A 60,948-nucleotide genomic window follows, 5' to 3' on the forward strand; every position below is an offset into this window, starting at 1 on the left:
ATTTTAGGCACGATGCTGGTTTGGAAAGGTTTAGGTACCCTAAAAAAGCTATGTTTTAATCCTAATTAACCTTGTGGGAGCAATGGTTTCTTCTAATCCCTCTTCAATACTGTATGTTGGAAACTTTAACTAGCTTATCTCCATGGAGATGTGACTCAGTCAAGTATGGGTATTAAACTGGATTAGGTGGAGATGTGTCTCCACTCATTCCAGGTGGGTCTTGATTGGTTTTACTGGAATCTTTTGAAAGAAGAAGCACTTTGGAAAAAGCTAGAGGACAAGAGAGAAAGCCACGAGTCTCTGAGAGAGCAGAGAACACCTCAGAATCACAAAGCAGAGAGTCAACCAGCTAGTGACTTTTGGAGATGAAGATGGAAAACGCCTCCCAGAGAGCTGGTGGGGAAACTAGCAGATGACTTCGTGTTCGCCATGTGCCTTTCCACTTGAGAGGGACCCTGAACTTCATCGGCCTTCTTGAACCAAGGTATCTTTCCCTGGATGCCTTAGATTGTACATTTCTATAGACTTGCTTTAATTGGGATATTTTCATGGTCATAGAACTGCAAACTAGCAACTTATTAAATTCCCCCTTTTTAAAAAGCCATTCTGTTTCTGGTATATCGCTTTCTGGCAGCTAGCAAACTAGAACAGGCACAAGTTTGAATAAGGAAATTCAAATATGGACAGGATATTAATACTATTGAAGAAATATTGTTAGTTTTCTTAGGTGACTATGATGGTGTGATCATGTAGCCGAATATCCTTAATTTTAGGAACTGCATACTAAATTATTTAGAACTCAAATATAATGTGGATTTTAAATTTCCAATGATCCTGCCAAAAATATACAGAGTACATAAATACACATATAATTAACGATTTCACTGTTCAATAAAGTAGCTATAGCCACACGTGGCTACTGAGCACTTGCCATGTGAGTCAGTTGAATTGAAATATGCTGTGAATATATAATACCACATTTCAAAGATTTAGTGCGAGAAAAAGAATGTAAACTGTTAAATAATTTGTATAGTGTGTGCAGAAATACTATTTTAAATTAAATAAAATGTATTAAGATTAACCTTACCCATTTCTTTTTACTTTTTACAATGTGGCTGCTAGAAAGTTAAAAATGACCCCTATAAGTCACATTCTATTTCTACTGGATAGTGCTGACCTGGATGGAGGATGTGAAATATACTGCTTTTCAACTTTTCTGTATATATGTAATTTTCTTAATAAAAAAGTAAGGAGAAAAAGAAACAAAATAAAAATAAAATAGATCAACTTCCGGAGAAGATGGCGGCTTAGTAAGACGCGCGGGTCTTAGTTCCTCCTCCAGAAAAGCAACTAAAGAAACAGAAACAATACGAAACAGCTCCCGGAGTCACGACAGAGACCAAAAAGACAGCGTACCCCATTCTGGAACAGCTGAACGGGCAGGGAGAATCCGCTGCGGTGAGCTACCCGAGGGGCACACGTTTTCCCGGCCGGGGCGGCTGGCGACTGGGGTCCCCTCCACGCACGTGGCTCACCGGCCTGACTGGGAACGTTGGATAGCGGGGCCCTCCCGTCACGCTTGGCGTTTCGGGCCAGCTGGGCAATTAGGACCGGCACTCTCCCAAGCCGCGGCGGCCAGCGACCCCCACCTCCACGCGCGGTTTCCCGGGCCAACTGCGGTGCAGACAGACGAGCGCCACGAGCGCCACCTACTGGGCAGGAAAAGAAAAACAGAGCCCAGAGATTTCACAGAAAAACCTTTCAACCAGCTGCGTAACACACCCAGGGAAATCTGATCAAATGCCCAGACACCAGCAGAAAATAATGGATGACGCTCGGAAAACTGAAGATATGGCCCAGTCAAAGGAACAAACCAATAGTTCAAATGAGATACAGGAGCTGAAACAACTAATGCTGAATATACAAACAGAAATGGAAAAATTCTTCAAAAACCAAATCAATAAATTGAGGGAGGACATGAAGAAGACATGGGCTGAACAAAAAGAAAAAATAGAAAATCTGAAAAAACAAATCACAGAACTTATGGGAGTGAAGGACAAAGAAGAAAAAATGGAAAAAACAATGGATACCTACAATGGTAGATCTAAAGAGGCAGAAGCTACAATTAGTGAACTGGAGGATGGAACATCTGAATTCCAAAAAGAAACAGAAACTATAGGGAAAAGAATGGAAAAACTTGAGCAGGGGATCAGGGAACTGAATGACAATATGAAGCGCACAAATATACGTGTTGTGGGTGTCCCAGAAGGAGAAGAGAAGGGAAAAGGAGGAGAAAAACTAATGGAAGAAATTATCACTGAAAATTTCCCAACTCTTATGAAAGACCTAAATTTACAGATCCAAGAAGTGCAGCGCACCCCAAAGAGAATAGACCCAAATAGGCGTTCTCCAAGACACTTACTAGTTAGAATGTCAGAGGTCAAAGAGAAAGAGAGGATCTTGAAAGCAGCAAGAGAAAAACAATCTGTCACATACAAGGGAAACCCAATAAGACTATGTGTAGATTTCTCAGCAGAAACCATGGAAGCTAGAAGACAGTGGGATGATATATTTAAATTACTAAAAGAGAAAAACTGCCAACCAAGACTCCTATATCCAGCAAAATTGTCCTTCAAAAATGAAGGAGAAATTAAAACATTTATAGACAAAAAGTCACTGAGAGAATTTGTGACCAAGAGACCAGCTCTGCAAGAAATACTAAAGGGAGCACTAGAGTCAGATACGAAAAGACAGAAGAGAGAGGTATGGAGTAAAGTGTAGAAAGAAGGAAAATCAGATACGATATATATAATACAAAAGCCAAAATGGTAGAGGAAAATATTATCCAAACAGTAATAATACTAAAAGTTAATGAACTGAATTTCCCAACCAAAAGACATAGAATGGCAGAATGGATTACGACCCAGCAATACCACTGCTAAGTATCTACTCAAGGGACTTAAGGGCAAAGACACAGACGGACATTTGCACACCAGTGTTTATAGCAGCATTATCTACAATTGCAAAGAGATGGAAACAGCCAAAATGTTCATCAACAGACGAGTGGCTAAACAAACTGTGGTATATACATACGATGGAATATTATGCAGCTTTAAGACAGACTAAACTTATGAAGCATGTAATAACATGGATGGACCTAGAGAACATTATGCTGAGTGAGTCTAGCCAAAAACTAAAGGACAAATACTGTAAGGTCCCACTGATGTGAACCGACATTTGAGAATCAGCTTGGAATATATCATTGGTAACAGAGACCAGCAGGAGTTAGAAACAGGGTAAGATAATGGGTAATTGGAGCTGAAGGGATACAGACTGTGCAACAGGACTAGATACAAAAACTCAAAAATGGACAGCACAATAATACCTAAGTGTAATGTAATTATGTTGGAACACTGAATGAAGCTGCACCTGAAATATGGTTTTTTGTTTGTTTGTTTGTGTGTTTGTATCTTTTGTTTTTGTTTTTTTTCTTTTTCCTTTATATATATATATATATATATTATTAGTATTATTATTTTAATTCTCTTCTCTATATTAACATTCTATATTTTTTCTGCTGTTTTGCTAGTTCTTTTCCTAAATCGATGCAAATGTACTAAGAAATGATGATCATACATCTATGTGATGATACTAAGAATTACTGAGTGCATTTGTAGAATGGAATGATTTCTAAATGTTGTGTTAATTTCTTTTCTTTTTTTTGATTAATAAAAAAATTTAAAAAAAAAACTGCAAAAAAAAAAAAAAAGACAGGATAGAATAGATGTAAAGATAGACAAGTGGATAAAAATCTATGACAGACAGGACTAGATGCAAAAACTCAAAAATGGACAGCACAATAATACCTAATTGTAAAGTAATCATGTTAAAACACTGAATGAAGCTGCATCTGAGCTATAGGTTTTTTTGTTTTGTTCTGTTTTGTTTTGTTTTTACTATTATTACTTTTATTTTTTTCTCTATATTAACATTCTATATCTTTTTCGGTTGTGTTGCTAGTTCTTCTAAACCGATGCAAATGTATTAAGAAATGATGATCATGCATCTATGTGATGATGTTAAGAATTACTGATTGCATATGTAGAATGGTATGATTTCTAAATGTTGGTTTAATTTCTTTTTTTCCGTTAATTAAAAAAAAAGAGAAGGGGTAATTGGAGCTGAAGGGATACAGACTGTGCAACAGGACTGGATATAAAAACTCAGAAATGGACAGCACAATACTACCTAATTGTAATGCAATTATGTTAAAACATTGAATGAAGCTGCATGTGAGGTATAGGTTTTTTTCTATTATCGTTTTAATTCTTATTCTGTTGTCTTTTTATTTCTTTTTCTAAATCGATGCAAATGTACTAAGAAAGGATGAATATGCAACTATGTGATGATATTAAGAATTACTGATTGTACATGTAGAATGGAATGATTTCTAAATGTTTTCTTAATTTTTTTAAATTAATAATAAAAAAATCTATGACAGAAAATTAAAAAAATAAATAAATAAAATAAAATAAAATAGAAGAATTTATTTTTGATAAATGGGAGTGATGAAAGATGAAGTTTAGAAAATCCCCCTGAAAATAGGATAAGATGACAAAGAGAAAAGGTTAGAAAACTAGAGGACTGATCTAAGACTACCAATTAAAAAAAGAGAGACTACAATAACTGCAAGAAGGAGCCCAAGGACTTGCATTTCCAGATTGAAGGGGAGCTCCGAGGTCCCAACATGGTAAATGAAAACTGAACTGCTCGTCCCAGTCATTCAGATGTGAAGGTGAGATGCTCCAGGGCCCCATCCCTCCACAGAAGTTTTGAACTATACACAAGAGCTGGCAGAACCATTTTTTCTCAAAAGCTCCAGAAAATAGTGAAAGGATTATAGTAATAATGGGTATCCTGGCTAGCAGCACCTCCATCCCCTTACTGGCTCATAATGAAGGCAGCCTGAACCGCCAGTGCAGGTCCTTGGTCCCAGTTCTGTAGGGAGCAAAGTAACTGTTGGGCACTGGGAGCACACATGCCTCTGCCATTCTATCTGGTGGCAACATGAAAGACTGAACCAGGATTCTTGTTGCAGGCTCACCATCCCAGATTTTGCCCTGTGTGAAAAGGCAGTCACAGAGCTCTCCCACAGAAGACAATGTGAGAACAGTCAAATTGCATCTGCCTGGGGTAAAAGTTTGTGGCTGTGGGACATATAGTACAGTCCCTGAGGCTATGAGGAAACACTGTTTCCTAGGGAAAGGGGAAATTAGGATCTATGTAAATGGGAGAATCCTTAGGGCCATGTGTGCTCTCTCAGGATAAGATGCATGTGCAAAAGAGACCAGGGAGGATTCTATGCTTGTGCCTTAGGCTGTTCTCTAAAATTATTGATAAGACAGCTAAACTGTAAAGGAGAACACTCCCTCAGGCCAATCTGCAAAGGTTGCTTTTCTATTTTTCCTCTTTTTTTTTTTTTTTGCTATCTCCAGCATTCAAGGATATCTCTGTCATAACACAAGCTGGAGACATACTTAAAGTACAGATGCCTTAGTGTCTGAATTTCAGAGAGAGAACATTAAATTATCAAAATGTCCAGCTTGCAATTAAAACTTACAAACATGCAAAGAGACAGGAAATGATGGCTTGTGCACAGGAACAGCATAAAGAATTAAAAACCATCATTGAGGAAAATCAAAGCTTGAATATACTAAATACTATTTAAAAAATAATCCTAAATATGCTCAAATAGCTAAAGGAAAATACGGACAAAGCACTAAAGGAAATCAGGAAAATGGTAGATGAACACAGAGAAATCATTAAAAGGAACTAAATAGAGCTGAAGATCAAAACAGAAATTAAAAATTCTCTAGAGGGGTTCAGTAGCAGGTTAGAACTGGCAGAAGAAAGAATCAGTGAATTTGAAGATAAAACTATTGAAATTAGTCAATCTGAGGTGCAAAAAGAAAAAAGATGAAGAGAAGTGAACAGAGACTAAGACCTATGGGCCCCATCAAGCATACTAAAATACACATTGTGGGAATGCCAGGAGAAGAAAGAATATTCAAAGAAATAATCGTTGTAAACTTCCCCAAATTCATGAAAGACATGAATATACACATCCGTACAGATAAACCAAAATAGACCCATGACGTTGTGTATGCTAATCTAACCGTTGGATACTGAAATAAAAAGAGAGAATTTTGAAAGCTGTAAGACAGAAGCAATGCGTCATGCATAAAGGAACCTCAATAAAACGAAGTGCCAATTTGTCATGGGAGGCAAGATGGCAGTGGCATAACATATTTAAAGCATAGAAAGCAAAATATTGTCAACAAAGAATCCTATATATAGTGAAACTGTCTTTTAAAAATGAGGAAGAGATTAAGATATTTCAAGATAAAAGCTGAGATAGTACATCACCACTAGACTAGATAAATCAATATGTTTGGAATTATAATGTATAAATATGTAATTTGTAACAAGAACTGCATAAAGGTGCAAGGTGGAGTATAGGAATATAGTTTATATATGCTACTGAAGTTAAATTGGTGTCAAACAAAATTAGATTGTTATAGGTTTAGGATGTTAGATTTAAGCCCCCATGATAACCACAAAGCAAATATTGGAAAAATATGCACAGAGGGAAATAAAAAGAGTTTCCAAAGGATTCAATACAAAAATGGGTGAAGAAATTAAACAGTTATTTCTCTGGAGAGGAAGAACATATGGCCAATGAAGACATGAGAATATGTTCAATATCTTTGGCCATTGGAGAAATGCAAATCAAACCATAGTGAGATACCACCTCACACATACTAGATTAGCTATTAAAAAAAACAACAACAGGGAGCTAGCTAGGATGCCGAGAAATGGGATCCTGACTGCATTGTTGGTGGGAATGCGAAATGGTGCACTGGCTGTGGAAAACAGTTTGGTGGTGCCACAGGAAGTTGGACATGAATCAACCATACGACCTGGCAATTCCACTTCTAGGTACATATCCAAAAGAATTGAAAGCAGACAGATATTTGCACACCAATGCTAATAGCAGTATTGTTCACAGTGGCCAAGGGGTGGAGGCAGCCCAAAGATCCATTCGCAGATTACTGGATAGACGGAATGTGGTGTATATGTACAATGGAATATGGTTCAGCCCTAGAGAAGAGTGAGGTTGTGATGCATGCTGCTACGTGAAGGAACCTAGAAGACATCATGTTGAGTGAAATAAGTCAGACACAGGGGCACAGATATTGTATGATTCCGCGTATATGAAAAAGCTATATTATGCATATACATAGAGACAGAAAGTACGTACAGGTTGCTGAGACTGGGGAGAAGGGAATGGGGGGAGTTAAGGTATAATTAGGGGCAGTGTTTCTGTTTGGGGTGATGAGAAAGTTCTGATAATGGATGGTGGTGAGGGTAACACAGTATCATGCATGTGATTAATACCACTAAGTGGAATGTTTGGGAGTAAATGAGATGGAAAAGCTAAAGTTGTATATATGTTTCCACAATGTAAGGGAGAGAGCAAGAGAAGGGAGAGGTGGAGAGGAGCGAGAGATTAAACAGACAATAACAACTAAAGGCAATACATGATCATGGGCAGGATCTAATAATGGAGAAGAAGAGGGCCAAAAAGACATTATTGTGACATAAGGAGCTACTGGAATATAGACTGTGAGCTTTATATCAATGTTGAATTTCTTGAACTTGATAATTGCTCTTAGGAAATGTACCTGGATGTATTACTTGTTCAAGAAGACTGATGTATGCAACCTATTCTCAAATGTTTAAAAAATAGTAAAAAGATAGATAGGTAGGTAGATAGATAGATAAAGAATGGAAGGCAAATGCAGCAAAATGTTAAAAGTTGTTGGATCTGCAAAATTATGAGCAACAAAAGAAAAAAATATATATTATTATGGGACCTCAAATTTTAAAAACTTTTGTACATCAAAGGACTTCATCATGAAAGTAAAACTCAACAGAATGGGAGAAAATATTTGGAAATCACATATTATTGGAAACCACTTTATATATCCAGAATATATAAAGAAAGGCTACAACCAAACAGCAAAAAGACAAACAACCCCATTTAAAAAAGTGAAAAAGATTTGAATAGACACTTCTTCAAAGAAGATACACGTAGCCTATGAAAAATGCTCAGTCATTAGCCATTAGGGAAATGCTAATCAAAACCACAATGAGATACCATTTCCACGCTTACTAGAGTAACTACTATTTAAAAAACAAACGGAAAAAGCAAGTATTGGGGAGGATGTGGAGAAATATGAACACTCGTTCATTCTAATGGTAATATAAAATGGTGTAGCTGCTGTGGAAAACAATTTGGTGGTTCCTGTCAAAGGTAAGTCTAGAAATAACATATAACCCAGCAATCCCACTTCTAGGCTGTGCCAGTTTGAATCTGTGGTGGACCCCAGAAAAGCCATGTCCTTTAATCCTCATTCAATATTGCTGGATAGGAGCATTTTGGTTGTTCCCATGGAGATGTGACCCACCCAATTGTGGTAACTTTTAATCAGATAGCTTCCATGGAGCTGTGACTCCACCCATTAACCATTTTAAAGAGGAAATATTTTGGAGAGAGTCCCTTTGTAGAGCCATGAGAAAGCCAGCAGATGCTGCCATGTTCGCCATGTGCCCTTCCAGCTGAGAGAGAAACGTTGAATATCATTGGCCTTCTTGAACCAAGGTATCTTTCCCTGGATGCCTTAAATTGGACATTTCTATAGACATGTTTTAATTGGGACATTTTCTCAGCCTTAGAACTGTAAACTAGCAACTTATTAAATTCCCCTTTTCAAAAGCCATTTCATTTCTGGTATATTGCATTCTGGTAGCTAGCAAACTAGAACACAGGTAAATACCCAAAAGAATTGAAATCAGAGAACTGAATGCATATTTTTAAACTACTGTTCACAGTAGCATTATTCACAATTGCCAGATGATGGAAGAAACCCAAATGTCCACCAACTGATGAATGAATAAATAAAATCAGTATATACACTCAATGGACTATTATTCAGCCATAAAAAGGAATGAGATTCTGGTACATGTGACAGCATGGATGAACTGTGAAGACATTATGCTGAGTGAAAAAAGCCAGATACAAAAAGACACTGTATGATCTCACAGATATGAAACAGTTGGAGTAATCAAATTTGTAGAGTCAGAAACTAGAATGTAGGTTACCAGAGGCTGAAGTAGTGTAAGGGATTGGGGAGTTAACACTTAATTGGAACAGGTTTCTTTTGGGGGTGATGGAAAAATTTGGTAATGGATGGTGAGATGAAAGCACAACATTGTACTGTAATTAACACCACTGAATTATATAAGTATGTGATCAAGAGGGGAAATTTTAGGTTGTATATAGGTTACTAGAATACAAATTGAAAAAAACAGGACTGGGCAATATAAACAGTAAACCCTAATGTAAACCATGGACTGTAATTAATAGCATAACTCTAACAATATAGTTTAATTGTCACAAAGGCACACTTATGCAAAGTGTTAATAGGGAAAACGGTGCATGTGAAGGTGGGATACATGAGAGCTCTGTATTTTCTGCATGTTTTTTCTGTAAGCTTACAACTTGTCTAATAAAAAAAAGTTAGTGGATCTGCATAGTTGGGTGGGAGGTATGTTGTCATTCTCCTGTGGAGTTTGTATTATTTTTGCAACTATCCTGTTCAAAGGATAGTTTGAAATCATTTCAAAATAAAATGTTTAAAAAATATGCTAACTGATGCACAAGGAGATTACAAAAGTTTCTAGAGAGAAAGAAAACATGTCCTTTATGAAGGCCCAGAAATTAGAACGTCAATGACCACAGCCATACTGGAATCTAGAAGATGAAGGCAAACACTCAAAATTCTGAATTAAAAAAAAAAAAAAAGATTTCTAAGCTAGAATTATACCCAGCCAAACTATCCATCAAGCTTGAGGATAGAATAAAATATTTTAGACATACAAGGTCTCAAAAATTTTTACCTCCCTTGCACCTTTTCTTGGGAAGCTATTAGAAGAAGTGCTCCAGCAAACATAGGAAGTGGACAAAGAAAGTGGAAAGCATTGGATTCAGAAAATGGAGGCTACATTGAAAGAAGGAGGTAAAGGGAATTTCCAATCAATGGCGAAGAGATGCTCCAGAATGCTTGTGAGCTAGTAGGCCAAGGGAGCCCATCCAGTCAGGAACAGAAGGATAGGAGGGTGTGGAAGGGATGTCACCAAGAAAATACAAAGGAGACTGAAAATGTATCCTTTTGAGATGAATTTTGCATGTCTATAGCAAGGAGTTTGGGTATGAACTAGTGTTAGAAACCTAAGAGTAGAGGGAAAGAAACGTGTGTTTGGGGGGGTGGGGATAGTGGGATGTGTAACCTTCATCTTTGATAGTAGAAGACAATCTGTAATAAGTAAAATGAGCTAATCAAAATAATAATGGGATAATAAGAAATACATGTATGTTATTTAGAAGAGTGGACCTTTTATCTACCTTATCAACAGATGAGTAGAACATATGGAATAAAAATAAATAATAGGAGGAACAAATGTTAAAATAAATTTAGTTTGAAATGCTAGTGATAAATGAAAGCAAGGGGTAAGGGGTATGGTATGTATAATCTTTTTTTTTTCTCTGTTATCGTTTTATTTCTTTTTCTGTTGTCTTTTTATTTCTTTTTCTGAACTGATGCAAATGTTCTAAGAAATGATGAATATGCAACTATGTGATGATGTTGAGAATTACTGAATATATATGTAGAGTGGAATGATATGTTAATCTTTTTGTTTGTTCTTAATTTTTTAAATTAATAAATAAATTAATTTAAAAAAAGAATGGAGGGGGAAAATAGGAAGAAATAGCTAGAAAGTCTAAAAGAAGTTGGCTCTGGGGATTGGGAATAAGGAAGAGTGAGTCAGGCAACTGCCATTTTCCATTACAATCTGTGTAGTATTATTTGACTTTTTAAAAAGTACCTATGTATCTCTATATATATCACTTTGCTAAAAATAGAAGTGGAATTAAAAGATGAAAAGAAAACCCAGGTCAATGAGGGTGGGACGAGTGACTGACCAGAACTAGGAGTCATTCCAGGTGCCACTGTCTGCCAGCTGCCTACGTCAGCATCTCCGGACATGGAGAGGGAACCTTAGGGAGAAACCTTATCCTGCCTACCCCTGTGACTCAGAGGTCCCCATTGTTTCCACACCCCCTGCCCACTACCACCATGCGTATGTGTGTGCTGAGGTGAGGAGGGGGGCAGAAGGAACTTTCCTGTGCTCTTTGTTTATTATGCTTCCCCACTCCCACCCCTAGGGGTACAGGCTTCCTTGCCAGGGACCAGACGTCAGACATGGGGTTAATGGGTGCCTAGGAGGAGGAAAAACAATCTTAAAATACCCCTTTCCCCACCCACTATGGAAATTCAGAATTGTTGGGTGGTGCAGGACCTTTCAGATCAACTTGCCAGTATCTCCAAGAGGTGGATGCTTCCTCCTTGCCTGTGCACTTCCGATGACCGGGATCCAATTCAGTGGGACAGAGTTGGGGGCTGGGAGCAAAGTTAGGGGCACAGAAAGGTTTCTTGTGCTTATAGATCCTTGCATAGGCTGTCCCCTCTGCTTATACTGGCCAAGGCCCTTTGAATGTCAAATAACTCACTCTAATTTATAAAAGGCGAGGTCAGTGTAAGGACACAGATATCAGAGGAACCAAGGCCTGCCCATCCCTTGCCTCTGCCTCTCTTGCCATGTGTCTACCTTCCTACTTCACTCTAACCACACCTCTTCCTCTTCATACTGACCAGATTGCACAGACCCCAAAAAGACGCCACCACACCTAAATCTCCATGACCTTACTGTTCAACAACCCACAGCTCACTGACTCCACGTCTCGATATCTGGATTCCAAATGCCTGGATAGGTCGTCTCATTGGTCCAACTTGGTTCAAGTTTCCTCTGCCCTAGTCCAATAAGCCTTACGAAGTTGGGTCACATGGTTTAAAGCTGCCCCTTATTCAGCAGGAACTGTTGGGTACAGAAAGCATCTCAGATCTACTTCCTTCTGCCTTTCTCTCCCTACCACTTCACATTCATTCAGAGATGCCTTCAATAAACATTTACCAAATATCTTGAGGAGGAAGACTGGAAAGAGTTTGAAAGCCAAGGAATCAGGCCCAGATTTGTGACTTTGGGCAAGGTTCTGACCCCCTTGAGCCTCAGTCTTCACCCCTTTAACATGAATGGAGGGTGTTGCAGCTAGATCATTGGTTCTCAACTCTAGCAGAACATTAGAATCTTCTAGGCAGTTTTAAAATCAAATTCTGATTGCTGGCCCCATCACCCAAAGAGTCTTATTTAATTGACTGGAGTAAGGATCTGAGTAACATCCTTGTAAAAGCCCCCAGATGATTCTAATATACAGTCAGGGTTAAGAACCCTTGGATTAGACTCTAATCATTAGATTACTACTAAATTCAGTGGCTAAAATGGTGCTTTGGCATGCAATAGGTACTTCATGGATGCTCCTTGAAGGAATGAGTTCCCTCCAGCTGTAACATTCAGTTCTGAGTTGGGAGGTGTACTTAGGGTAAAGGGGAGATCCAGCTGGACCAAAAAGAAGGGTTTGCTCAGAACCAGGGGCAGAAAGATATGGGATGGGGGTTGGGGTGGACACTTCTAGCTAAGGGAGAATCTCAGGATGACTTTTTCTGGGGAGGTGTACAAAGCGGGATTTTCTCGTTCTTTTGGTACCTATCACCGCTGTGGCACACCAGAGTTTGGAAGCCTACCTGAAAGGGGGGTGAGGTATTGGGAGTCTAAAATCCAGTGCCAGGTCCTCCCGCAGAAGCTTTGCAACATTGGGCAAATCAAGGAGCCGTCAGATTTTCACCTGGAATCAGGAATAAGTATTTTTCCTTCAGGAGGTTGTTGGGAGAATTAAGAGAGGCAGAATTGGAAAGCACTAGATGAATTGTAAGGGATAGCTCATATTAGACCTAATCCCAGGGAGTTCCCAGGTATATGACAGCCTAAAGATTTACTCCCTGACAGCAGGAGGGACAGGACTCTAAATCCTCAGGATCCGACCTGAGAGTGCCAGCCATCCAGTCATGGTTCTCCCTGGAATACAAGAAGTCAGTGTTCAGCAATTCCTAGGATAAGCAGAAACACAAGACTCTTCTACTACCTTCTACCCTTATAAATAGGGATATGGAATAATGCCAGGTGGCCTCCCATGCTAACCCTTACAGATTAGTCATAATCTCCATTTTTCCTATGAAGAAACAGGTTCAGACAGGTTAAGTGACTTGCCCAAGGTCATACAACCAGAAGAAAGCTGAGCCCAAGAGGATTTCTATTTACTTAAAGCTTAAAGTCTGGTTGGGAAGATGGGACAGTAACCCATCAAACAGCACAAGGACAAGCCAGCTGCCAAGAGATATGAAGTTAAGAGCCAAGAGGAAGACTTGGGAGGGTGAGGACTATAAGACAACCTTCTCAGGTAGTGTGCAACGAGACCACCCACAGAGGAGAGGCACAAAGAAATGCTTATTAAAGTATGGGAATGTCTGTCCTGGGATGGCAGGTCAGTGTTTCTAGAGTTGAAAAATGGGGCTGGTACTGAGACATCTTTCCATGGTAAGGATCAGAGACCCACTTTGGACAGCTCAAGGAAAGAAGTGTGTGGCCAGGGTATAAACTCCAGGTCAAGAAAATCCAGGGCTGAGTATAGCACCACTGTGGAGAGACACCTGGAGTCTGGGGCTGGAAAGATGTCTTCTCTGTGGTGTTCATTCTTCTCTGTGTCTCTCTGTCTTTGTCTTTCTCCCTATCTCCCTCCATCTCTGATGTCATGTAGTTCTCTCTCTCTCTCTCACACACACCTTTGCCTTTATCTGTCCATCTACTCCATTCTCCTCTTCCCGTTGTCTGACTTCTGTGTGAGCATACTTTCATCTCCCCCAAAAGCATGTGTAGTGGCCATGAAAATGCACACATATACCTCCAACAACAGGAGTGTCATGGCCAATGACCTCAGCTGCTGCCTCTGAAACCCACTGGTGTGCAGAGGCCCCCAGCTGTTCCGAGCCAGTGAGTAAGCACAGTAGGGATAAGAAGACAAGGGGACACTCAGGATTCCTTGTCAGCCAACTTGTCTTGAGGACTCTGGAGGGCCTCCCCAGCCTTTCTTAGCCTGAGCAGCAGTCTAGTGTGCTTCCACTCAACCTCACCCCTTCTCACTGTCACTTGGAATCCGACCTGCATCGTGGACAGTGGCACTCCCAGCCTCTGCTGACTCCCTCCCCCTTCATTTCTCTCATAGGGGGATCTCTGTAATAAAACCCTTTCTGGTTTAAACCCACTGTGGCATCTGCTTCTTGGAGAACCCTGACTAACACACTGCACTTCCACGTGGTTCATTAAGGTCTAACCCTACAGGAATTCTCATCTCCTACCACCAACACAACAAAATAAGACAATGGAAGGAGCAAAGAAGACCCTTCTTCCTGGGTCCCCTAACAAAGTGCCCAGCACAGAACATGTCACGAAGTAAGTGGTCAGTAAAATGTTGTACTTATCAGAGGGACACTTCCCCCTAGAGCTCCAAAACATCAGGATGAAGTTTGCCCTGACCAGAAGGGACCTGTACTGTGGTGGGCGCCAGAGAAAGCTGCTGGGAGGGTTCCAGGGTGGGGCTAAGGGGCCTGTACCTTGGCAGCATCCACTTCTGACTGGCGCCGTGGACATCCTGCGTGGAGCCACCCCCTCCACTGCACTGGGGTGGGGAGCTCCTGGAAGGCCTCTGACTCCCTCCTGCGCTGGCTCACAGCAGGCACAGGCTCCTGTGGGCCGGCCGGGTGTTTAGACTTCAGCAATATGATCCCCGCAGAGCCTCATTCTGGATCCCAACCCACCCAATCGTCCGAGTTCAGTTCCCAGGACCTAGTCTTTGCCAAGAGGATCTCCTTTTCAACTACAGAGATGTCAGGAGGTGGGGACTTGGCTGAAGCCACAGTCGGACAGAGTGGACTTGGCTTTGGGCAGTTTCAGAGCTCCAGCAGAAGGCAGAAGTGGCCTCCACACCAGGCCTGTGTGCCCCTTTCTGTCTTCAGTCTGGACTTGACCTGAGACCTCGCAGTCTTACGTACACACGGGGAGGGAACCTGTGTGACCTGCCCACTCAGTACCTAGCTGGTCAGCTCTCATGGGCTGTGAATCCTTCCCCCTGATCGGCAGTGAGTCCAAGAGAATACAAGTGACAGCTCTGTGAGTTACGTCCTCTTGAAAACCAGAGATTGCCCTCTTCCTCTCCAGGGTGCGCAAACTCCCCCCCCCCCCCCCCGGCCCCCAAGCCTGCACAGCCAGTCCAGAAGCAGGTCAGAACAGCGAGGTGCTGGAGAAGGGAGAGTCTACTTTGTAGTGTTTGCTCATTTCCATGGGGTACATACTCTCACTCTAGCTGATTTTAAGCTACCAACATGAAGCCACAGAATGCAGGGTTGGGAAGAGATGTGCAATTTTACCCCATTATATAGTATTTCCACCATATACCTGACAATCTAAGAATATGAATACTAGTAACTTGTAGCTAAATAATTAGGAAGTGATGCATTTTTAGTATTTATTATTCAAATGTAATTTTAGTATATTTGCTTTAAATAAGATTTAATTGTATGTTTATATAATTTAATTTTTAGTAGTGGCTGGATTTAAATAACACCTTGCAAAATCTCTGAAGATGTAACTGGCTCCTTTGCAGTGAACTGTTAAAGGTGGGAATCTGAGCAGATAGAGGTCCAGAGAGAGGTGAGGGCCTGACCACCTTTAGATAGCTATCTGCTCCTCACTTTCCCTCCTTAGTCACCAGCATCAGGTGTTCTGGGCAGCATGAGAGAGACTCAATAAATTCAGGTCACTTGCATACAGTGTGATGTCAACACCCTAGACAGAGCAGCTTAGCTGGCCAGAGCTGCAGGTGAAGGAATCAAAGAATGGGGAGGAAGTTTTACATGATTGAAGGTAAACACAGATTTCAGTGCAGAATGAAAACACGGGCAGGGATGGATTGGCAGGGAACAACAGAGCCGGCCTGGCTTCTGAGTTCCAGCAGGTATTCTCAGAGCCTAGGTATTTCTAGGCATTTCCTCAGACCTTCTGAATCAGGACATTCAGAGGCAGAGTGCTGGAATCCCCTGGTGATTCTTAGGGAGTCATTGCGAGGCTGGGACCAATGATTGGTCCATCTCACTTATCTTGCAGAAGAGGAGGGCAGGCTCTATCTGGGGCAGAGAGTGGGGATGCTGTACCCTGTCTGGGTGCCCTCACCTGCCAGCAGGAGAGACTTGCTCCGGCAGGGCTTGTATGGTAGTTAAGAGCAAAGGCTCTGAGCCAGGTGAAAACCCAGTCTCCACCACTAGCTGTGTGACCCCAAGCAAGTTACATAACCACTCTGAGCCTCAGTTTCCAAATAAAGATAGTAATACTGATACTACAGTGTTGTGGAGGATTAAATGAGACCATAAGCATAAAATATATCCTGGCCTGTACATGGTAAGCCTCCTAAAAATGGCAGATGTGACCATTAAGTTTGCACAGCTAGATTGGCGGTAGCAGACTCCAGGCCTCCCCATACTGTTTGAACATAGCAGAGAGGACTGGAGACCCAAAGTAAAAGGGACTTTGATCTCCTGAAGATATTTCCTGATCTTCTGTGGAGTAAAGAGCCCTGGGTGGGGAATTAGAAGACCTAGGTGGCATTTGGTCTCAGCTCTGCCACTTGTTGTGTTTAGGGGCAGAGTGTTAGTCTCCATTCCTCTGCAGCACTCTGATTTCTGCGCAGCTGCAGCGGACAGTCCCGTTTCAGAGCGCCTAGGCCCCTTTTTGCTTTCCACCTCAGAAGCTTTCACCAAAGCCTGGCAGAAGAGGGCTTAGCTTGGGGCAAATCCCAACCGGTGTTTCAGTTATCTGTTACTGTGCAATAGACCACCCTAAAACTCGGAGACTAAAGCAACAGCAATCATTTATTTGCTCATGAGTCTTCAGTTTGGGGGATGGGTGGTCCGAGCTCCATGTGGCATCAGCTGGGGTTGGTCTGTCAAAGACGGCATCTCAGCGGCACATATTCTCTGTCCACGTGGCCTCTCCAGGTAGGTAGTTTGGGTTTCTTCATAACAGCGGTCTCAACGTACTTGGATTTCTTACATTGCCGCAGGCTTCCCCAAGGGCGCAGAGGCTGCCAGATTTGGGCTTAAAAACCCCAGGTCACTTAGACCGTATTCTCTTGATCAAAATAGTCCTAGGGCAGTGCAAGATTCAGGAAGAATAGATTCCACCGTTTGCCAGGGGAGTGGCAAAGTCACATTGAAAACAAGAATGCAGGTTGGGAGATATGCTGTGGCCACGTTTGGAAAACTCAGTCCACCAGCCAGCACGCAAGGGAGGTGTGGCGGGAGGGGCAGGGAGGCACGGTTAATCCTCCTGGAGCCACCCTTAGCCAGTGACAGTGGATAAATGCAGGAGCCCTCTGTCCTTCAGGACATTTCTGAGGCATAGTCGACAGGTCCTTCAAAGTCCTAGCAGGACTGAGCGCCAGTCGCTCACTGTAGAACTAGCTAATTAAAGCACACATGATTGGCTTTTCCTCCTTCCCCATTTTTCTCTCTCCTTCCCTTTCTACTATTTCCTCTGTCTCAGTTCTTGCTTTAGCCTTTGCTTTCCTGGGAAACCCAACCAACAGACTCAGTTTCCCCATTTGAAAAAGCCCCTTCCGTTGGGCTATAGAGTGTTTGCTGCAGCCTCACGGGTTGTTGAGCAATCCCGTACATGGACAGAGGTGAAAGGGCTGTTTTGTAAACTGCGGATGGAGGGCAGGGTTACTTGGAGCAGAGGTATTCCTGAGGTAAGCACGGAGACTGTGGCTGTTGGATTATCAGGGAGTGATTGCCTTTGGAAAGGTGAGAAGTGAGGAAAGGGCGGGGTGCAGAAAGGGGCAGGGGGGTGCAGACAGGTGCTCCTGTGGAGCACAGAAAGGAGGCATGCTGTGTCACTGTCCCGCCCACAGCAGATTCAGGTGACTTGGCACAAGGCGAGATGAATCACCACACCGCCACAGGCTGGCAAAAGCCATCAAGATCATCCATCGTCTGTGCCAGGCCTTGCCCTTGTGGACAAGCCTTGCCTCCTGATTTGGCCTCTACCTGGGGCAGACGGACTTACAGATGGGAGGGTCCGGAACTCTGATTCATTCACCCGCCATTGAAAGCCTTCTCACCAGGCCCTGTGGTAGGGATCCAAAGGCGATGAGCGGTTCCTCTGTCCCTCTGGGGGCTCCTAGTTTTGAGGATTGTGAGGCCAGAGGGTGGGCAACTTGACAGCATTGCAGCCGCTTGCTGAGGTGGGTTCTGTGAGCACAGAGAGGGGCACTCAACCCAGAATGGGGAAGGGGGGTGAGGGAAATTACAGAAGTCTTTCCAGAGACACAAACATTCAAACTTAACCCCAATCAGTCTCAAATTTCAATTTAAAGATAAAGCCGGGAGGAAGAGAGGAATGGCTTTCCAGACAGAGGCGATGGCATGGACAACGATCGGGAGACCTGACTTATTTGGGAAACTTCAAAATTGCTGGAGCCCAGACAGAGAGATGGGGGGAGGGTGAAAGAGGAAGCCGGAGAGAGAAGCAGGGCCCAAAGGATAGGAGTTGGGAGCCCCCTGGAGTTAAAGCAGGAGAAAAAGGGGCCCAGCAGGAGCGTCGGATAAATCCACCCGGTTGCACTGCTGGCTGATTTGGAAGGGGTCCGTATCAGAGACTGAGAGACCAGCTCAGAGGACTCATTTGTTCATTCAACACAACCTATGGAGCCCCTACCAGGGACCAGGCCCTGGGCTGTTGAGATCTAGGTGAGGGCCAAGTGGCTTGGTCCAAGTGACAAGCATGGATAGAAGGGGCAAGCAGTTTAGGGAGCCCTCTCCCTCTGCTAAACAAACACATCCTGGCAATTCACAGACTGGCGTCCAGCTCCTGGATCAGTTTTGTGTGGATTTGGAAACTGGGGGCCAGTTATTGTAGGTCAGAGAGCTGGTCATCAGGGTGGAGATCAAACCTCAGGGGCTGCGCACAGAGGCAATCACTTCCTGAGGTCCTGCCTGTCTCCTCCTGTCCCACCACTCTGTCCCAGGCTCAAAAAAGCTTCACATGCAATCGTGGCTGTTAACCTCCACCGGCCCTTTTTCAGGAAGAGGTTGAAACCCGGTCATCCTGGTTTCTTTTTATCAGTTCTGGCATGGGGCCAAATGACTCCTCCAGGATTGCATAAGGAGACTGAATCCCAGTTGGGAAGTTGGGATTTGAACCAGCCGACACGGATAGTCTGTGCTTGTTTCTCTCTTCCTCTGTCACCACCCCCAACACCCCAACCCTCCCCTGGGCCCTTTGAATTGCAGACTTTTTGAAGGTAGGAGCTGTCTCTTCCATCAAACTTGAAGTTCTCAGAGGGTAACTCTCCCATCAGTTTAGGAATGTCCAGAGGGTATGAGAGACGTCCTGGGAATGGAAGTCAGGGAAGCTGCTGTTCTGCTGCCACTTGAGCAATTGTTTGAACTTGAGAAAGTCTTAAATTTGCCTCCCTTTCCTCATTTGTAAAATGGGCTTAATAATACCCGTTGGAAGGATTATAAGACATAAAGATAAAGAGACAAAACAAAAAGACAGTTGTGGGAGTAATGGGCAGGATATAAACACAGGCACAGATGGTGAATCAGGCCCAGAAACAATAACAAAGAGGAACAGACTGTGAGCTCCAGGAATGCAGGGACTTTTGTCCATTTTATATCTGCTGTATTCCAAGTGCCCAGAATGGAGCCTGGTATGTAGTATGTGCTCAATAAACCTTAACTGAAAAAATGAGTGGAGAGTCCAGATGGTGGTGATGGAAAGTGGAAGGCCAGTTTACTATGAGGGCATTTGTCAGGGAGGTTCCCAGGACCAGGTGCTGGGGGAGGCTGCTGGGGATTGGCAGAGGCTTTATAGCAAAATCAGAGACCCTTACACACCGTGCAAAGAGGAGAGATGGGGGGATGTGTTGGCACAAGGAAGGGCTGGTATTAAGTAGTTATAGAATTGACTGGTGTTTTAAATACATACAATACTATTTTTTAAAACACTGTGGCTCTCAAGAAGGATGTGGATTATTCAGAAGTACTTCTGAAGTCACAGAACTTTTTCTCAGATTCAAAATTCCAACTGCTGTCGTGTGTGGGGTTGGGTAGGGGGCTCTAAAATTGCCATAGGAGGGGTGACTCTCAAAACAGTTGAGAAAATGAAACCTAACCAGCTTCCCTTTTAAACAGATGGAGACTGAGGCCAGCTGGCCCCATAGATGCTTCCTCCCCAATTCCTTCCCCTCCTTGGTACCTACCAACCCCAGGCTCTGTAAGCCTCCTGCCACCCTTTGAGCTCAGAAAGCATGGTCTTCTCCAGAGTTATTTTGGGGTCTACTTTCCCTAGCTCCTCTCTGGGCACAGAAGCAGTTTCAGGGCTCAAAACCTCAGGCTCTCCCATCTCCACAGTGGTTAAAGGAATGGACTCGGGCACTGGGCGTCTAGATTTGAATCCAGGGTCACCATTTACTAATAGTGAGATCTTGCACAAGGCAACCTCTCTGTGCCTCAATTTCCTCATTTGTAAAATGGGCATAGTACTCACCTCACAGGGTTATTGCAAGATCAAGTGAGTTCATTCATATACAATTGAGTAGTAAAGAATTTGGAGCAGGGCCTGGCAAGCACAGAAGTGCCATGAATTTGTCACTATCATCCCTTACCTTCTCTCCCCTTGCTCCCTCAACTCCTTCCTGATTCCTGAACCCTTCCTGCAATGCTCCACACCCCCCAGTTTCTGGCCCACCTCATCATAAGTAGACGTCCCCTTTCTGTTTTCTCTCTTCCATCACCATCCAAATTCTCCTCTTGACCCCCAGGCTTTCCTCTATGGGTCCTCCCCCTTCCCTGAGACCACAAACCAGCTCCATCCTTGCCCCCCGCACACACCAAGCTGGCCTGTCCACTTCATTTTTTTATTGTAAAAAAATATTAAAATAAATTACACTTGGCATCAATGCCACAAGGTACATACAGTGATTCCAGGAGAGCCAGCATCACCCTGGCCAGGTGGCCCAAACTTGTTAACACGGTTCACAGAAAAATACAAGGCCCCTCCTTCCCACCCCCCGCCGGGCCTGGCCTAACAGACACACCACCATTTTGGGGGATGAATGGCGGTGTGGACCTCGTCACATGGGGGTGGGGGCTCTGGCCCATTCGTCCGCTCAGCAGAGGGGCAGAGGGTATGGAGCAGGGAGGAGAGGGGGAGTTTGCGCTGAGGGAGATGAGATGCCCTCCTACCCGGCATCCAGTAGCCTGCAACGGACGCCCCCCCAAGACCCCCACTCACCTGTGCCCAGCGCCCCTGCCCCCCTCTGCAGAGGGCCTCAGCTCTTGACATTTCACCTTGGCTGAGGTTATTGAGGCCTGACGGGGTGGGGGTGAGGGTGCACCGGGCATCCCAGGCCTCAGGACCCTGCTCTCTAACCTCCTCTTCTCTCCACTGGCTCTGAAGCCAACAACAGATTCCAGGTATATTAAAAACAGCAGTTTATTAAAAATAATAATAACAAAACAGAATACTCAGGGCAGGGCGGGCCAGCCCTAGGGCACACGTCACAGAGAGCCCAAGAACTTAGGTAGCAGCGAGTTCTGCCAGCCCCTCACCAGAGTCCACGTGCAGTTTCACATTATCTTTTGCTCCCCCCTTCCAACCCTTTCCCTTCTTAAAAAAACACCACCCCAAAATGACCAAGAGTAACTTAGGGACAGGCTTGATTCACAGGCCTGGCCACTTCCATTTGTGGGCCAAGAGCAATGTGGCCTGGTGGGGAGGTTGGCCATGAGGCCTTTGTTCTAGGCACAGGAAATGGGGGGACCGGTTGGGGGTGCAGGATGGAGAGGGCCGGCTCCGGGGGTGAGGACGTAGGTGTGCACTTTTACAGGGAGACAGAGGGTTGGGGGTAGAATTAGCCAGAGCTGAGACTCACGCTCACAGCAGCCTGGCTCCCAGTGGCCCATGCTCTGCTACCCTCTCTTCATCCCACCATTTCCTGGGTAGGGGAGAAAAGTTTTGCCTCTGCCAACCGTTTCACCAAAAGGTATCTGAGATGGGGTGCTGGGCACTGGGATGCAGTGGCTGCATGCTATGGGCTAGGGTCGGTCTGGGGAAATAAAAAAGGAGGGGCTCACACGCTGGGCTCACACTCTGGGCCTGCTCCCAGGTCCCATGTGTCAGGAGTATTCCAGCACCTGCCCAGTGTCACCTGGCTCCCAACGCCCCCTCCAGACAGCCTCTTCTCTACTGAAGTTCGCAGCAGTGGGCAGATGCGGGAAGCCTGGGGGGTGGTTAAATGGGTGCCCCAGCTCCCCCCAACAGCAGTACCTCTTCAAGCACTTCAGAGCGTGTAAAGGCAGGACCCCAGTCTTACACTTCCTCCCGCCCTCTAGTTCAGTTCTAGTCACAGAAGGAGCTCAGTAAATACTCATGAACTTCCATGAACGAGGTCCCCAGCCCAGGAGAACCGTGTGAAGTCCCCAATTGAATCTCAGGAGACCTGTGTGGGCCTCCTCAGGACCAGTCCTGCCGGCCCACAGATGTCTCAGAACCATCAAATCAGCCGGCCAGGCTCAGGACAGATGCCTCCCACTGCCAGGGCACCCGCTCAGCAGGAAGACAGAGGCCCTGTCCTGGGTGTGCCATGTTTGATGGGTGGCATCTAGCTGGAGGGGATGGAAGGTAAGAAAGGCCCCTGGCCCCCCACTCCCAGTTCCAGGGCTGCCCCCTCCCAGGGGCCAGGGGTCCCAGCCCTCATAGGACACCCCAGGGTGAGGGGAGAAAGAAGCCATGGAAGGTGGGGTGGGGAGCCGGCCCCACCTCACGTGCTCTTGGGGCTGTTGGCCCTATTGTACTCGTTCATGAGCTGTTCATAAGGCACAGAGAGCTCCGACTCGGTGCTGGTGAAGGTGGACTCGTCTGAGGAGGGGAATTCACCCAGGTTCAGGGGTGCCTCTGTCCCGGCCCCCTCCTGGGGCCTCACTTCCCCAGCCAGGTTGTCTTCCAGGGAGGACTTGGAGGTCTCTTCGTCCGAGAGCCCAGCCTCCTCGTTCCCAAAGGTGATGGGGGCAGTCTGGAGGATGAGCGGGTGGTAGTCCTGGGCGTCCCACGGCTCGCCCTCCTCGCTGATGCGGTCCAGCTGGTTAGTGAACACCTCGGGGCTGCGGGAGCCATCTGCAGGGGCCTCGGCCCCAGCCTCCTCACCCGCGGGCCTCAACACGTGGCCTTTGGTCCTCAGTGTCTGTGACACCTCTTCCAGGCTAGGCACCCGGTTCTTGGAGTAGACCACCAGGGGGGCCAGGGAGGCGGGGCCGGCCGGCAGCCCACCCCCTTCGGGCCCAGGGCCAGGTCCTGGGACCCTCTCCCCACCCCCACTCGTCTTCATGGCCTTCTTCCCAATCTGCTTGATGAGGTCGTTGTAGCTCTCCTCCTTCTTGGACAGAAAGCTGAAGATGTTGATGTCCTTGGGGGCTGCGCTCCCCGCCAGCTGCAGGGCCTTTTTGGAGTGTGGGGAGCTCTCAAAGGACTCCTTCCGCCGCCGCCGCCGCTTCTTGATGGCTTTGTGGACTTCCACAAACATGCTCACCTTCCAGTTGACAAAGAGGGACAGCCAGGCCAGCCCCAGGTAGATCCAGAGCTCCACAAAGTAGCGGTACAGGGCATGGTAGTTGGCGTTGGGATTCACACCTGCAGGAGGACAGGCAGCCCAGAGGGTCAGGAAAGGGGCAACGGACACCCAGAAGCCCGCAAAGGTCAAAGCTGTGCCACGGGAGAGCCGGCCCGGGGCCACAACACAAAAGCGGGGGTGGGTGGCCAGAGCAATATGACACAAGGGCCTTTTCCAGACCTTGGACTTCCCCAACTTCCTACATGACCTTGGCCTGGTAACTTCCTGTCCCTATTCCCAGACCCCAACTTATCTAAGCCTCAGTTTCTTCAACTATAAAAAGTCAGGGATGAGGGGGAGAGATCTAATGGGAGGGGCTTTGGGGAGATGGTAATGAAATTAACACACAGGTCAAGAAATAGGCCACCTAGCTGCTTTGGGCACTACTCTTTTTGCATGTTTATCTTACACAAACAGGATGGGAATTAAGTGAGGTACGCCAATGGGAATTAAGTGAGGTATGCCCATGGCATGCTCAGGGCTGGGGATGGATTCATAGTTTGGCATGAATGAGGCCGGTGTTGGGGGGGAGCTGAATGACATTCCGCTCCCCGTATGGACCCAGGCTTGTGGACTCCTCCCAGCATGCCCTCATCAGTGAATGGAGAAGGGGCAACCAGGGGGGCTGGCGCCCCTTCCTGCCTCCTGCCTGGCTGAGAAGGGGAGCGCCCAGATAGGAGAAGCCCTCAAGACTGAGCAGAGAGGTCAAGACGATCCGTGAACAAGTGAGCACCAATTCTGCCAGGTAATATTGAGGACCGCTTTTAAATGAAGAGCATGAGGCCCAGTCTGCTTTCCTCAGATGGGCTCTTCTCTGGGCTTGGAGGGTCCTGCCACCCCTAGGTCCCTCCTCCAAGACTCAGCTCCCGAGGCCTGCTTCCGGGAGCCTCCTCTGGCATCCCCCCCACGGCACCCCTTGCTTTTCACACTCCAGGATTCCTGGAGACTTCTTTTATAACTTTCCACTTACAGGTATGCTGCTCTGTGTTACAATGACCCTTTGGAAACCTGTATCCTGTCCCCCTGCTCAGTCTGGAACAACGCAAGGAAAGGGCTGGATCTCTTCCCTCCCTCGGGGCTCCTTCAGGGCAAGGACTACTCAGCCCTCCTCAGACGAGACCTTTCCCGAGGGCAGGAGGGGCCCCGTCTGAGGGGTGCCATGTGTCCTGCTCGGGGCTCCTGACCCGTGGGAGGCCGAGACAGCAATGACAAGGGTGCCCCCTCCCACAGCACTCAGGAACACCGACGCACAGAATTTTCCACCATGTGGTAGGTGCTATTATTTTTACACATTTTACAAAGGAGGGAACTGAGACAGAGGTTTGGCATCTTGCTGGAGCTGGGCTGGTATCACTCAATACTCTGCTTTATTCTCCCAAATACAAAATGTTTCCCCTTACCCTGCTCTGGGCTGCAAGGGCTAGACAGTGGCAGGGTTGTATCTTGGTCTAAATTCATCTCCCAGGACAGCAGGCCCAGATTTGCCGGGTCCGGGGAGGGTACGTGTGCCTCTTTCCCTTCCCTCCCACCCACTCAGCAGCCCCCGCCCACATTCCTCCGTCTCTTGGGCACTGGAGCAGGAGGGCAGTGTCCTGCCCCCCTAGGCAAGGGAGTTGTGTAGAGACCAGAGGCCCTGGAGCACAGGAGGCCAAATGAGCAGGGCGGCAGGCAGGGAGGGAACAAATGCCAGATAATGCAGTCCAACAGAGTGTCAAGAAGATTAAGAACCAAGATGCTGTACAGGCCATAGGCGTTCAGACAAAGGGGCCAAAGAACTTTATCGCCACCCTGGATTAAGCAGGGGAGGAGTGGGAGGGAGCTCAGGGCCGGGCAGGCAGGGCAGCGTAGAAGGCCTTCCTTGTCTTTAAGCTGCCTGTGGCAAGAGCAAAGTTTCGGGCCCCTGAGCCAAGCCCCAGAGGACAGATTCCCCAGTGCTCGTGAATGACGGAAGGCAGCTCTACGACAGGGAGGGGACCTGGCTCGGTTCAGGGCCTCTCTGGGTACTGTGCACACACCCTGCAGGCAGAAGACTGACTCAGGTCCCTACCCGCAGCCCTAAGAGACTCCCCTAACTAGGAAGACAGGAGAGGAGACAGATCAGAGACTCATCACCAAGAGAGGAAAGGAGAAGGGGAGAAGCCACGTTCCAAGAAAGGGAAACAAAGAGAAACATGGGGACAGTGTTTCTGTACCTCCGTTTCCTCTTGCAACTGGCAGGGTGAGGTGAGGATCCCACTGGGTGGGGGAACTGCCCAGAACACTGAACAGCTATCAGGAGCCCCCTGATAAAGGCCAGCTAAACTGGAGTGAGAGAGGAGAAGCAGAAAAGAGGAGTGGGGTGGGAGGCAGAGGCCGGGGAGAGAGGCAGGGACTCACCAGCCACAAAGTCCCCGAAGCCGATGGTGGAGATGGTGATAAAGGAGTAGTAGAGGCCCTCGATGTAGTCCCACTCCTCGGTCACCATGAAGACAAAGGGCGGGATCACCAGGTGGACCAGGACGCCCCACACGATGAAGATGGCCGTGCATGTGATCTGCGCCTTCCGCTGGTGGGGTGGCGGAGAGACCTCGTCAGCTGAACACCCCAAGGGCTGGAGCACAGCCAGAGGGGAGGCCAGGTGGGCACCAAGCCTGGGAGCTCAGGAAAGGGTGGATGGATGCTCCCGGCCTGAGGGCCCTGTGATCACCACCGCCTGTCCTAACACCTCTGCCTAATTCCTGGATCCTTCCCTTCCTCCCATCCCCTGCTACGGGTCCCCTCACTTCTGCCCAACACTTAGGACTGGGGGGCTTACCAGGCTCACTCCTCTCTTGGTAAGGAATTGGCCCAGCCTCTTGGCACGTCCCCCGAAGAACTTGCCCAGGGCACTGATCCAAGTCAGGCAGAGTGGCACCCCGAAGAGACCATAAAAGATGCAGAAGAGCCGCCCAGCAGGGGTCTTGGGAGCCACATTGCCATAGCCTAAGGAAGGAGGAGGAAGGGGCTGAGGCCAGGAAGAAGTGTCTTTGTAGGAGAGAAATGCAGTGGGGGTGAGAACAGAACCACAGCAGGGGTGAGGGACCCGGGCTCAGAGTGGCCTTCTGCCCTCACAATACACACACACACCACACACACACACACACACACACACACACACACACACATTCTCATAGATCCAGCTCACGTGCTCTGAGCCAATACTTGAGTAACAGCATTTCCCTTGATCACACCATGATCATATGATCATTTCTAGCAATTATGATATTATGGGTTATGTGTTCTCCAATAGACTGGGAGCAGAAACCAAGCCTCCCTCATTAGCAGCGTCTTCCACTAATCCATATGGTACCACTGTACAAATCAGAAAAGATACCCTCTCTGGGTGGACACCCCCAAGGCACTGTGGTGGATGGTCTCCAAAGACGGCCATCTGCAGTTCTTCCCCTTCTTACATAGGCAGGGTGCTGCTCGTGTCCACTGAAGTCTGGTTCCCTTCCACTCGACTCTAGGCAGGCTTCAGTGACTTGCTTGACCAGTAGAATGCAGTGGAAATTCTGCTGCATTGGCTTGGTGTAAGATGCATTGCTGTTTCTCACCCTGAGCCCTTGAAACACCTGCGTGGGGGATTCCCCCTCTTGGAATGCAGCTGCCATACTGTGAGATGTCCAAGCCACATGTGATGACATGGTGGAGGTACCAAGTCTCATCCCTAGCTCAGCTCCCAAAAAACAGCACCAGTTGGCAAGCATGTGACTGAAGACGCAATCTTAGATAGCCAACCAGTTGGGCTTTCAGATGACTCGAGCCCCAGCCACCACCTGTTGCAACCACATCAGAGACCCCGAGCAGGAACCTAGTCGGCTTACAGAATGGTGCAAGGTAATAAACTGTTGTTTAAAGTCACTCATTTCTAGGGTTGTTTCTTATGCAGCTGTAGATAACTAGCGTAGACACCCAGCTTGGTGAGCAAACCTGGGTAGGCTTTGTGCAGTGAATAACCTGTGCAACCTCCAGTAGCGGTCCTGGCCAGGAGAATGTGTTGTGGTTTCTGCTCTCAAGGAACCCAGGTCACGGCTCATGGAAATAGTCTCCCAAGCAAGACCAGTCATCAACAACTTAACTAAATCCCCAGGAAGAGGTTCAAAGGACAGACTGCAACTGGCCCACCAGAGCTGGTCTCCTATGAGGTTCCTGGGAGCTAGGGCAAGGGGTCCATATTTTCAAGGTCCCAGGGGACAGACCATTAGGGGAACCCTGACCACAATGTGTGCCTTACAGGAGAAGAGCCACCTGGACAGACACAGACAGACTTACCAATGGTGGTGATGACTGTGGCTGCAAAAATGACTGCATTAGGCCAGTTCCAGTTGTTGAAGGTCTGGTTCCCTGTTATGGCCACTCCCTGTCCTGCAGCATCAGATACTACCTAGAAACACAGAGAGAGAATGATGGTTAGAGCTGAGGCCAACTTACAGATGTAAGTAAACTCCTTATAAGCATTCTCATTTAATCATCACAACTAACAGGGTAGCAGTTATTGTCTCTATTTTACAGACGATGAAGCTGAAGATCAGCGAAGTTGAGCGATATACAAGGTCACAAAGATGGTAAAGCTAGGAGCCTTGGCAATCTAGTTCAGAGCTCATCCTTCTGCTGAACTTCTCAAAGTTTTTAGTGCACATCAGAATCACCTGGAAGGCTTGTTAAACTGCTGGGCCCCAACCCCAGAGTTTCTGGTAGGTCTGGGGAGGAGCCTGATAATGTGTACTTCAAACAAGTTCCCAGGTGAAGCTGATGCTACAGGTCCTGGGATACACTTTGAGAACCACTGCATTAGACTACTCAGCCTTTCAAATAAGGCAGCTGTGACACAGACACAAAGGGTGACCCCAACATCCCCACACAGCCCCCATAGAGAGAGAGTGTTCTGCCTGAGAGAGATCCCAAACGCCCTTCAGCCCTGCTGTCAGGATACCTGTTAAGGTCAGCTCACTGCCCTCTTGGATCTGTCCTCTGAGGGTTTAAAAGCCAGCTGGTTCTCCCTTTCCCCAGGCCTGGGACACTAACCTACCCTTTTCCCCTACAGGCTCCTTCTTCCCTTCTTTCCCTGGATCCCCTCCTCTCTCTGCTTTGGGTTAATTTCACCTTCAAGGCAGGGACTGAGAGTGGTGTGTACAGTTGAGGATGACTCAAAATTATCAGTCCCAACAAGGCTCCCAGCTCTCACCCAGTAGGTGAGAGGCCCCCTGGGGAAGTCCACTGGGAGGTCCCTGTAGCAGCCCTGCCTGGCTCAGGAGCACAAAGAGCGGCCGAACCTGTTTCCATCGGACCAAACTCTGCTACAGGTCAGCTCAGCCTGCCACTCACTCCCACCCCTGCCAGCGCGGCGGTACGGACTGACACGATTGTACCACAAAAAGGGGCCAGGATCTACTCTGAATCTGGAGTCCCAGAGGCTTGCCTCTAAGATGGGTCCCAGAAGGGGCCATCCAGTCCAGACACCAGGAACTCAGCCAAATCCCTATAGAAATCAAGCAAACAAGAGGGAGAAGAGACAGAAGTGAGAGAAGTGGGAGGGAGGCAGGAAAATGTATTTCTAACCCACCCAAAGCATGACTGAGGTTTGGTGGGAAAGAAGGAAAAGGGTGGGTTGTTCTGATGGAATGTGCAGTTTGCAGAAGCAGCACTGGGGCCCATGTAAGAGGATATGCATACTCTATAAAGAATTTTCCATGATGACATGCTCCTCTGACAGGCCATCAAACCACACCACTCATTCCCTTGTCTCCTCATGGCATTTCCAGAGTGCTCCTCTGACTGCTGTGCAGTGTGAAAGTGGAAAGTGGGGAAGGTCAGAATAAACTCTGGATGAGCTGTCCCCTGCCCTCAGCAAGCTCGTGGTCTAGCTGGCCAGGCCATTTAAGGGTGAAATAATCAGGACATATTAGATACTAACAGGCCAAAAGGACAGCTGAAACAAAAAACTAAGGACCATCTAAAACGTTTTAAAAACTTTAAACTACGTTCAAAGCAAAAGAATGAGGAAGTAGGAGTGCCTGTTAATGTTAAACAGATGGCAGGTAATGCACAATCACTCAGCTCCCCCTTGACTTCTACCTTTGCTATCACAAATATCAATCTTAATCATCAGGAGACTGAAACCAAGATAAATGGAAAGCATGCAAAAATACCTCTAAGCAGGAACTGCATCTCTGACCAGAGAAAGAGATGAGATCTCTGCACCCCCTGTGGTCATCTCCATGGAATCATGAAGAATAGGAAAGATACCAGAAGACAAGCTGTTCCTATATTCACGAAGAGGAAAAGGGTGGCTTCTAGAAACTCGGAAAGCAAACCTGAACTCTTGGAAACTTCTAAATGGGACAGCAGCATGTTTGGAACATTAAGCAAAGGAAGTAGTGGCACTAGAAGCTAGCAGGTCCACCAAGAAGAAGTCATGCTCGGCTAAGTGCATCTCCTTGTCCAAAGGGGTTGCAAAGCCTTGAAGTTTTGTGGAATGCAGTCAATCTAGATTTCAGCAAGACACTTAACAGATGGGCTTGTAGATATTCATGTGGACAAGACAGAGAGCAATGTGGGGTGAAACCGAAGTTAATTGGGTCCATTCAACGGCAAACCACCCTAAGGAGTATTGATCATTATCAACCTGGACTGAAGGCTCCATTATCATGCCAGAGAACTGGCTTCTTCAATATTTTAGTCAATACCACAGTGAGGACATGATGGTTTACTGACCAAATGTGCAGAGGATGCAAAATTGGAGACAAGGATTGGATAGCTAACACATTGCAATTGGCAGTGCCAGGACTCAAAATCATCTGGACTGGAACAGCAGGCCAAAAATAACAAAGTATAGGTGTCTTTTTAAATTCCAAAGTCTTACACTTCGGATTGGAAAAGACAGCTATAGGATCCAAGGGAAAAGTCCTTGGGTTTTAGCTGACCATGAACCAACAAACGCTAGGGTGGCTGCCAAAAGAAAAGTAAATACAATCTCAGGCAGCGTCCAGGGCTGGGGAGGTAATGATTCCATTGTTCTCTCCAGGGTCAGACCACACCTGTTCCATTCTGGGTGTTGGACTTCTCACGGCATGTTAACTAATGGGCCAAAGTCCAAGAGGGGCCAAGGTCCAAAAGGGGACAAACATTTTTGGATAATAAGCCACCTTGGAACAAGCTGTCCTTTGCAATAATACACTTCTGACAGTAGAAAGTGTGCAGACCACCACTCATCGGGGTGCTGTTGGGAGGGCTGTTGAAGGTTGTTGAAGGTGAGCTGGAACAGCTTGGAAATGCCACTTGAGGGGAGTTTTTTCTTGCCACACAATTCATTCACTAACATTGCATTATTGCCAGGCACTGCTCTAGGCACTGTGGATACAGCAGTGGTCAGAAAAAAATATCTGCCTTCACTGCACTTTTATTCTAGTGGACGATGGAGATGCTGCTGGCATTCAGTGGGCAGGGGTCAGGGATACTAAATGCCCTGCAATTCATGGGGCAATCCACTCACAGTGCCATACTGCTCCCATAGGAAAACACCAGCTTGACAAAGGGGGTCTGAGATTTAGGAATTTGTTTAGTATGAACTGAGGAGGCATCCAACATAACAGCTGGCCAAAGCAGAAAGACTACTTTGAGAGGTGACAAAGGCTGGGCTTCCTGCCCCCCACCCCCACCCCACTCAGTCTGCCCTCTGGGTGGCAGCTGTGCAGCTTCAGCCTCAGGCCCTGAGTGATCAGGGTGCCGCAGCCTCACCCGTTTTTCATTCTGTGGTCACCCAGAGAGGGGAGGCTGTGGGAGTGTTCTGAAGGTCCCCTAGTCCCCCAGGGCTGCGAGCATCACTAACCTTAAAACAATCCTGCAGCAGTAGCTATGCCCGCCGAGCAGGTCAGGAAACCATGGCTGAGAGGTTAAATGGCAGGACTGGGCTAGGATCTAGACTGATTTTTATCCGCACAGCTCCCCACCTCTTCCCTTCACTGTGCTGCCTGGCCCTGAGCCCCTGGGTGCCCCTTGCTGATGCCCCCTTTCTACTCACTGTTCCTCTCAAAGCAGCTGGCCTAGAAGCCAACCTAGCTCCATCTCGGGGCTAATGTGAGAGAACTAGTATTTCTGTGCTGCTGTATGCTGGACAACCCTCGCTGGGGCTCTTGCATGTATTAGCTAACTGGCTCTCCCTTTCACTCTGCCAGGATCACTTGACAGGAGAGGAAAGCTAAGCTCAGAAAGCCGAGGTCAGGATGGGAACTCGGATGGCTGCTCCCTTGTTCCAATCACGTGTAGCTGTGGCCCCAGCCGGGGAGGCTCCTGGCCACGGCTGGGATCACTCAGGATGAGGCGGAGGCCTCTAACCAGTCTCCCGTAAACAGGGGCTGACCCAGGACTGAGGTCACCCCTGGATTAAGGGGAGGAACGTGGGGGAGCAAGTTAAACACCCCATTAGACAAGGTGTCCTGTCCTCAGGGTTAGAGAAACAGCTTTCGTGGTAGGGGGTGGCCCCTGTTCACTCACAGGATTCTTTAACTTGGCTCCCAAAGTCACACAAGACAATATTTTCATTTTCCATATAAGCCTGGAGAGTGATGGAGGGACGGAGCGTGCTCAGAGCCAGGCCCAGCTCGTGTCTGAGGATGAAAGCGTTTTCTGCCTCTGTCCCCCTCATAATGGAGCAACTAAGATTTACTGAGGGCTTGCTGCGTGCCAAGTGTTGTGCTAAGCACTTTACATGCCCTGAGCTCATTTAATAGGACAGAACCCTGTTGGGGAGATACTATCATTTATTCCATTTAAAGGATTGAAGCCAGAGAAGTTAAGAAAGTGGTCCAAGGTCATTCAGTGCTAAGAGCAATGAAGCCAGGACTGGAACCCAAGTCTTACTGGGTCCTAACAGCTGATATCCCCTATCCCCTTGCCCCAGCAAGTCACAGGAAGGAGGACTGTGCAGACTCACACTCCTGCCCACCAGCTGAAAAAACAGTGCCTAAAACCTGTCCATCCACGCCAACCCACGCTCGGCATTTCCAGCCTGCCCTCCCAGGAAGCAAGATTCACAATTGGCCCTGAGCTTCAGACATCCAGCTGCCCTGACCCACCACCCTAGGCACTCAACATCCACACAGCCTGGGGTCCCAGCCAGCCCCTCATCCTTCCTGGGCATCCAAGGCTTCAGACCCGGCACTCACAAGTGGGTGAGTCCAAAGAGGACACAGCCAGGGCTTTGGAATGCCCACCTGTACACACAGCAAGGCAGGCTGAGGCAGGGTCTTTCCATCTGGGTCATGCGGGGAAACCCAAGTCAGGGTGCTAGTGCTAGGCTGTCCAGGAATCACAGTGACCTGGTACCCACAGATTTCCACCGCCTGCTTCCAGCTCACACAGCAGATTTCACTCACGAGCCAAAGGACTCTTTGCTGCTATGGAGGACAAGGCCTTAAGAATCCTCCTCGGATTCCTGCCTCTGGACCCATGGATTGGTGGTGGTGCATGAGCTGAAGCTACTTTACCATCCCTAGCTTGCATCAATCCCTAATTCATTCCATCTAAGCAACTTGGTCTTTCTGACCTGGAAGGTGAAATAGGGCTTCTCCTCCTATGGGCATGATCCTTGGCAGCAGAGAAAAAAACCTGTCATTCACCTCACCTAGCCCTTCCAGCCAGCTTCTGAGGTGAGTGGTACATGGCTTAGTAATCCTTAGTTCATAGATAATGATGGTTGAGATTTGAGCACTTATATGACAGGCACTGATCTAAGCACAGGTACTATTAAGATATCCATTTTACAAATGAGGAAACCTAGGGGCAAAGGTTTTAAATAACTTGTCCAAGATCATACAGCTGCTCAGTGGTGGAGCTGGGATGCTAACCCAGGCAGCCTGGCAGGAAGAGGGAACCCAGGACAGTCGTCTTAGCTCCCAGGCAGCTGCAATGGAAACATCTACAATAACATAAATGTCCCCCTAGAATGTAAGCCCCCATGAGGGCAGGGACTTCTGCTTTTTTCTCTACTGCTGTAGTCTCAGCACTTAGATAGAACACACTGCTGGCACATATAGGTACTCAAAAATACTTGCTGCACATATGAATTTGAAAAATGAGGGTTTATTCTCTGGCTTCAGCTACCCCAGTGGATGCTGAGGGAATGACACAGAGCTCCTTCTCTAATGCCGTGCCCCTCCAAACCCAGCATATTCCCAATACTGACCTGCAGCCTGGGCTAATTAAATCCATCAGCAACATGGTAGAAACCTTCACCCAGAGAGGATGGGAAAGAAAAAGGCAGAACCCAACCCTGAGGCCACAGCAGGGCTGGCGGTCAGGGGATAGACGCAGGGGCTGCTGAGACCACCAGCATCCAACTGTCCTCCTGGGGCAGTGGGAGAGTACCAGGCTGAGAGAACAGAGAGGGCAGGGGTGGCGGTTCCAGGGGCCAGTGCTCAGGGGGAGGAAAGGAGGCCAGGGGCTTGGGAAGGGGCAAGGGGAGGGAGGCAGATGATGGTGCTGAGGAAGGGGTCCAAGATGACAGAGCAAGTCACAAGGGGGCTGGGAAGACGACCGGAGGGCTTGTCCTCCTGCAGGAAGGGGGGATGTGTGGTCTCTGAAGGCTCTCCAAGAGGGGAGGGAAGGGGCCAAGAGCAGGGAAAGGAATATAAAAGTCAACATGGATTGAAGCAGGCACTACAAGCCAGGCACTTTGCTCTCTGAGGTCATCTACTCAATCCCACTTGCCAGCAAAGCCCAAGGCTCAGCGGAGCTGCTGACCTGGAGTCAAGCACTAGGATGTCACTCAGACTCCAGAGCCTGTGCTCCTTCCTGCACAGAGAGCACCAAACAGTGACATCCACCTGGTTCCAATCAGAGGGCAACTGCCAACTGCTAGCACAAGACCCCGGGTGAGTTACTTAGCCTCTCAGCCTCAGTGTCCCTATCTGCCAGAAACAAACAGCTACTGTGAATATATAAAAAGCATCCAGTTCTTAATAAAAACTGAATAAATGTACCTGAAGTTAAGTGTTAAGATTTGTGTGTGTGTGTGTATCAGTCAGGCATCCAAACCCTGCAGAAAGACTGCTAAATCAGAGAAAATTCATGCCTGGATGAGGGGCAGAGGAAGGAAGGGTAAAGCTTTGCTTCCCTGCACCAGGACAGGACCGGGTGGCAGAGAGTGAAGACACTGTCCCCAGTCTTCTGCAGAGCTCTGTCGCCACTGCTCATCTCTTCCTATTTAACACTGAAAACCTTCCATTCTAAATCAGACCCGTCTCCTCCAGCCACACGGTGCCTTCTTCAACACGGAGAAGCTCCAAAAAATTCACTGTGGGGGTTAGGAGGGTGGTGGCTGTGGCATATGTGTGTGTGGGGGGAGAGGGGATGGCTAAAGCTCTGCGGGAGGCATGAAGGGCAGGGGAAAAAGAAGCACATCCCCGATGCCCCACCCCGGCCTCCAGAAAGACCATCTCTCCTGACCACCCAGAGGCTCCCACTACCCTGACCAGTTCCCCACCCAGCCTATCCTGGGGGTCCTGGGCAGCAGAGAGAAGGAAATGCCTCACACCAGTCCCTCCACCACCCTCCTAGGGAAGATGAGGCCGGGGCAGATGGCAACTGCTGTGGCCCCAGCTCGCGTCCCAGCTGCCTCCGGCCAGCTTCACAGCAGAGGCAGCCACCCCACCACTGGCCCTACCTGTGCTCTCCCTGTGTCCACATTTGTCTGCATGTCCACCTAGACTCTTAACAAGGAACCCCTCAGGACCAGGGGCTGGGGGTGGGGGAGTTCAGAAGGAAACAGATTAGTAAACCAATCACAGGTACTTTTCAGGCAAGTATTTTCAGCTTGAGCTTCTTTAGAATGGTTTCTGGAATTTTTTTAAGCGAGGAACAGATAAAGGGAGGAGGGGAGGACCCCCAGATCCTGTGTGTTGGAACTCCCCTCACCGCCCCACAGCACAATCTCTGAGAACCAGGGGTCGAGTGGGCAGTGCTTGTTTGCCCAGCTGCTCTCAATCTCAACTCTTCTGTTCCCAAAACAAATTAGAGAGTATAAACCTCCATTAGCTAAGCCCTCAGTCACCTTCATTCCCTCTCACTCCCCATCTCTCAGACTGACCCAACTTCCCAAACTATTCATTTACTATGATGAACTGAGACTCAGGGATCTTAGCTAACGCAGTAACCCAACCACCCAGGACACCTGGATCCCACCCCTAGATAATCTGTTGAGTTGATCTTAGCACTAGGCATTTAAAAAGCTGCACAGGTGATTCTGATGTGCAGCCACTGCCTTAGTGGAGGGTGTTGGAGGTGGGGGGAGGAGAGGGACTGAGCTCAGGCCTTCCACCTTCCTGTCTGAGGTGTCCACAGTCGACAGGAGCAAGTATGCGAGGGCCAGGAGAAGGAGTTATTGGCATTTTCTCACCACCCTCTAGTCCCAGCCCAACGAACAGGGTATGGTTGAAGGGCAGTGGCAGGTTATGGGCGAGGTATCTGCGCAGGCCCAGTGGGTGCCACCCTGAGATCTGCGTGTGCTGCCCACCCAGCTCCCCTGGTTTTGCCTCTCCCTGGGGCGTGTGGGTCTCTCTGGGGACAGGACCACACCAGGTCTCAGCTGAGACCAAAGCTGGGACTGTTGCAAAGTTAACTTTGTTAACTTCTTTTTTGTATATCTGCATTTTCAGATTTTCTCCAACCTATGTGAAGTATTTATACTTTTTTTGGGGGGGAGGGGGCTGGATAAAAGAAAGAAGCGCAAATAATTGTTGATGACTTGGTGTGAGAGGATGTCAGCATAGGGTCTGAAATCAAAATGCTAGCTCAGTCACTTGATTTCTAAGAATGCTTAATCTCTACCCACTCCCTTCTCCTTAAATTGATGAGGTTGTTCTAAGACGACTAGGGGGTCCCTGCCTGGATAGGTGACACCTCCCTGAAATCCATACTTTCCTCCACCCAGAACCTTGGCCTCAGGGCTCAGCTCAGCACACACTCTGCCCCTGGTCCCCTCTACCTCCCACCCTTCTGCACTGCATTCAAGAAAATACAGCTTTGCTTCATCCTCTGGAAATCAACTCACAGGACTTGGCTCACTGGCCACAAGTCATCCCACCAGTGCCAGGAGCCCCATTTCTAGCCCTGCTCCTGCTGCTGCAGGCTGGAGAGAAGTGCCTCACTGGTCCTTAAAGCAACATGCCCAGTGCTGGTGTGGCTGCCCTCCCTCGCCAGGGCCCGGCCCAGCCCGGGAAAGCAGCTGGCCAGCATACACCCCATGGCATCACAGTTGAGACTTTGCAAAACAAAATCCTGCACCCCGCTTTCCCACTGTGACCCTGCCTCTATATTAAGTCCCCGACCCCCAGACACCCAGGCAACCAACTCCATTAGGTAGACTGAAAAGTGAATCACTGCCCCACCCCCCACCTCACTGTACACTTCAGGGGTCACCATACTGCTTCTTAACCTTGAATGCGCATTGAGATCATCTGGAGGAGCTTGAAAAAATATTTATGCTTGAATCCTACCCCAGGGGAGATTTGAAAGAATTGGTCTGGGGTGTGGCCTGGGACCTGGGATACGTAAAAGCTCCTCAGGTGATTCTAATTAATTATCCAGTGACACTTACAAATCACTGCCCTAGACCCAAACCATCCCCACCCTCCGTGTCCTTCTGGGGCCGGGCCCTGCTCCTTCCCAGCCCCAGGACTGGACTCAGCAGTCAGCAGCCCCGTGTACACGTCTGCCCTCTCCTCCACCTCTGGGCTTCCTTTCTCTGCTTCCTCCACACCCTCCTTCCTAGGCCATCTCTCAGCAGCCTTTGCAGAGCCCAGAGGAACCGCAAGGTCTCACGCTCATAGGGTAAGCCTGTGCCAGATGTGAGCACGTTTTCAGCAGAAACCTCTGGGTTTCCGACTTTCACAGGCCTGGGAGATCTTTCCGCTCTCTGGAGGGAAAAAGAAAACAAGGCAGGTAGATGACTCTAATCCCCATTGTTCTCAGGCTGGGGTGGTAACCCCCAGCAGGGGGGTCCTCCCCTCCTGTGAGAGCCAAGCCCAGGGCAGAGCTCTGAGGGGACTGGTCGACCTGGGCAGGCTAAAACCAACAGCGAAGGGGTTGTGGGTTGTGAGCTCAGGATGGGACGTCAGCAAGTCCCTGGGGCACCTGGAGGGCTGAGCTGGTGAGTTAAGACTGGAAATCCCCGTGCCTGTGGACACACACCGGGTCATATCGCCACCTGGGAGCTGGCCTTGGGAATGGGGCAGAGCCCTGCCACCCCCAAACATACACACCAGGTGACTCTCTAGAGATATGTTCTCAAAACCCACTACCCCCTTGTCCTCTGAATGGCTCAGGAGAGGTGGGTTCCCAGTGAGACTTAAATGACAACCCCCCCAGCTCACAACCACGGCCCTGTCTTGGGGTGACGGTGGCCTGGGCCACAGTCCGGCAATGGTATCTGTTCCTTATGTGGGATGCTGGGGCCTGGATTCGTGACACGGACCCTCTACCACCACACCCCAGATCCTGGCAGTGTGTGACATCTTTCTGCCCCAGCTGATGCCAAGGTGTCTACCTACCAGTGTGCTAAGAACCTGAGCAAAGGAAGTTATTTCAGCAAGGGTCCCCAAGCATACGGGGCAAGGTGGGACAGCCTCCCCTTCCCTGCATGAGGATATAAGGCAGTGGGGACAACGTGGCCCTCCAGGGGAGAGCTAACGACTCAGCTCCTGGCTTCCTGTCATTTTTAGGTAAGCTGGCCAACATCTCAGGACCCCATTTCCCTCCTCCATGACAAGGTTAATGAAAGCCTTGAGTCAGCAGCTTCCTCTTCTCTGCCATTACCCCACATTCATCAACTACTTCTCCTGGCCACAACTTCCCTGCCACAATCTCATCTGAGACACAAGAACCTGCAGGGTGGACAGGTAGAGTGGACATGACTATTCCCATTTTACAGTTGAGGAAAACAATCATAGTGAGCTAGGGACATGGCTGAAGTCTCACAGCAAAGCACAAAGAACCAGCCAGAAGACCCCACACTCTCAGCCAAGGGCTCCTGCCACCAAACAGTCAGACCATTCATCCCCTCAACCTGGGACTGGACTGAGAAATGCCAACCAAAGAAAGGAAGCTGACAGGTGGACACAGGTGACTTAGAGCTGTTTAAGGGTTGTGCAGTCACATCCGCCCGTCTAATCTTGGCTATATAATTTAGGATTAGAAGCGTATGCTAATGCTTCCCCATCCCAACCTGGAGATGTCTCTTAGATTTACACCGACCTTGCAGTGCAGAAAGAAGCAAACTCAGGAAGTCATCCATTCCAGGTTTCTAAAAACAGCCATTAAGCAAGCCACAAAGGAGGTCACAGGAACTGCTGACTTGCCATCTCCCCATCCCCAGCTGATGACATGAAGGAGATCTAGTTCACCATCAGCCCAGCTTCCCTACCCGTCCTGAGCCAGGGGTCAAGGGGCTATGGATGGTTCCTCGGTCACTGGACCTGTCTGGATGTTGGCCTAGACAATGCAAGCTGGGATGGCCAATCCACTTCAAAATATAATCTAGAAAGTAGAAGCACTGAGTTTGAGACACTGTGAATAACACGAGGACAGAGGAGTAAAGGGCCCAACTTTGGAGCAGAGAAACCTAGGGCATGTCCTGTCACACCTCTCTGAGTTTCACTTCCCATATCAGGAAAATGGGGGCACCACAACTTCACTGGGTTGTAGTGCAGATTACACAGGGCATGTGCCACCAATGGATACCAAGCAGAAAAACTGGAGTGGATGTTGTCACTTCAAGTGCATAGCAAGGGACCTGGGGAGACATTTCCCTTCTGAGGATTTGTGCCTGCTGCATGGTGGCTTCCAGAGCTGCAGGAAAGGGGAAAGCTGCGGTAGGTGTCAACAGCAATGTCCCGCCTTCCCTGTCTTCCACTCCTCAGGAAGATCAGGGCTTGGGACAGATCCATCATACCTCTGCATTCCTCCTCCACTGCCCAATGTGAGGGACTGGCGCAGCCCCTGCACAAGCTTCCCTTTGCTTGGGACACACTCCTTCACTTCAGTCAACTTTCTCCTCAAACATCACCTCCTCAAAGACTCCTCACCTGCCCACACTATCTAAAACAATATACACCTGTCTCAGCTCCTCACTTCCTTATATGCCATTCTATTAGATGTTTGTTCATCCAGCTTGCTGTTCATCTCCCAGGTCTAGAAGGCCTGGAGATGGCCTTACTCATCCTTAATCCCCAGTGTCCAGAACAGAACCCAGCAGTAGTAGGTGACCCACTAAGAGTTGCTGAATGAATGAATGTGTCATCAAGATGCATGCCTTCACCAACCAGTCCGTTCCAGGACACCCCAGCAATCCAGTCTTTTCTTTTCACTTCCAAATTGGGGTGGGGCATGGGACACAGCAGTGGGTGCCAGTGTTGTGTTTAACGTGGACTCTGCCTCTCTGGGAGAAGGTGGGCAGCCATGGCAAATGCAGGGTTGATGACATTGTGCTTTCCATGTCCCAATGGCTTTTTCCCTCCTCACCCCACCCACCCGCTAGTCCCAAGCCCCCAGAGGTCTAGCTCCTGGTGAGTCAACTGCTCTGTGGACTTTAGAACCATTAGAATTCCAGAGGAAGGAGGAAGGCAGGTGGGTCGGGATGGAGGCCAAGGAAAGAGCTCAACACTGGGCCAAGGGTCTTCTGATACACGCCCCTGAGCTCTTGCTCTCCTCGGCAAGTGAGAAGGAAGAACGCTGTTCCACAAAGCTCTCCATGTGCCCTGGTGGCTCCCAGCTCTGCTCTCCTGGACACAGCTGCCTGACCTGAGCCCCCTTGCAGGGCTTCTGAGGACAAGGCATCCCCCACCTCTGACACCCACAGACTTTGGCCTCCATGGGACAAAACCTACTACCAATCCCTATCACATTCTTCCCTCCAGGTCATACCTGTGCCCTTGAGGAGGGCCCGTGCTGACACCTTCACCCCACCTCTTACCTGTCAGAATGCTCCAGGCCACATGCAAACTCATCTCTGCTCAGGGACCTCAAGAAAGCGACTCCCCATCTACTCTTTCCTCCTTTTCCCTATCCCCTCACTTGTTGCTGACAGTTCAATGTAATAAGTGACCCCAAATTGTATGCCTGAATTAAATACTTGAAAGTGGTTAAAATGGGAAATTTTAAGTTGTATATGTTACCACCACAAGAAGGAACCACCCATCCTTGTGGGCTGGGGTCCCAATGATATTATTAGGGATAATCCCTAATAAGGGATTATTAGGCCTACCCATGTACAATTTGTTTAAGAAGACCAGGTGGTTAAACAGTAAACGTCCCTGAGGGCTCCTGGATGATAACAATACTGCATTAGGGATGGGACAGCTGAGTTTCTAGGCTCCTATGAAATAACAACACCGGCCTGTTTACAAACTACCCCTTCCTACCCAGACCTGGCTCTGAAGGCACTTATCCAAGAATGTCTTCTTATCAACCCACAGCCTCCGCGGAGGGTCTCATCCCCATTCCTCTCAAAGCTCCAAGCAGGGTTCTCCTGAGGGCCAACCACCTGTCACGAAATCCTTCCTTATTACCTAACTCTAACCTAAATCCCTCCGGCCGCGGTCCAAACCCATTTCCTTTGGTTCAGTCTCTGGCTGGAGACAGACAACAGCTGGCTTCCATCTCCTCTGGAATAAATTGTCCATGAAACTGCCGGCAAACCAGCATGGGCATCTTGGGACTGGAGGTACTCTTTGTGAGTGGGAGCCTTCTGCCTTGACAGCCCCCAAACCTCAGACTCAAACCCCACAGGAAAAAAATGAATCACAAGTAGGGTCAACAGCCAACACCAATTCCCCCACAAACACACCCCAGGTGCCCAGACACAGACACAAATATTGTACCAGGGGCTGAGGTCCTTCCCACAATCTCCATTCAGAGATCATAAGGATAAAATATGAAAATGATCCCCAAACAGTGTGAGAAAGGAGGGGGGCACTTGATAAACAGGCTAGTACCCCATGATCACTCGCCTTCCCTGTCACTGCCACCCTTCTAGGTCATGAAAGCATAGGACAGACCTGGTAACCTGGTACAGCTGCCCCTGCCTGGACCACCCTGCATGGATGGTCCCCCTGCTGCTTTCCCTGCCCACCTCCCATCCCCAGAGGACTGGGGAGTGGGACGTGACTAGGGTTAAGAAACACAGAGCTCTTTTGTGCTGAAGGTATGGAAAAGTACAGCCAAGCCTTCCTCGGGCAGAAAGACTAGGCTGAGGTGGGGGGTGGGGTGGCAGGGAGAGTGGGGAAAACGCCTTCCACCCCCCCCCCCCTCCCAACCTGGGACCCAGGATCAGGGACAGGCTGGGCAACATGAAATGGAAACTCTCCTGACACACACAACAAGAGAGTCTTGATCTAAGACACAACCCACTGTTCAGCACAGAAGGCAGAAAAAAAATCAGAGCCATGCTTTATGGACACACATTCTCCCTCTCCTTCACAAGGGCTGTGATTTTAAGCAAGAACAAAGTCTTGCTTAAAGTCTCTTTAGCCCCCTACCACCCATCTAGGCCCTGGCCATCCCTCCCATCCCTCAACCTCCCTAGTAGAGGGGAGGAACATTTGACTGACAGACCTGCACAGCTTCAGCTGCTTCCTAGGCCCTGCAAGTCACGACCTCACTTTCTTCATTTGGGATATCATATGGGAATAATGCTACCTCCCCATGACTTCTCAGGGATATGGACCAAAAGGCTCAATGGAATGAAAGTGGAGAGCTTGAAGTATGGTACACATGCAAGGTAGAGATGTTCCCCAACTTTTGAAGATCTAGTCCACAAATGTATAGGGTTAGGGACAGGGGTATGCTGTGTGGCCAGAGGGGGATGAAAGAAGAAAATATAAAAGCCACCAGTTTTCCAAGTCACCAAAGGGTCAGGCAAGGGAACAAGACCCATTCCTCAAGTATGGTTGCATCCTGCCCCCCTGCAGAACTCACTGTCCCATAAAAACACTATGAGTGATAGGTAGAGTGGCTATTCCACAGGCCCACCCAGAGAGATCCACTTGGCACTCAAGGCTGCTGAAGCAGGACCTTCTGTCCTGGCCCACTGAGGGCTAAACAACTGACCTACAGAGGACCTGCAGAACACAGCCTGCTCTCTGCCCTCTCCCCATGTGTAAAATGAGGCTCCATCCAAGGAAGAGTAGGGGGGCAGGGGTTTAAGATAGGATAATGAGGGACTCCCTTACCCTCATACACCTCAGAGGCCCTTATGCCATCCCCTCCTTGGAGTGACAAAAGCATAGCTATCAGGTGCCAGGCCCCCCACCTAGGCACAGGGTAACCCATCCAACCAAATTTAACCCAAAGGGAGATGTGATCGACATGAACAACTTTTCCTTGCAAATCTAAGCAACAGAGAAGCACAGGGCAGAGCAAGAAGACCAAACAGATGGGGAAACTGAGGCTCAGATGACATTACCTAGGCTGGGAGCAGATTTCTCAGTCACTCTACCCACACTCTGAAAACTGTGCCTCCCCCACTTTTCCTCCCTCAAACTTTGGGTCTTCTACCTTCCCTGGCCCAGAACCCTCCCTGTGGGCCCTAGAAGTAACTTGGAAAATTCCAGCAAGTTTCATCAGTCATGCCCTTCTTTCATTCTTTCTAGATTTGGTGAGAAGATACGTTCATAGTTCTCATTCCAAAGAGGAGATAGGCTGATCTAGTTGGCAGATTCACTTGACCCAGGGATTGAACCTTAAGGAACAGGCTTTTCTCTAAAGGACTGGGAATAGTTGATGCTTCACTGCAGAATGGTGGGTAAGCTTCAGATCTTGGGTTGGGTGGAGGAAGTAATTATAAGGAATTTGGAGACCATAGGCAACAAGTCACAAATCTGTGAAAAAAAGAATCGTTCCCTACATCACTATCCCACCTCAAGAGGAGCAAAAGCTGGCCAATCGCAGGGGGTTTAGGACATCAGGAATCACCCTCCACAGTCACATCAGTATCTGCTGGGACTGACAGGGCAAGGCTGTCACCATGGCCTCTGCAAACACCTATGACAGCGGGTGCTTGCCTCAGCAGAGTTTGCAAGCTTCCTGGTGGCACACGGAAACCCTCCTCCTGTGCGTTCCTGCCCACCCTTGCTCACTCCAAGGGTGCTGGGCAAGCTCTCCCCTCTCCCACCCTAGGGCAGGAATGAAACTGGACAAGGGTCAGGTGTGTCATTACAAACCTGAACAGACTCCTACCCAATACTCCTGCACTGTCCAACAGAACTCTCCGCAGTGGCGGACTTGTTCTGTACCTGCAGTCCAATAGGGCAGCCACCAGCTGCATGTGGCTACTGAGCACTCAAAAGGTGTGCTAGTGACCGAGGAACAGAATCTGCATTTTATTTAATAATTAAATAGCCACAATTAGTAATATCCTATTTAATAAAATAAAATCAATTAGCCACATGTGGGAACAGAGTCTATGCCAACCACATCTTACCCAAATCCTCCCTTAGGTGGGGTCTGGCTTCCCTGGACATTTGAGCTCATCCAAACTGGGGGCCACTTGTCCACAGCACATGCCCGATTCTCAACTATACACATAGCTCGGGGCTGTTCCAAATCTTGCCTGTGTTTACTGATCTGGAAGGCTGGGCCAGGTCTTCTTGGGCACCTACGGGACTTGGCACTGAGCTGGGTACACAGGGGGGCCAAGGCAATTCTTGTCCACGGGCCTCTGGAGAAACCTTTCTCGTAGGAGACACTGATTCCAGCATGGAGAACGCCACTAGGGCTCTATGGGGTTTTCCCAGGGAACTACCCTCTCTTCTTGGTGACTGCAAGACTGTGTGTACACTCTTCACTACCTCATGTGCAGACCAAAGACCCACCTAGCTTCCCCAGTCACTGGAGCCTTTCCCTTCAAAGTGTTCAATGGCACTGCTGCCTAGGAAGGTGCCACTCTGTAGCTAAATTACATTAAAAAAAAAAAAACAACGATGCTGTATGATCACAAAATTCATACTAGTTTCAGAGCATGTTCTGCTAAAAATGCATTTATTTGGGCCTTGTGTACCTCATATTAAAATTAACCAGTGTATAAGTGGCTAGTGATATATGCATGTTTTATCCTTAAAAAATTGTTTGTTTGTTATAGAAATAATACAACCACATTAAAGAAAATGTGAGAGGCAGAGAAACAATAAGTCAAAAATAATCCTGCCTTTCCAAATCGGCACTGCCTAACTTCTGTTTTTAAATTGAATTTCTATGACTTGATGTTGACAGCAAGAAGCATAAGCTTTAACTTAGCTGCTTTCTTCAGCCCCTGTCTTGTTTTTTCTTTGTAACTTGAATTCTGGCTCATACCTCAGCCTTGCTTTGAAAAACGCCAGACTGAAGCATCATGAAACTCCACCCTCACCCAGGCGAGCTCATCTGTCAGGGGCTCCTTTCCCAGTCGGCCAATGGTCTCCCACTCCAGAGGCGAGAGCCCATCAACTTAATTGACAAGCACTGATTACATGTTGCGTGTGCAGAGCAGAGCAGAAGATGTGTAGAAGTATGTGGGCAAAGCCGGGAAAATGGTTTCAGGAAGCTCAGAGTCTAGGGGAAATTCTAAGGCATGTATACACGACTCCAATACACAGCAGGTAGGGAAGGGGAATTCGACAACATGCAGTTCCCAGCCTAGAGCACTCTGAAGATATGGGCCATGCCCAACCTGAGCTCTGCGGACCCTGAATCCTGATCTGGCTAAGTTAAACTGGGAACTTTCTAGAGCTGGACCCAAAAGGTGACCTCCATGCCACCAAAGCTGTCCTGACTCCACCCCAGGGAGCCTGCCCTGGACTAGACAGACACACACCTAGGGAGAGGTGACTCCAGGCACCCTATCAACCCACCCAAACAGAAGAGAGGGTCTTCAGCAAGGAGGGTACTATATGAAGGGCAGAGTTGGGGGTCAATTCTAGAGCTCTTGCTATGGGGAGAACCTGGCCAGAAGGAGCCCCACTTGGACAGACAGGAGTGTTTCTCAGATGGGATGGGTCCATTGGAAAGGCAAAGGAAGGCTATATGGTGCTGCTGCCTCTAGTTTTGGAGGATGATGGGAGAGAGACTGAAGGAGAGGAAATACAGCTTTGTGTTTCAGGGCATTCATTAATAATTACCCTATTACATGGTGCTAGGTTTGGGATCCAACAGGGCACAAGTCGAGGGCCTTGACCTCAAGAAACTGCAGGGGGTTTGGTATGCAGACAAATCAATATCAATGTGCTCTGGCTGGGGGTGGAAGGGAATCTAGAGAATGATGGGGATCAAAGTCCTGGGAACAGAGGAGCCTCCCTTGACAGTCCTAGCTTGTTTTTCTTCCTTACAGCACCTGAGGAGCCTACAAAATGCTCAACTCCCATTTAAACCTTTAATGTACATTGCATGGTGACAACCCCTCCCCCACCCAATTTGTTATGGCAGAGATAAATAATGTCTACCTTTCTTCTTAGTGCCACAACCCTTATACCATCACTGGGCATAGGGACGCCCTCCATATGTGTTTACTGGCAAGTCCTTGGTTCAGAAAGAAGTGACCTGGCCTAGATATGCAGCATGTGCGCACACCAGGCCCAGGACCCGGCTCTGTCTTCTAGTCCTCCAAATGGAGGTAAGTCCAACTCACTGGGCTACTCATTTGAGTAGAACCCAGGGCTGAAGTCTGGGAGAGGGGGAGGCGGAATGTTGAAAAGCTGATAATCAGGACACCCTCCCTTTTCCTGCTGCCCCAGGGGATGCTGACAAGACACTACTGCATCAGCCTGCCCCACTTAGTCCACTCAGCGCTTATCCCGCTTATCCCATCAGAGAGCGCGCTGGCCCTTCCACCCGCTGCTTTGAAGGCGGGGGAGGGATGCTGAGAAGGGAAGGGCTCCCTTCCAAAGCTAACACTGTCAGGATGCATTCCACGACCTGGGAGGCGAGAGTTTTATTTGAACAGGAGCGATGGGGAAAGTACAGGCCTGATGAACAGGTGCCCCCTCCACCCTGCACCTGGGGGCATGGGAGGAGCGAGAACCCGGCCTTAGATGAGAGGGACACATAAGCCAAGATAAATGTTCAATTCCATAAAGGGCCTGCCCCAGGGTCCTCAGCATGCTGCAAAATAACCTATCTCTGTCCCCAGCCATGCAGGCACTATTTAGACTGTACTTATACCCTAGGAGAAAGAAAGACTAAAGCTGCGTCCTGCTAGGACTGGGAGGCCAAGCGGGCGACCTATCACAAGTGCAGGTTTAACCTAAGGGGAAGAGGCAGGTTACAGAAGGACCCAGACAGAAACCCCACAGTGAAGAGACAACTGTACCTTGGTTCTTTCTTGGGGGTGCCCAGTTTCTGGGTCTCCAGAAAGGAGTGGAAGCTGCAAACAAGGATCAGGGGCCTGTGAGGTCTGTAAGGATGGGGAGATGGGGGAGAGGGACTGGGGCACCCAATTACTAACCAGGTTGTTTTCTTGCTTTAAAACCTCCTACACACAAAATGGCAAACCAACCCTTTACATGGACCCTGTGGTCAGGAAACCGCAGTGCTCTAGTGTCAAGAGTCCAACAGGCTGCACAGAGCAGTGCTCAGCAGAAGCACCAGTAAGCATGCACGGAGCCCTTGCTGGGTGCTGTTCCGAGCACAGAAGCAGAGAAATGCAATCCCAAGCCGAGTGGCTTATGACCCAGCAAGATCAGTAAGACTGGTGCTGATTGAGGACATGACAGGATCTAAATATAAGGCAATTCTGCAGAGTTCTGACTGGACTCAGTAGGCCGGGCTTCAAACTATTTCCTAGCTGTGCGACCTAAGTTATTTAACCTCTCTCTGCCTCAGCTGCAAAATGGGGCTCCCCACAGTACTTACCTCTTGTAATTGTTGGGAAGTCAATGAGAGAGGGCTTGTAAAAGGTAAACCTTGGCACAGGGCAGGCTTTCAGTAAGCCTCAGCTGCTGTTACTTCTGTTTTTCTGGCTGTTACTGTATCTCCCCTGCCCACCATTCCCCAAAGTAAAGGACAAGTGGTAATAAACCCACACTTCTTTGTAAAAATCGAACACTTGCTACTATTCTGTAGAGAATTAATTCTTCCCAGATTAAGAGATGGTCTCTAAAGTTCCTGACAACAGGGAGGATAACTGGGATCAAGGGCAGGGATCCAGGAAGAGGGGAGGTCCCAGAGTAGCTGAGTCCACACACTTGGGAACCCAGAGGACTTTGGTTCTTACTCCAAGGGTAAAGAGAAACTTTACCTGGTGGTCCAGGATGTGATGTGACTTTATCAGGACTGCTCTGACTGCTGAGTGACAATGACAAGTAGGTGTTGCAATACCCTTCAAACTGCTTTCCTCCCCTGCCATTGCTGTTTCTAAGAAGCCTTCTCTAGTTGTTCCCTTTAACTCTTAATTGCTCCTTTATTGCATTTCCCCACGTATAATGAGCAGAGTGGCCTTGGACGAGTTACATAACCTCCCAAAGTCTGGGCCTCACCTTCAAGGCTGTAAAGGGAAGCCAACTAGATAACGACTACACTCCCTCCGGCTTTCCATTTATTAACTCAGAAGAGGTACCCAGAGCAGGACCACACCCAGCCCCACCCCATCAGCCCCCCCCCCCCCCCCCGCCAGCCTCCAATGCAGGCTCCAGAGAAACCAGCCACCCGCTCTGTGGGTACAGACACACAGGAAGCAGAGTCCAGTAATAGGGAACTCCTTGGGGAACACGGAGGCATCAGCTCAGTTCTGCCCAAAGCTCTGGATGACCCTGAAAAACACCCTCCTTTCTGAGTGTCCAATTTGCCAATTACAGTGTTTGCATCTTAGCCCAGAAAAATTCACTAGTAGATCGCAGGAATAGGAAAGGCAAGTAAAATAAGGGCTCTACACCCCCAAAATACTAGAAATAGCTCAGTGAAGAATGGCCCTATGCCTGGATCTGGACAAGCAGCACTGAATTACCCTGAACCTGGTTCAAGAGACCATTCCTGTCCCAGTTTACTCACTTCTCTGACCTGGGTCTTAGTTTTCCCATTTGGCAAATGGGATGGCTAGACCCCAGAGTTACACTCAGAGACTTACAGGAAGGCACATCTTCAGATGAATAGGTCTGCAGGGGCCCATGGCGGGGCAAGGACAGGAGCATGCAAGAGTGGAAAGCCTGTCTATCTGCACACCTTTCAGAGGACTGGGTAATGTCACCCAGGTGCTGCAGAAACACCCCGCAAACACCTCTGCTCCTTACCCTGGGGTGGGCCAGAGGTAGAAAAAGACCAAGGCCAAAGGAGGCATCAGCTAGGGACGCCCTTCTCCCCTGCAAACAGCCCGGCCTTCCTCCTGCTCTGAAGATTAAACAACCATTTCCAAAAGGAAGGGGCAGAGTGGGGAGGTGTTTCCCTCCCCCAGCACGTCCACTTGCCCTCTTGGTTTCCGCAGTACGTGGTCTGAAGACATTCCCTGAGAAGAGGGGCTGGGGCTCCTTCTCTTAGCAGCAGAGCTCAAACAGGCCTGGGCACAAAGTATCTTCTGAATGAGAAATGGATGTTTGTTCTGTCTCAAGTTCCTTAAAAGCAGTAAGTACGGCTCCGGGACAGCACTGATCCCCCCAGCTTCGGTGCTGACCCGCCACAAAAGATTACGAAACAAGGGACGAGGGTGGGCGGGGGCAGAGAAGGGGGTTCCTGGAGGTAAACAGACCCAGAAACGGAGTGCTATGTATTCTGCAAAGCCAGTCATCAAAGGGAGCAAAATAACAGCAGCTGGTCTTTGAGGTTAACTGGGAGCTGGAAGCTGCTCTGGCTTTACACGCATCATCTCGTGTGATTTTCACTCTTTGTATGAGGTTGGTATAATTAGTCCCATTTTCAGATGAAACGATCTGTAAAGGCAGGAACTGGTGGTATACGACCCCAGGAGTGACCTGAAAGTCTGTCCTTAATCACCAGGCCACCAGGTCCCACCTCACTTGGCTTGAAGGGGGAAGAGTAAACTCTGATAACGGCAGTTCGCCTGGCCCCTGCCTCCCCAAATCAGAGTCTACAAGATGGTGAGCTGGCTTAACTCACCCAGGAGACAGCTCCAACCCTGCAAGAGGCTCGGCCAGGCCATTCCTGACTGGGACTTCCAACAGGAAGGTCCACACTCCTCCCAGCACTCACTAGCACACTGCCTGGCCCCGGGGTCCAGAAGACACATTCTGAGCAAATCAGTGGTTGACTTAAAACCCACACATTTAATTTTGCATTTCCTGAGGGCTAAGCCTGGTGGTAACAGTCCCAGGGATGGGGGTGATCTGTGGCCCACAGAGTCTATCTGGGTATAATTTAATAGGCTCTCCAAACCTTCCTGAATGAGTGATTCAATTTACTCAAAGGAAGAAGTCTAAAGAGGTAAAATCCAGCCAGGATCACAAAGCACAAACCGGTACTGTGAGAGAACCAGAACCCAGGTCAGAACCAGCTTTTCGCCAGCACAGTGGTTTGGATTAATACACCTAATCGGAGGAGCAACACTAGCACTAATATCTATCTATTGTAGCTGGACTTACATTGAACATTGGTTCAACTGGCATACTAAACTAAACGTGTTATTCAGTCAATGGTAACAGGACATATGAATATACACACAGCTAAAAGCCACAAAAAACAGAGAAAAAATATATACAAGCCAAACCCCCCCACCCCCCTTAAACTCTCAGCACTGCACTTACAGAGTCCTACCAAACCCCAAAAATAGAACTAACACAGCAACATCAGGGTCTCTCATCCTCAGCCTCAAGTGCTAACCCACACACATGGAGGGGCTTCCCTGCATCCTCGTCCCCACCTGATGAGGCTGACTCGGCCACTAGCCCATACCAGTGAGCAAAGCAGACCCCAACCACCCCCTCCGCTTTTCCCCAAGGCTGGGGGTAAGTGTTCCCCTCACTGGAGGGGCCCAGCTAATGCAGCTGCATACAGGCTGCAGAGGGCCATGGATGTGACATCAGCTGAAGCACAGTTGTACCTAAATATTTTGGCAGGAAACCCAAATATTTAGATAGAGGAAAGGAATAAAGAATACACATTTTAAAGCCAATCAAAGAGATCTGGCCACCCTAGGCCCCTTTGAGAGAGGAGGTGGAGAGTATCTGTCCCCAGGGAGGGCCTGACCGTGGCCCCAGATTCTGCATGGCCACCACCCAGGGAGGACACCCATGAGGTCACATGGACTCAGGAACCCTCCAGAAGGAAAAAAGGTTTACCACAGCCTGGAACAAACCAGGACCGAACAGAGAAAGCCTTTCTGTTTTATTCTCAAGGTCAGAGAGCAGGGTCCATCTGGAAGGGAAGGAGAAATAAACCTGCTTTTCACAAAGATGGGACTGAAAGCAAAGAAGGAAGTCCCTGCCCCATCTCAAAACTGAAGCCAAAGCAAAGGCGTGACAGGCCACGATGGCAGCACTGAAGGGGTGTCCACGGCACACGCAGAAAAGACTGCCCGGCACACACCTTCTAGCTGCCCAAGACGCTATGTCTCCTAAGACAGCCCACCTGTCCTCGGAAGTGCGTCCCCAGGAGAAACAGGCTTGACCACCAGCCATCAAGTTCCCCTTGACCACTGAGTCAAGTCAACAACACACGTGCGTTCACAGTGGATGTGTCAAGGCCAACAAGCACCAGATTAAACAGGCTAAGAAGTAGTTCGATGATACTACCGCGGCCAAGGTGGACACTCTGATCAGGTCTGGCGGAGAGAAGAAGGCACAGGTTGATCCCGCTCCCGACTGTTCTGGAGGTTGCAGATAAAATTGGGATCATCTAAACGAGTCCAAATGACTAACTAATTCTATTTATTCTTTTTTTTCACCATCAAAAAGATAAAAAGTAAACCTTACATATTTTCAGGTGCTGACCATTAACTCTTTTGAGGGGAGGGCTGGATTAATTTGAGGGGAATGGAAAACCCGCGGGTGACTCCACTTGCAGGGAAGCAAGCAGATCACGTGAGAATATTTTATAGGTGGGGATTTGGAAGGTTTTGCCATCCTTTCTGGTTCCCATCCCCAGATCAGGAGCTCAGTGTGCGGTGGGGCCTGGAGGGGGTGTCAGGAACAGGATGCCCACAGGGAGACAGATTCAGGAACAGCAGCTAATACACAGCAAGGCACCTGTTACGTGCCAGGCCCTCTGCTTAGCATGTTTACATGGATTCTGTGGGCACAAGGGAGATAGTTGACTGTTACTACCCCATTTCATAGACGAGGAAACTGACATTCAAAATCACACAGCTAAGCATCCTGAAAGCCACCCAGGTACCCTAAGCTCTGATAACTCCACACATGCCCTGCAGTTACCCTCCTCTATTCTTCGCATCCCATTTTTTCCATCTTGAATATAGCTACCACATAGAGGAATGGCTCAGGGTGTGAGCTCTGGGTTCAAATCTCTACTCTTCCACTTCCTAAATGTGCGGCCTTGGGCAAGTTACTTAACCTCTCTGGTCTATTTCCATTTCATTTCTCCCACTGTGAAGTAATGCTGGGAACTATCTACTTCAGAGATGCTGTGAGGATGTGATGGGTTGATACATGCAAAGTGTTTATTCAGCCTGTTGCAAGTACTCAATAACTGGTAGCTGGTATCATTCTGCTCCCCATTTCTATTAATGACCCGTCCTGTCACTCCAACCCCAGCTCATGGACAGGACCAAAGGATTTAAAGTCAGCAAAGGGGGTCAAATCTCAGCCTCTACCTATCCATGTGGACCTGGAGTAAGTCACCTGGCCTCTAGTTTCCTGTCAGATAGGAACAGCAATGTCTAACCACATAGGGCAAGCTCACTGAGATACAGGTAAAGCACCAGCCTAGGGTCCGGCACAGAGCTGCACTCACAAGAATACTCACAGGCTGCTACCCTCACCACTCATCCTTCAAGACTGCCCTCAAATTCCCCTTCTTTAAACCCAGGAGCAAAAATTCATCTCTCCAAGTGCACTTAACAATACCAGTGTGACAAGAGCTCCTTACCAGTCTCCCAAGTAGGTTAGAGACTGCCTGAGGACAGTGACTACTTTGTTCTAAACCTGAGCCCCACAGGCCAAGGGTTTCTCTAGACCTCAGGAAATGGGAATGGAATCCTTCAAGGCTCTCTGACCTTTGTCCATCGCTCCAGCCTCTCCATCTGCAACCCATCACTCAGCACTTAGGATGGCCTTTCCCCTCATTTCATCACAGTCCAGTGTTCTCTCCCCAGCTAGACTGAGTGCCTGAGGGCTGAAGTCCCCTCTGGTTTCCGAGACTTCATCACACAGAAATGGCAGTCGTTAGGGACAGCCCCTTCCATGCCCCATGCCCAATTCACCTCAAAATCTTTGGGGGCACTGGGCAATTCTTCCTAAAAAGGCTAGAGAGCTCGGCCAGCTGTGCAGTGCTGGAGCCCATCACCCCCACTTTCACATAAAAAAGAAAGTAAGTCAGAATCTGGGAAGCATCACAGCAGAGGAGAGAGAGGTCTGTCTTTGGCAGGGGGTTCAAGGTGGGAAGAGGTACCCTAACTGGAAGCCAGGTGTGAGCTAGGGGACGGTGATCCTGGAGGGGCCTCCGGGCTCTAAGGGCTTTGGTGGAAAAACCCACACTCCACAACGTGAGGGAAAGGAGAAAGGAGACTCCTGATCAGAATGCTCACAGGATAGCAGGATCAACCCACAAAAATGCTGTTAATTTCGAGAAGAATATTCCATTTCTTTTAAGTTGCAAACAGCTGTGAGGCAAGAGGCAACTTTTTGAAAATGTGGTTCACTCCCCTCTTTGAAAATTGCAAAGATTTAATCAAGTTCAAATTCCTTGGCTAAACCCAAAAGGACTTCATCATCTGGCCCTCCCCTCCCTGTCCTGTGGCTGCGGTCCAGCAGGAACGGCGTGCAGTTTTTACACCTCCCTGATGGCTGTGGGCAAAAAGATCTACTACCACCTCTTCTTTTCCTAGCTCTTCTGGAGAAATCTGGTGGCCATTCTTTCAGCTCTAGGAAGACCTCCCAGATTCTCTGCAATATGATTTACAGGCCCACCATACCTGTGTATGGATGCCCTCATATACAGGAGTGGCAGCGGCAGCTACCATTTAAGAAATGAGTGCTTACTATGTGCCAAGCACTGTCTGAAGTAACCTTTGAGGCCAATACTATCACTAGCCCTGTAACAAGCAGTCTGCCTTCAGAGGCCATCCCTGGACCCATCAAACATATGGCTCTTTGATGATTTGTTCAGTCGTGGCAAGGGCCCTGCAGCTAGTGAGGCAAGTGGCTCTTGGAGAAAGCTGCCTGCTGAGGACAACATGTCACCTCTATCCATGCCAAGGCTCTCCACATCCTTGGGGAAGACAGATCAGGGTTCCTCTCCCTTAGTCCAGGTGTCTAAGGGGAATCTTCACTGACATGTTCAAGGAGATTTCCTCTACTGTCTTCACTCCCCAAAAGAAACTTCAGAGAGGTGAATCTATGTCCTGTGCTTTCCTGTAATCACCTACCTCATCTCTCTTCTTTGCATCACCCCAGTTTTGGGCAACTAGGTCTTCTAGCAGCACTCAGATAGAGCATCCCTATTCGTACAAAGGCTCTCCTGGGGTTCCTTCTCAGGATCCTGGTTCCCATACCTCTTAAAGCCTTGTACTTCCTTGCCCCTACTGCAAACCCCCACCCGACCCCTGCAAATCACCACCATCAGAGTTCGAGGCTGAAACCAACCTGACAGCAAACAGCCATGTTCAAGATGAAAACGTCGGTCTGAGGTCAGGGCTAGCCAAGCACAGCATCCAAAACCAGAGGCTGTGTTTCTTTTAAACACTAAACTATAAATAGGGCAAAACCCCAGAAAAATACTTAAGAGCAGCCGTCATCACCTCCCTTGCATCCCCTCCCCCGGAACCTTTCAACACTTGCTAATTTCTGCCCTCAATAATTCTCTTCTACATTACTGTGCCTTCTGAAATCATACTAAAGGCTCTAGTAAAACTCCTAAATCGATTTAATAAAAATTCACTTTAGCTGTTAAAGCTCTAGCCAGAGCAGTTAACGAAGGTGGATTTATCGACTTGAGGGTTTTTTTGGGGGGTGGGGGGGTGGATGGGTGGCTACTCTCAATTTTGAGAGGAATATAAATAAGAAAATGAGCCATTAGAAAGGGACCTCCTTACTCCATTCCCTCTCAAAAACCAACTCCTTTTTCCATTTCTGCAGACCTAGATGGAGAACTGAAGCTTGAACTAATGACTCGGAGGCTTCCACAATTCCCTGTGATCAAAAGCTCTAGTGTGTTTCCCCTTGCTTACAAAGGCAGTAAAGTGCACCAGTGTGTTTTTTACAATTTCCAACAAGGCTTAAAACAAAAGAGGTTTTCATGTTAACCCTCAGTTCTCCAGAAAATTCAATTACTGTTCCCCTCCTCCATACCCCACCCCCATTCTAAGCGTTTTAGTCAGATGTAATTGTATCGCATGGTTTTATTTTCCAAATTTGGGAGGAGGACTGATGTTAATAACTGATGTCAGAACTTCAAAACAGTTGGAATTAGCTTTACTACTGTAGACTGGAATATGCACATAGCAGTACGAAGGGTACAGAAAATGAAAGGACAGGGGTGTGGTACGCACCTACAACCTTGGAATGTGATAATGTAGTTTGGAACTTAGGAGGGAAAGAGGCCAGTGGGAGCCAAGTAGCTTCTGGGAAAGGGTCAGATATGTGCAGTCTAAGAAAACCCAGTTAGGTCCCAAGCGCCCGAGCAGAAGGACCGATGCGGGGAGGATTGGGGGTCACCCCACCCCCATCCCCAAGAGATGTGGGAATCTCAGAGGCTATAGAAAGAAGCCCAGTCCTCCTCTCCAGACTAAGAAAAAGGGCAATGTGACACCCACCACCAGGACCCTCTTTCCCCTTCCTTTCCCTGCCAAGTCCTCCTAACTCTAAGACCCCATTCTGGCTTGAGATCATCTTCTCCTAAGAGCCCAGCCTCACCCTTCCAGTGGGACCTGAGGTTCCTTCTTAGGAGGCCCTCCTGAACATCTCCGCTGTGGCCCTCGTCCCCTGTCTTGCTCCCATGAGTTCTTTCTTTCCGCCTGAGCCCAGCCCTGTCCAATTCATCTTTGCATTCCCGGTACCTTGCCCAGTACCTGGCACACAGCAGGTGCTAAATAAATGCTTGATGACTACTCCGCATGGGCTTTGGAATATGGCACATTTGGATTCGAAAACTGACCCCGTACCAAATGATCCTGGGCAAATTACATTCTTTTCAAGCCGCATTTTCCTCTTCTGTAAAAAGGGAGCAAAACTGATTTCAAGGGTGTGGTCAAGATTCAATTAAAACGAGACTGCATATAAGGCCTTATTCCAAGCGTCTGGCCCGTGGCGAGCTCTCACATCCTTCCTGATTATCACTGCACACTGGAGAACGGAGGTTAAGTGGGGAGGAACCCTTCAACCCAACCCCCTGCTTTTTCTGTGCTTCTAAAAGAGAAGCAGAGTGGGGTAGGAAGACTGATGTATTACTTCAGCGGTGGGTGGAGGAGGTGCCATTAGCCAAGCAACAACACCGGAGAAGCCTGTGTGCAGATGCCTGTTCTAGGGGAAAGAGAAAATAAGATTTCCCAGCAGACCAGAGTCCAGCCTGAACCAATTTACAAAGCTCACTTACAGAACACAGCTTCAGATGCCCAAGAGGGAGCACAGGGGCATACAAGGGTGTGGACCCTACAGTCAGGCTGCCTGGTCACATCCCAGGCCTTGCCTCCTGCTGGGTCACTTTTAACTTCCCTGGGCTTCTGTTTCTTTCCCTAGAAATAAAAGGTTGCTGCAAGGAGTATATGAAATACTGCTGGTATAGCACAGCAATTTTTTTTTTTGCTCAATAAGCGTACTCAATAGACACAAGCCACAGAAGGACATCTAGTAACTTTCATAAGATGTCTATACACATAGACATCTTGCCTGACATATCTACTTTGAGTCTCACTAAATCCTCCTTTTGCAGATGAGGAAAGGGAGGCAGAAGAGGTTAAATGACTTAATGGCTAAATGGCTATACCAGATGGCAAAATTAGCCTGTGCCCTCTCTCAAAAAATGTGGGTACCATCACCCACAATGCCCAGCATGCAGAAGGAATTGTAAATGCTAACTTCCATTGTAGGAGCTTCTCCAAGTTGGGAAGAGGCTGGGGGAAGGGGTCACCAAAAGGGTGACGGAGCAACCCTTTGAGATCCAGTTTGCAAGATGGTTCTGAGCACAGGAAAGAAGGCAAGATGGTGGTATGAGGCTAGCAGGCAACGAGCATTTGAAAGTCAGGCCCCACTTGCTTAAACTCAGTCTAGCCACAGAGTAAGCAGGTGAGGAGGCACCTGACAGCTCCAGGAGTATTTCTAAAGAAAACGCAATTCATTTTTTCACATATTTGAAAGTACACACACAATTTCCACTGTAAAACTTCAACCCAGACTGCACTACCCCCGACATCTGAACACCCCCCACCCCACCCCACCCCCGCTTCCAAGGGTCCTTTCTACCTCCACGCCAGAAATTCCTAGTTAGGGACTGCTTGATGATTACAGTGTGATTCAGAACCAGCCCAAACACAGAACCCCAGGTGGAAAATGCCCAAACGGATGGGAAGATTTTTGAGTTTTCATTTTTCCTTACACCAATTTCCTCAGACCCAAGTCACAGATGAGAAGGCAAAGCAAAGCAGATTTCCGCAGACGAAAATGGACACTGGCAAAATGCTTTCACTGGTGAGTTTTCATTTCTTGGGTTTTTCCTACAAAGGGAGGGGACTCGCCAGGTCGGGGTTGGTTTGAGAATCTGCTGGCCAGGAATGAGGTCGGGATTGTCCTCATCCATAAACTTATCCATAATGCTTTCCAAATCCAAGTTCGTTGAAAGTTTACTTGCTCACTTCTGGGGGGATAACTGTCTACAGATTTAGCAGAACCTCAAAATCAGAGGCATTATGTTTGTTCAGACGCCTTAAGGAAGCCGTCTAGTCTCCAAAGCCACCTCCACCAGCTGCACCCGGTCGCCTAACCCCTCAACCCCCCCCCCCTTTCCCTTCTCCTCTGTTTTGAAGTTTATTTTCCCACATTTAGCCTCGAATTCTTTCCTTCCTTCCCCTGCAGCAGTGGAGGAGCAGCGAAGAGGGAAAGACCTCGAGGGCAGCTCAAGGTTTTATCACACCCGCCTGCCTTCTTACCCCTCTAAACAAAGCCCTGGGGCAAACCAACAAAAACTCCTTCTCCAGAGGAATTGCTTCAAGGGAAATTATACAGTGACCCCCTACCCCCAGCACACACACAGCAGACATGGATCAGAAGGAACCCAATTCATTCCAGCACTCCTGCTATATTAGAGAAACACCAACCAGTTGCTTTCTGAAAAATCTCCCAGTCTGTTCCCATCCTGGAAACTGATAAAGGTTAGGGGACCCTCTCTCACTCAAATCCAACACCCTGCTGGGGTCCTTGGAGGACGAGTCTCTACAGGTTCAGCTACCGGTAGGCACTTACATGGTCAACTGTGCGAACTTCCATTGGCTTGGGGACCAAAGGGAAGTATAACTAGCAAGACATCTTCATGCTTTCAGCTTCACAACAGCCCAGGACAGGAAAGAGGGATAAGTATGGGTTAGTTCCCACTCTGCATATGGGGAAACTGAGGCTGAAAAAATGATACACCTACACTAGGCATAATGTATTGGGGGGCTGCTCTAGATTAAATGCAGTTCCTCCTCAGAGTTCCCTATTGACATCTTTCACCCCAAGAGAAATGTAACAACCTGGATAATCTATTCCCACTCCACCCTGCACTCTGGAGCCCTCACCAGCTCTCATGCAGGTCCTGCTCCTGCTACTACGAGAACCATTAGTGCACGCGAGAAGGAAGGGTGGATGGTTAAGGCAAAGACTCCCCCGTTAACTGGGAGAGTTAAGGGGAGTGGGGGCTGGAGGGGGCAGGCACCGGGGCCGGCCAGAACAATCAGCCCACAGTTGATATGAGTTAGGTCAAAAACCACCACAAGGCGTGGGCACCCACAGAAGATAAGAGGCTCCCAATGTCACCAAGGCCGAGAAACACCCCTCACCCACTCCCATTCCGCAAACCTTTCTCCCCCCGAAAAGGGACTACCAGGGTTTTGTCCGTTTATTTAACCAGCTACTTGCACGAAGTTTAACTCCAAGCTCTTGGGGGATGCCTCCGCGAGATAAGCCTTCCCGGAAGCCGGAGCAAGTCCTCAGCATTCCGGCCACCAACCCCTCAACCGTGAGGCCGCAGGCCGCACTCCCCTCCCGCCCCCGCCCCAAGGTCTTGCGAAGACGGGGCAGAGAAGGGGCTTAGCCCATGACGGGACTGGGGGACCCGCCCGCAGCTCAGCCAGGTTCAAGTTCCGGAAGAAAAGTCGGGCCGGCGCGGCACTGGCCCTGGGGCGGGGAGGTGGAAGCTCGAGGAGGTGGCAGCCGCGCGCGGCTCGGCTCCCGGAATCCGGAGCGTCTCCAAGGAGAGATAAACGCCTTTATCCGCCCCACAGCCTCCCTCCACAAGACAGAGATACCCGCACACCCATACCGCGCCGCCGCCGAGGACCCGACCGAGTTCACCCGGGGTCAGCCCCAAGTTTTCCCCTGGCAAGCTGAGCGCCAACGTGTTTCCGCGCCTGGGTGACCCCCGTGTCGCCGGAACCGACCCGCGGCGGGGCATCCTCTCCCCATCACCCCCAGGGTTCCCCATAGGAGTCCGAAAGCTTCAACCAGCTTCAAGTGCATATCGGGGTACAGCCGGCGGCTCACCTGCAGGACCCTGTCCAGGCCCTCCTGGCCCAGGCACGGGTAGTCCTTGAGCAGCTGCAGCTTCTGCGTGTAGTAGTTTTTCTTGGCCTCCTTCCAGTGCGGCTCCTCGAGCACCTCGAAGATCGCCGCTCCGATGGACAGGTAGAAGATGATGGCCGAGGTGAGCAGAGGACCCCGGTCCACCATGGCTCCCGGGCGGCCGCCGGCGACGGAAAGCCTCCCCTAGCCCCCGCGGCAGCCCGGGCGCCCGCCCTCTCAGCCTCTGGAAACAGCTGTTTGAATTTGGAGCTCCGCATGCGCAGAGCCGCGTCGCTCGCGGGACAAAGTTGCTCGGCCAAGTTGGCCCACTGAGCGCGGGGAATTGCGCAGGGGCCCACTCGCGCGGCCCGGGACTGGACGACTGAAGCGGGTCGAGGGAGATGGCCCGGACAGCGGGGTCGGGAAAGAGCGGGGCAAACTCTGCGGAGACACGTGTACCGTCCTTCCGCGCGCCACCAGCAGTCTGCCCCGCGTCCGCCTCCACACGCCTCCTTAACTAGCGCCCGGCGGGTTCTGCCCTCCCGCCCTAGACCCGGGCCGGGGAGGGAGCACTCAGGCCCCGCCCCCTGCAGGCCCCGCCCCGCGCAGGCCCCGGGGTCCGCCGCGCGAGGTGTGCGCAGGCAGGAGCAGGAGCCGGGTGCACCCTGCGCGCCCGCGGGCTGCAGGCTAGGGAGTCTGCGCGTCCCGCCCTCCGCGCCTCTCCATGCCCCGGGGCTTGCGGTCTCTGGGACTGCGGTGGTTATTAATGTTGGTATATTAAATAAAATGATTGTGTACTCAATTACTGAGGTCAGAAATTTATTGCCATTGTTATTTTTATTTACTGTAAGCTCGATTTTCATTTACCGACGTTTTTTTCCAAGAAGACTTGATTCTCAGATCTTTTCTATGTCTCGACATGTCTGTCTCTGTCTCTCGCACACACACACACACACTTTCCTATAAACCTGGGGAAAGGGGGTTAGAAAGGAGCTGGAGAAGTTGTAGGGAATCTGAGGATACAGGGAATAAATCCAACCCAGAGGCTTGACTCCTACCCGTAGCCCCATTCTAACCTGCCCTGGTGAGACTCCACACTTTGTAACTCTTCAGGAAACACTTGACCTCTTTCAGTCTCCCAGGACTACTTAAAATTGCAGCACCCCTCCCTATTCTGCTGACTTAAAAAAAATTTTAGCAGTGCATTCCTTCTAATATACTATATAACCTTTTAAT

At 48.7% G+C, this 60,948-nt stretch overlaps 1 protein-coding gene across 2 annotated transcripts; it reads right to left on the bottom strand.

Annotated features, from left to right (window-relative positions):
* Positions 1-21,669: 21,669 nt before the first annotated feature.
* Positions 21,670-60,238, bottom strand: KCNK5 (potassium two pore domain channel subfamily K member 5). Of its 2 annotated transcripts, none has more exons than XM_077161694.1 (5): positions 59,695-60,238; positions 28,154-28,265; positions 26,655-26,821; positions 26,237-26,405; positions 21,670-23,880 (listed from the first exon to the last, which is right to left on the bottom strand). In XM_077161694.1, the coding sequence occupies exons 1-5, from the start codon at positions 59,878-59,880 to the stop codon at positions 23,015-23,017; spliced, it is 1,500 nt and encodes a 499-aa protein (XP_077017809.1). In that variant the 5' UTR covers positions 59,881-60,238; the 3' UTR covers positions 21,670-23,014. The 2 variants fall into 2 exon arrangements, with proteins under 2 accessions (XP_077017809.1, XP_077017810.1); XM_077161695.1 differs by lacking the exon at positions 59,695-60,238 and adding an exon at positions 54,607-54,708.
* Between the last annotated feature and the right edge of the window lie 710 nt (positions 60,239-60,948).

The sequence above is a fragment of the Tamandua tetradactyla genome, chromosome 5, assembly GCF_023851605.1.
Source record: "Tamandua tetradactyla isolate mTamTet1 chromosome 5, mTamTet1.pri, whole genome shotgun sequence".
NCBI lineage: Eukaryota > Metazoa > Chordata > Mammalia > Pilosa > Myrmecophagidae > Tamandua > Tamandua tetradactyla.

Coding starts and splice junctions, on each gene's coding strand:
- KCNK5 (XM_077161694.1), bottom strand. CDS start 59,880: ATGGTGGACCGGGGTCCTCTGCTCACCTCGGCCATCATCTTCTACCTG. Junction 28,266..59,694: donor GCCTGGACAGGGTCCTGCAG/GTGAGCCGCCGG, acceptor CTGTGTTTCTAG/GTAGTATCTGATGCTGCAGG. Junction 23,881..26,236: donor CTTCGGGGACTTTGTGGCTG/GTGAGTCCCTGC, acceptor GTCCTCCTGCAG/GTGTGAATCCCAACGCCAAC.